Raw genomic sequence first — 70,422 nt, 5'->3', positions numbered from 1 at the left:
GTGTCTGTTAGTATCAGGATCAGAGAACGACAGCTTTCCTCTGTTCCAGTCCAGATTCACTCTGATCCTCTGGAGCTTCTTCTGAACTCTGAGATCAGTGAGTGGAGCTGATGGTGACCATGTTAAGTATTTACCTTCATAGAAACCTATTACCCATAATCCAGACCGTATGAGTCCCTTCCTTTGAACAGACTCTGCTAACACACCCAGTGACCAGCCTGTATTGTCTCCAACCTCGACATCCCAGCTGTGAGTCCCTGAGTTAAAGCCCACAGAGCCCAGGACAGCGCAGTAACTATCAAACCTCTCTGGATTGTCAGGAAGCTGCTGTCTCTCTCCTCGTCTCACACTGGTCAGATCTTCAGACAGGATGAGTTCTGGACCAGCAGTGTTTGGGTCCAGAATGAGAGGACTGTAGGAGACCATGTCCTTCATCTTGTTCCAGATGTTGAAGGTCAGGTTGCCCAGGTGTTTGGCCTGGTCTATCAGAGCTCCTGAGGGCAGCTGTGGATCATCCAGCAGGGGGCGCTGCTGGACTCTTTCCACTGCAGCCTTGTAGTTGAGCAGGAATGAGACGTCTTCAGCTCTCAGCTCCTCCTCTGTGGCTCTGACTGTGTCTGAAAGAGCTGCTATCTCTCTGCTCAGAGCCTCCATCTTCTCCTTCATCATCTGACTCTTCTGCTCCTCTTCCTCCCTCAGTGCAGCCATCGTGGCCTCCTCTTCCTCCTCTAGAAACTGCTGAAGCTTCTTAAACTGCTCCTTAATCTGCCTCTCTGTGTGTCGGGCCTGGACCTTCATGTGTTCTGCTGTTTGATCAAACTTCACTTTAACTTGTTCACAAACCTTTAACTTCTCCTTTAAGGCCTCCAGAGTTTCCTGAAGTTCCTTCTTGTGTTGTCGTGCAGCTTCATCGACGGGTCTGAATCTGTGGTTGCTGTGTTTTTCTGAATCTCTGCAGACGAGACACACTGGCTGCAGATGGTCCAGACAGAAGAGTTTGAGTTTCTCAGAGTGCAGACTGCAGAGAGCCTCTGAAGCTCTCTGATCTCTCTCCTGTAAGAAGGCCTCACACAGGTTCTTTAACACCAGACTAACAGGTGGATCATCCTTTGAAGATCTTCTCTTACAAACTGGACACTCAGGTGCTTGTTTTTCTCTCCACCAGCTCTTCACACAGACTTTACAGAAGCTGTGGCTACATGACAGAACAACAGGATCTCTGAAGACCTCCTGACAGACCGGACAGCAGAGATCCTCCTCTGATCTGGAAGCCATTTTGTCTCTGAAGCTGAAACCCCAGCAGACAGAAAGTACAGTCAGTCATGGCTCCCCTCCCTCCTCTACTTTAATGTTATGTTTTTAGTCAAACTCACCTTCAGTGTGTGGAGCGTCAGCAGGTTGAAGCAGCAGGGTTGTAGTTTTCCACTTTTCTCTCCTGTAGCTGAACTCACTCAGAGGAAGTTGGTAGTTTTGTCTGAAGGTGAATCTGTTTTTCACTCTGTGTCTCTCTGTAGTGAGGAAGGATAAGACACTGTTTCCTGGTTTGTCTCAGGTGAGTCAGGTGAGGGGTTGAGCTTTGTCAGACCTTTTGATAAAAGCTGTTGCTTCACCTGTAACAGGGTGTGTTTCAGTCCAAAGTACTTATTTATTGCTGGATATGTAGACTGACTGTGTGCAGCAGGCTGCTCTAAAAGCTGTTTGTGCTCAGTGTTGAATGTAGAGGAGTTAACTTACTAAAATCCTGGGAATGTTCTTGGAATTGAGAATTTGGCATATCAGGAAGATTCGTGAGCACTTTCTGGAAGCTAATAGAAAATAATGAATAAAGCCTCAGCCGGGTGTTCAGCATGGATGTGTTACTAGAACTTGATACCAGACCCCAAGACGGCGTCTATCCAGCCCAATTAGAAATGCTCACCTGGCCCAAAAGCCAAAAAAATCTTTCTAACTTCCAGGTTTACTTCCGGGTTATGTGGCCCACTGAATATGTGCAGTAATGTTTCTCCCACTTTCCCCTGACCATGAAATAATTTGATTTACTATTCAAACTAAACTCATTCATAATTGTATTTTTTTCAGTGTTATTTGTGTTGACTGGTGACAACATCTCTGATGTGAAAAGACACATTTAGTCATAAAAGTGTCATTCAAACATACAAAAAGAGATATATTAAGAAAGAATCAGAATTTTTGCCAAGTAGGTTTACCAGTAAGTATTTTGTTGTTCAACAATAAACATAGTAGATAGAAAATACACTGCAGTGTAGAGCTGACCAAGTTTGATTACTAAAAGATTAGTTACTCTCCTAACTCCTCAAGTCTAACCACCTCTCGACTATCCTCATGAACCAAAACCATCTTCTAGAATCCAAAGATTTTTACCCCCTTTTTTCTATTATCATGTATAATATGTACAGTCGCAGAAGAAAGTATGTGAACCCTTTGGAATTGCCTTGATTTCTGCACAAATTGGTCATCAATCTGATTTGATCTTCATCTATCTCACAACAACAGACAAACACAGTCTGCTTAAACCAATACTGTCACGATCGTGGTGTGGAGGCAGGTTGGAGGACCCAAACGCAGGACACAGAGCGGAGCAGGTATAGTTCAAAGAAGGGTTTTAATACAACCAAAAGCGAGCACACTTACAGGTGAGTGGCTGAAAAACAGAAATCCAAAATCCAAAAGTACAGGGATACGAGACAAGACAAGACAAGACAAGACAAGACAAGACAAGACAAGACAAGCAGAGAGTACACACACGACAGACTGGGGGGTAACATGAACAATGACCGGACAAGGACAAGACAGAAACACCAGGTATATATACACACACAGGGACTAACGAGCAGGGCGGGAGCAACACAGGTGACAGACATGAGACTAACGAGGCAGAGAGAGAGAGCAGAGGAAAACAGAGAGACTTGACATGACAAGCAGACTATATAGCACATACTGGACACTAGACAGGACAGAAACCAAAACTCAACATACTAAGGCAGATACTAAACTCAAAAGTAAACACAAAGGATGGCCAACCGGCAGGGCGTGACAAATACCACACAAACAATTATGTGTTTTCATGTTTTTATTTTATTTTACTAACGACCTCCTTATTGCATCAGACAAAGGACTTGTCTCTGTACTGGTTTCATTAGATCTTAGTGCTGCATTTGATACCATTGACCATCAGATCCTATTGCAGAGACTGGAACATTTCATTGGCATTAAAGGAACCGCTCTAAGCTGGTTTAAGTCCTATTTATCAGATCGATTTCAGTTTGTACATGTTAACGATGAGTCCTCCATGCATGCCAAAGTTAGTCATGGAGTTCCTCAAGGATCTGTCCTCGAACCTATCCTCTTCACTTTATATCTGCTTCCTTTAGGCAACATTATCAGGAAATATTCCATAAGCTTTCATTGTTATGCAGATGATACTCAGTTATATCTATCGATCAAACCAGATGACACTCATCAGTTAGCTAAACTTCAAATGTGCCCTCAGGATGTTAAAACCTGGATGACCTGTAATTTTCTAATGTTAAACTCAGATAAAACTGAAGTTATTGTTCTGGGGCCTAAGCACCTCCGTGACGCATTATCTAAAGATATATTTTCCCTTGATGGGATCGCCCTGGCCTCCAGCACCACTGTGGGGAATCTTGGAGTTATCTTTGATCAGGACATGTCGTTGAAGTCTCACATTAAGCAAATTTCAAGGACCGCCTTTTTTTACCTACGTAATATTTCGAAAATCAGGAACATCCTGTCTAAAAATGATGCAGAAAAACTAGTCCATGCATTTGTTACTTCTAGGCTGGATTACTGCAATTCCTTATTTTCAGGCTGCTCGAAAAAGTCCATTAAGACTCTTCAGCTGATCCAGAATGCTGCAGCACGTGTTCTGACAGGAACCAGGAAAAGAGATCACATTTCTTTCTTCGTTTTAGCTTCTCTGCATTGGCTTCCAGTAAAATCCATAATAGAATTTAAAATTATTCTTCTTACCTACAAAGCTCTTAATGGTCAGGCACCATCTTATCTTAAAGAGCTCATAGTAATGTACTACCCCACCAGAGCACTGCGCTCCCAGAATGCAGGGTTACTTGTGGTTCCTAGAGTCTCCAAAAGTAGACTAGGAGCCAGAGCGTTCAGCTATCAAGCTCCTCTCCTGTGGAACCAGGTTCCAGTTTGGGTTCAGGAGGCAGACACCATCTCCACATTTAAGAGTAGGCTTAAGACTTTCCTCTTTGATAAAGCTTATAGTTAGGGCTGGCTCAGGTGAGTCCTGAACCATCCCTTAGTTATGCTGCTATAGGCCTAGACTGCCGGGGGATTTCCCATGATGCACTGAGCTCCTCTCTCCTCTACTTTCTCTCCCTCTGTATGCAACCTTATCCCATTATTGCATGTTACTAACACAACTTCTCCCCTTTCTGGTAGTCTTGTGCTTTCTCGTCCCTCTCCTCTCTCCTCCTATCACTTCCTGCAGGTGTTTCTGGCTCTGGAGCTGTGGAGTCTGGATCTGTGGTTGCGGGTCACCTGCTGCCCCCGTGTTCCTGCTCGACACCCTCTGCTGCAACGACTATTGTTGCTAGTCCTATTGTTATTATTGTTATTATAATAATTAACATTACGACTGTTACCATTAACACTACTATAAATATCTGTACCATCTGTGCATCTGTGTCTATAGCAACATCACCTTTACTGTCTGTACCTCTGTGTGTATATTGTGTAGGCTGCCTCCCTCCCCTCTCTCTCTCCTTACATCCCTCTCTTTTTCTCTCTCTTCCTCTCCTGCCCTCTCTCTCTCTCTCTCGCTCTCTCTCTCTCCCTCTCTCTCCTTCACCCCAACCGGTCGAGGCAGATGGCCGCCCACCCTGAGCCATGGTTCTGCTCGAGGTTTCTGCCTCTTAAAAGGAAGTTTTTCCTTGCCTCTGTCTCCTAGTGCTGCTCTTGGTGGGAACTGTTGGGCTTCTGTAAATAACCTCATAGAGTACGGTCTAGACCTGCTCTTTTATGAAAAGCGCTGTGAGATAACTGTTGATGTGATTTGGCGCTATATAAATAAAATTGAATTGAATTGAACTGAATTGAATAGAAATTGAGAGTATGATACTTTGTCATTTCCAGCCACAGCTGTTTAGTGGTAGTATTAAGTTTGATGCTATTCTGATGCTTTCGATTGGTTCTCATGTTTGAATTTGCAGCGTCACCCGTCTGCCAGTTAAACTGCCTCTCAAGCTGTCTTTGAAAATGGTTAACAGCTGAAAACGTTCATTAGAAATGTAATAAAAAAGTAATTAAATGTAATGAGTTACATTACTTTGAAAAGTAATTGAATAGTTACACTACTATTACATTTTTAATAGGGTAACTTGTAATCCATAACCTATTACATTTCCAAAGTACACTGAATATACTATGTTTATTGTTACGCCCCAAAATACCAAAGCAAATTCCTTGTGTGTATAAACCTACTTGTCAATAAAGCAGGTTTTGATAAATTTACTCTTAATGAAATTGTCTTTTTTTAATTTTACAGTTTTCAACACTGGAATTCCCGAGTGCCCCTGAAGCGACCAACACAACTCCTCCAGTGTTTTAAGGTAACAGATGTGTTTCCCAGCTGCTGACCTTTAAACACTACAACACACAGGTTAAAGAGTTTAAACTGACATGAGTTACAACAGAGCAGCAAAGGCAGAGAGCAGAACTGTAAGATACTTCCTTACAGCTGTTATTCTGTCTTTACAAAATGGTTTGTAAAAATCTTTTGTAAAAATGCAAAAAATCTTGTATGTTAAAACCTACTTGGCAATAAATTATTTGACTGTGAGCTTATTGTTTTGGGTGAGAAAACCTGGCTGTTATCTTGGAGCAGCCTCTCCGTAGTTCTTTACATTTGTGGTTGTGAGCTCTTGTGGATGATGCTGGCTAAGAGAACTCTATTTTAGTTGTGTTAGCTAACACGTTAAAAAATGCAATAGTAAATCAGTGAATTATAGGAGTAGCCTACCCTGTCTTGTCTTCTTCCCTATTTTCCACTGGCATTGATTCTAGTTTTCATTCTGATAGCTAGTTAGGCTGTGTGAGATCAGTAATTCACTTGAAAGATATTTAATTAGTTAAATGGTTTGGTTAGGGGTTGACAGAAAATAATTGTGACTAATGGACTAATTGAAAAAATAATTGACAGATTAGTCGACTACGAAAATAATCATTAGTTGCAGCCCTACTATTTTCCCTCAGGGCCGCCCATGAGGGGGGAAAAAAGGGAAAGCATTCAGGGGCCCAGCTGCTAGGGGGGCCCATGCAGTTCAGCACTAATGATGTTCACCGCATGGCACCGCATGCCATGTAAGTGTTTATGTAGGAGACAGAGAGAGCACAGCATGCGTTGACATGACTAAAGCAGATTTCCGGAGGGCCCATTTACTGGACCTTTTCAGGGCCCCAGTCATTTCTGTGGGCAGGCCTGTTTTCCCTGCTACTAAATACAGACGGTTGTGTTGTTCACTCTCTCGGTCAGCTCATTCAGTTAAATTCAGTTACCTTTATCGGCATAATATTTTAGTTCAAACATGTAGCCAAAGCACAAAGCCACATATAAATAATAAATATAAATTACAAAATGAGAGAAAAAAAACCTAAAAACATATAGCAAATATATCTTACATTGAAAATATGTCTTTCTTTTCGACATGCGGTAATATTTCTCCTGCCAAGAAACACTTATTAAAATAACAAACAATAATAATGATTTATTTTCTATATCAGTCTGACTTTCCACTGGTTGTTCTCAGTTCGTGTCATGAGGAGATAAATGTTCTCCCAGTAATTCGGGAGTTTCTGTGAGTCTGATTTAGATGGAGTTCAAGATATATTTGGGAAATATTTTCCTGGTAAAGTTTAGTATTTAGGACATGTTTGCTCTCATCATCTGCGGTGTATTAATGTGAAAATTGTCTGTATTATATTTTACAGATATGGGTTTGCTAACTGAATTTGCCGACATTGATGACAGTGAGGTGGTGGATGTCCTGCAGGCATTACAACTACTATGTGTGATTATTAAATGTGGAGCTTTTTGTGTTTGCGTTCATCTGGTTCTTGAGAAGTGGGATAAAATAAAAGGGTGTAAAATTGAAAATGCTCAGACAAATTAAACTACATGTACATAATATACTGTATAGTAAGATAGGGAGCTACACTTTGATACAACCTCCCAACTTTACCTGGCAATGCTTTATTTCCCGTTGAACTGAGAGCTTTTACTTTGAAAAGTTTTGGAGTCTGTGGCTTGACTCATCTCTGAAACAGCCTTCAGGAAATGAGTGGTATGAAAAATACTAACAGTAAACCATTGAAACGTTTGCTTATAACTCTGGGCCTCAGCATCAACTCGTGAACAGCAACAAAGAAAATTCAGCTTCTTTCTATCAAAAAGATTGACAGAAAATCAGCACAGAAAAGCAGAATGTTCCTGATCATGGATGCAGAAGGGCTGGGGGTGCATAGGCTTATAGGCCTGCTCCTGAAACCACAGAGTAAACAGGAGTCGGCTACATTAGGGTTAAAGTTAGAGGAAGTTCAGTAACTACATTCAAAATACAACTTCACTATTACTCAGGCTGAGTAGGCCACTCACTTAATGTGAAAAGTGGCAGCTCCTATCAGTCATGATTTTTTGGATGTTTCATTCATAATGCTGTTTTTCAGTTGTTGTGAAAAGACACATTATGAACTAAAAGAGTCATTTGGAAAAGTTATGAAATAAAAACACATAAAAAGAGATATTTTAAGAAAAACTTCCATGTAGCGCCATCATCAGGTCAACATGTTCACGTCTCCAACACTTTGGTTTATGACCAAATACCCGCAGAACTAAAGACATTCCCATCAGCCATCATAAGCTGTTAACACACACTTTGACAGACAGAATCATCACGGCTTCGTCACATCAAACTGTGATTTTTGATGTGTTTGTACAAATATTTTGGATCATTTAAAACCTATATTTCATATTTTGTAAAGATTTCACACATGTAATTAATTAATCCTCATCAGCTTCCACAAAGTGGCTGCTGGTCTTCATGGCTCCACACACACAAGTAAAAATAATAAAACATGAACAACTATTTAAAACGACAGTGTGGATAAAAAAGAAACGGCTAAACCAAACAAACATAAAGAAACTCAGTGAAATCATTTTACATATGAAAAGGCCGACAGGAGAAACAAAAAGCTGATTGTCAAACTAAATAACAAGAAAAAGAAAATACAAAGAATAAAAAACAACAAGTGAAAGAAAATAAAGATATGTTTGGAATAATGAGACAGCAGGAGGACAGGTGCAGCTTAACAGGTTAAATTCAGAGACTTTTCCCTTTAAGAAATCAACAACATCATGAATATAATCATCCTCTTTATCTCTAACTGCTCTGTTCCACTGTCACACAGACCTTCACTGCTGACAGCTTCACTTCATCCCCAGTGTAAATAAATGGAAACAGCCTCTCAGTGAAAGTGTGTGTGAAGGTGTGTATGTGTGTGTTAGTATCAGGATCAGAGAACGACAGCTTTCCTCTGTTCCAGTCCAGATTCACTCTGATCCTCTGGGGCTTCTTCTGAACTCTGAGATCAGTGAGTGGAGCTGATGGGGACCCTGCAAAGTATTTACCTTCAACGAACCCTATTCCCCATAATCCAGACTCTATGTTGTCTCCCTTCCTCTGGACAGACTGTGCTAACACACCCAGTATCCAGCCTGTATTGTCTCCAATCTCGACATCCCAGCTGTGAGTCCCTGAGTTAAAGCCCTCAGAGCCCAGGACAGACCAGAGTTTATCAAACCTCTCTGGATTGTCAGGAAGCTGCTGTCTCTCTCCTCGTCTCACACTGGTCAAATCTTCAGACAGGATGAGTTCTGGATGAGCAGTGTTTGGGTCTAGAATGAGAGGAGTGTAGGAGACCATGTCCTTCATCTTGTTCCAGATGTTGAAGGTCAGGTTGCCCAGGTGTTTGGCCTGGTCTATCAGAGCTCCTGAGGGCAGCTGTGGATCATCCAGCAGGGGGCGCTGCTGGACTCTTTCCACTGCAGCCTTGTAGTTGAGCAGGAATGAGACGTCTTCAGCTCTCAGCTCCTCCTCTGTGGCTCTGACTGTGTCTGAAAGAGCTGCTATCTCTCTGCTCAGAGCCTCCATCTTCTCCTTCATCATCTGACTCTTCTGCTCCTCTTCCTCCCTCAGTGCAGCCATCCTGGCCTCCTCTTCCTCCTCTAGAAACTGCTGAAGCTTCTTAAACTGCTCCTTAATCTGCCTCTCTGTGTGTCGGGCCTGGACCTTCATGTGTTCTGCTGTTTGATCAAACTTCACTTTAACTTGTTCACAAACCTTTAACTTCTCCTTTAAGGGCTCCAGAGTTTCCTGAAGTTCCTTCTTGTGTTGTCGTGCAGCTTCATCGACGGGTCTGAATCTGTGGTTGCTGTGTTTTTCTGAATCTCTGCAGACGACACACACTGGCTGCTGATGGTCCAGACAGAAGAGTTTGAGTTTCTCAGAGTGCAGACTGCAGAGAGCCTCTGAAGCTCTCTGATCTCTCTCCTGTAAGAAGGCCTCACACAGCTTCTTTAACACCAGGTTACGAGGTGGATCTTCCTTTGAAGATCTTCTCTTACAAACTGGACACTCGGGTGCTTGTTTCTGTCTCCACCAGCTCTTCAGACAGACTTTACAGAAGCTGTGGCTACATGACAGAACAACAGGATCTCTGAAGACCTCCTGACAGACCGGACAGCAGAGATCCTCCTCTGATCTGGAAGCCATTTTGTCTCTGAAGCTGAAAGCAGACAGAAAGTACAGTCAGTCATGGCTCCCCTCCCGCCTCTACTAACTTCCACTCTGAGTCGTGTTTTTAGTCAGACTCACCTTCAGTGTGTGGAGCGTCAGACCTGCTCTGCCGTTGTTCTACCTGCAACACAGGTTGTGTTTCATTTCAAAGTACTGATTCATTGCTGCATATGTAGACTGACTGTGTGCAGCCTGCTGCTCTAAAATTAAAGATTCAGTTGTGTGCTTTGCCACAGAAACAGAATCAAGTCACAAACAAGATATTTTTTCTTTGCAATTTTTATTTTAGTCCCTGTTTGATTTGAAAGTATTTAATATGTTAATTGATAGTTTAACAACTGACAGTCACTATGAATGCATCTAAAAGATCTGACTAACAAATCTGAATGACTTATTGTACTCTGTCTTTTGTTGTTAACCCTCATGTGTTGCCTGCCTCACCTGGAGCTCACCTTGGCCCTGTGGAACCTGGTGGAGGGTGTTTGAGTTGGACTACAAAACATGGGCAACCCAATTAATGACAAACTGATCAATAAACATTGGGGCATGAACAAACTTGTGGAAGGGGATTATACTGCTGTAGTTCACAACCCAGACAGCATGCTGCCCCAACAACAAACAAAGTCCATCCATCTTCCATATGAGCTTATCTATGCAGGGTCGCGGGCTGGAGCCAATCCCAGCTGACATCGGGCTAAATGCGGGGTACAACCTGGACAGGTCGCCAGTCCATCACAGGACACACAGACACAACATGATGCATAAAATTACTTAAAATCATTTAAGCAATAGCTCACGACAGGGTGTGGTATAGCGCTCCGCTCGCGCCGGGCCGAACAACGCCCATTCACCGTGATATTGCCTAATAAGCGTATATCACGGCCTGAAGTGAGCTATTGCTTTTATAAAATTGTTACCAACTGTGGCAAATAGAAAGTAGGCTAACAGACGCATTACAGTTATTCGTTTAGCTGACGCTTTTATCCAAAGTGACTTACAATTCCTATATATGTCAGAGGTCACACGCCTCTGGAGCAACTAGGAGTTAAGTGTCTTGCTCAGGGACACAATGGTGGCGTCTCATCCATTGCGCCATCACTACCACTACAATTTGACTTTGTTTTATTTCATCATTTCTGGAATGAATGAATACAAAACTAGTTTCACCAGGCTGCCGGTGTCGTGCCGAAAAGAGATCGTCCGCCAAAAACTGATGTTTGGTAGGCCTCTGTGTAATATCGTTGTTTATATTTGGAAAATGGGCTGTAGCCTAATTGACATGACTTACTGCCAACTTAGATATAAAATGAAGACAATTTTGCAATGACATTATTTTACTTCCTGTGTAGGCCTACCAACCAATCCACTCTTTTTTTACCTGTTAAAATACCTTTAAATGGCCAATACAACTCATGAAATGCAGTATTTCACTTACCAGAAAAAGATGGAAGCCTTTTGTTATTGACTGAAAGGTTATTTCTGGCCTGAAATTAGTTGATTTCATTCAGGAGTTATATTTGACAGATTATAGCTCACCTAGTACTTTTTACCTCTTAAAATGCCTTTAAATGGCCAATACAACCCATAAAATGCAGTAGGCTATTTCAATTGCCAGAAAGTGATTGAAGAGACTGGGCAATACAGCTCCAGCAGACTGCAATCGCTTTTCGGCATGACTAGATTTATCAGCAATATGAATAATAGCTTATATATAACATAGCCTATCAACTAACGTTACTTACCCTGTGTTGTATTCTTGATAATTATGGACTGACTCAACATGTGACGAGGCCCACGCACAATAAGGGGCACACTTTGGACTTGGTCATCTCCAAGGGTCTGGACATTTCCAAGGTTGTGGTGACTGATGTTGCTTTCTCTGATCATTCCTGTGTTTTCTTTGAGAGTGTTATCTGCGTGCACACAAATGTTAAAACAGAGGTGATCACAAAACGGCATATCGCTGAAAACACTAGTGAAAAATTTATTGAGGCTTTCTCCTCAACACCTGCCCTCTCACGGGTCTCAGTCAATGAGCTTGTAGATAATTTCAGTTCTAAAATTACAAATGTTATTGATGCCATTGCACCAGCCAAGGTGGAGGTGGTCTCTGGTAAGAGAAGATCTCCATGGAGAAATGGCACGCTGGTAAGAATTAAAAAAAGAGAGTATCGAAAAGCTGAACCCAGGTGGCGGAAATCAAATCTCCAGGTTCATTATGACATCTATAAAGAAAGACTTGCAATGCAAGGCGGTCCTTCTTTTCTGACATCATCACCAAAAACACTAATAATGCACGTGCCCTGTTTGCTACTGTCGACAGGCTAACCAACCCTCCTGTGTCTGTAGCCTCTGAACTTCTATCCACCAGGGCCTGCAATGAATTTGCCTCCTCCTTCACAGACAAAATTCAAACAATTAGACAAGCAATCAGTGCCTCCATGTCAGTAACAGGATATGTCTTGTCCCTGTGTCCACTTAAAAACTATTCATATAGCATGAAACAAGTTGATTCTATTAACCATAAAAACCTGGAGGACATAATACAACATCTGAAATCCTCTTCATGTTGCCAACAGGTTTTTTCAAAAATGTGTCTAAATGCATGACCTCAGATCTACTACAAATTGTCAATATGTCTCTCCTCTCAGGTTTTTTTCCCACAGGCCCTGAAAATTTAAGTCAATAAGCCACTCTTAAAAAAGAGCAATCTGGACAGTTCACTAATGAGCAATTAAAGGCCCAAATCAAATCTCCCATTTTTAAATAAAATCATTGAAAAGGCTGTTTTTCAACAGTTCAGTGCTTTCTTGGCACTAAATAACTGTTTTGATGTCTTCCAGTCAGGTTTTCGACCACACCACAGCACTGAGACGAGCCGTCTCTGTTAAGGTCTTCAATTACATCCATTTAAACACTGACAGTGGCAGAATTTCAGTCTTAGTATTATTGGATCTCAGTGCAGCATTCGACACGGTCGACCACCACATATTACTAGACAGACTTGAAAACTGGGTTGGACTTTCTAGCACAGTACTAAAATAGTTTGAATCCTACTTAAAGGACAGGGACTACTTTGTGTCTATAGGTAATCACACATCTGAGCTGACAAAAATGACATGTGGAGTTCCCCAAGGCTCCATTCTGGGACCTCTTTTGTTTAACATTTCCATGCTTCCACTGGCTCAGATTATGAAAAACAACAAAATATGTTACCATAATGATGCAGATGACACACAGATTTACATAACCATTTCACCAGGGGACTATGATCCCATACAGGCACTGAGTAACTGTATTGAGCAGGTCAATGATTGGATGTGCCAGAATTTTCTTCAATTAAACAAGAATAAAACTGAAGGTAATGTTTTTGGAGCCAGGGAGGAACGATTGAAAGTGCTCGACTTCAGTCTGTAATGTTAAGAACCACAAATCAAGCCAGAAATCTTGGTGTGGTCATGGACTCAGACCTGAATTTGAGGAGCCATATTAACACAATTACAAAATCAGCCTATCACCTGAAGAATATATCAAGGATTAAAGGACTTATGTCTCAGCAGGACCTGGAAAAGCTTATCCTTGCATTTATCTTCAGTCGACTCGTAACAGTGTCCTTACAGGGCTCCCTAAGAAATCCATCAGACAGCTGCAGCTGATTCAGAACGCTGCTGCTCGAGTCCTCACTAAGACCAAAAAGGTGGACATCACTCCAGTTCTGAGGTCTTTACATTGGCTTCCTGTATGTCAAAGAATTGATTTCAAAATCCTGCTGTTAGTTTATAAAGCACGAAATGGTTTAGTGCCAAAATACATTTCTGATCTTCTGCTTCGTTACGAACCATCCAGACCTCTCAGGTCGTCTGGGATCAGGTCTGCTTTCTGTCCCCAGAGTCAAAACTAAACAAGGAGAAGCAGCGTTCAGTTATTATGCTCCATATATCTGGAACAAACTCCCAGATAACTGCAGGTCTGCTGAAATTGTCAGTTCTTTTAAATTAAGACTGAAGACTTTTCTTTTTACCATTGCTTTTAATTAAATATTTAAGAATTTTCTTTTTATTGATAACTTACACTGCACTGTAACTTTGACTGTCCTGTTTTCTTTGTCTTTGTTTTTAGGTTTTTATTATTTTCCATTTAACTCTTTTAATCCTGATTGTAACACTGTAACTTTTATTATATTTTGCTTTTAAACTTTTACATATTTCCCTGTTGGTTTTAGGTTTTATGTAAAGCACTTTCAATTACCTTGTTGTTGAAATGTGCTATACAAATAAAGTTGCCTTGCCTTGCCTATAGTTTCACTTTGCCATGGTTACTATCTATTGATCGCCTTCCATTTACTCGTGGAGCGCTTGTCTCCGTGTCTGTTCACATGAGAAGCACAGGCGAATACGCAGGCGGAGTGTCGCTTCCCTTGTTAAAAAGGCCATAACACTTTAATATTACCTGTACCTACCATAAAGGGCTGAACTGCGTTTCTCCTTGAGCAATAGTCTTCTGAACAGGGTACTGAAACTTTAACTTTGTTGCAATATCGCACATCTGGGGCGAGTAGTGGACTGCTGAGTGTGTTTGTGCGTTTTCCTATGTGTGAGAGAGGGAAATTCTCATCAGACCAGAATAAACCACCACACTAGGGTGAATTCAGGTATATTGGGACAGTTTTTGTAATTCTATCTTGTGATCTCGTTCTTGTCATAAATTTAAAAAAGTAGGGGTATGTTTTCACACTTTTCACACTGTCTAATATTTACTGAGCACCGTACATCACAATGGTACAAATGTCATACAAAATGAAAGAATGAAGTCTTGGGCAGAAGTTTTGTATTCATTACGTCTTCCTATCTTATCTCATTATGGAGCTGTAGACTGTTGAATAGAGAGTGTGCACTTGTGACAATTTGCCCCATATACTCACAACAGTGCATAATATTCTATTTACAGAATAATTTAACACTAGTGTCAGAGGTAATTACACAATTTCACATAGTTTTTTGAGCATGTTCTATGTGTTTATTTATACTGGAGCAACTAATCACATGTGACGACTTGCCCCAAAGTCATTGAGACAACTTGTCCCAAAGTTGACATGTGTGCTAATGTTGGCTAAATCTCAAGGTTAGCTTAGCATAGCACTACAGCTGAAGTATCAAAAGACACGTTATTGTCTCCTTTACTTTGTGCATAGTTATCATTTTGAACATTCACACCTAATAAGGTTGGAATACATAAAATGTAAAGTGCAAATGTTTTACTTTTGAAGCAAAATGATAAAAATAATTGTGCTCACCTCTGATTAGAGTGACCTTGACCACATGTGAACAGGAAGGTGAACAAAGAAAAAGAAGTCACACAAAATTTGATTTTTGTCATAGCGCCCCTAGTGTTGGAGTTATGAGCAGTATCCCAACCTACACACGAGACAACTTATCCCGCTCTCCCCTATTTTAAACTTATTTAAATTAAATAAATATATGTCTAAAGTTACAAACGCCTGCATGCATCAGCATTGCTTCTTGATTAGACTTAATTATAGGTTACAGCACTACCATTTGCTTTATTGTTTACCATTGTCAGAAGATTGTTGGAATAGGCTAATTTGAAGGGATTAGCATCATTAGCAATAGCATTTTACTCTATCTACTTAAAAGTTGCCTGTAGGTTACATCTCTGTGGTTCTGTGTTGACATACATGAGTGGTCCCTCTGTATATCTGGTTTTATGAATCCACACTAGTGTTTACTAATTTAAAAAATGTAAACATATTTTCCAAACAATATTTTGTATGTTGGTACACTATGACACCATACATGTTTTGTATATCATTTAAATCCACATTATATCAGTCATAACATGTTTTACCCTTATATCAAAATCAAGCTAAAGCCTATGTCCTTTCTGTTAACTCTTGTTTTTTGGGATCAACTTCCTGTTTGGTGCAGACCACACCCCCCCGTGTGATGACACATAAACTATGTAGTGTGACTTTAGTTATGTGCATTCACAGCAAGGTCTTAGCACCAATAACTTTGACTTAAACTTTTCAGGGGAGAAGAAAAAGGCTTTTTTCTTATGCTGTCCCAAATTACCTGAATTCACCCTAAATCTATAGAGTTAGAAAACAAACCAGGTATGTTTGTTGTTTATTGTAATGGCAAACAGTTGTACAAACTCAACTGTACACAAAGTGGAAATCTGTTGTGTCTGTGTAAGATTTCACCCCCGCCTGTGTGTACAACCTTGCGTTGTATAATGATGAATAAACTACCTGGTAAAAAGACAACTAAAGGGGGAAAAGGACATTGGAAAAGTGGAAAAACAGTCATTTGAGTTGTGTTTTTAGTCAAACTCACCTTCAGTGTGTGGAGCGTCAGCAGGTTGAAGCAGCAGTGTTGTAGTTTTCCACTTTTCTCTCCTGTAGCTGAACTCACTCAGAGGAAGTTGTCAGTTTGGTCTGAAGGTGAATCTGATTGTCTGTTTTTCACTCTGTGTCTCTGTAGTGAGGAAGGATAAGAAGCTGTTTCCTGGTTTGTCTCTGGTGAGTCAGTGAGGGGTTTGATCTTTGTCAGACCTTTCATAAAAGCTGTTTCTTCACCTGTAACACAGGTTGTCTTTCATTCCAAAGTACTGATTCACTACTGGATATTTAGCGCACCTCTTAACATTCCTGTAAAATTCATGCAAAACGCCTCTTCAAGGCAGATCCAAAGTAAATTGAATGTAGTTCCTGAACCATTTGGAGTATATGCCTGGTTTAAGATAAGATAACACTCTTGAATGTCTAACCCAAAAGTCAGAATGATTGTAAGTGCTACTGGAATTGATTAATATCATTTTAAACACACTAAAACTAAAATATTTAATTATTATATTTAAATATTTAAAATATAAGTGCAACGACTTCCCCGAATTCGTTGATGAGAAGGATCAGATGAGACAAGGTATCAAGTTCACACAATGTTGATTTATTCAACCCAATACAGATATATATCCGGAGACTCTGCTGTCAGGCTGTCTAACACAGAGTCTGACTACTTCCGGCTAAGCAATGATTATATGCTGGAAACTGCACCCCTGTGTGTCTCTCGTGTTTGCCATATATGGTAATTGACAGTTGGTATAGAATGTTCTAGTGTGCCTTAAGGGGTAAGCATATAAGAGAATCATGTCCTGCAATATCACTGTAGGGTTGTGTTGTATATCCACAAAATGCTTGCTAACAAATGCATGCAGACAACTACAGCTGGGACTTATTAGCTGTAGGGCCACAGCATAAAGCCTTACCTAGTCCAAGTTTAAAGTTCATACCAATACCATGAAAAATGACTATTTTACACAGGTTACACAAGTGAATGTCTCAGCGGATGTTTTCTAAAACAGCACCGCCCCTTGGCGGCTGCTGCTGCATCGCTCCGTATCAGCCGGTATCTCGACGCAGACGTGTTTTTTTGCTGGTAGATCATGAATTTCCTACTTAAAGCGTTTTTTTCTCTCCCTTTTTTTCCCACAGACATTCAGTTACATTTTACATTGCCAGAAGCTCAAATTAAATTCAGTTCTTCTATAATATTAAGACACTTTATTGCTTTTTTATTTTTTAAGAGGTGCAGTAGTGTTTCAGTTCAACTGTAAATCCATTGAAGCAGGGTTTGGATTCAGTCCATTTTGATTTGTGGATATGGAATTTTCCAAGTATGATGAGGAGTTGCACAAAATACTTAATATTGTCTGGACCATGTAGCACAAAATATAACATGACATCAAATACATTAATCAGTATACTTTTAACCGTTTTTCTGTTAATAAAATGTTCCAAATTTTTCCTAAATTTATTTGTATGTTCACAGTGGTAAAAAAGATGGAATATAGTTCCTCTTTCTGAATTGCAAAACACAGTTATAATCAATGTTATGTTTAAATCTTTGCAACACTTCTTTAGCGGGGTAAATACGATGCAAAATCTTAAAGTTTACTTCTTTTACCTTATTGTTAATACAATATTTGTTAAGAGTAGTACATGCCTTTTCCCACTGTAAATCACTCACAATAGACGACCAAAAGAACTTTGCTGCAGAGAGTGTGGTATAGTCCAAAACATTTCTTATGTTTGTTACTGCATGACTTTTTCTCAATATTAATTCCTTCTATAAAAAATTTTTGTTTCTTTCTGTGAAATAAACATTTCTCAAAAATTTAAGAGGACCTGCAGGAATAGCATCAAAAACAGTGTCATGTTCTTTGGGTGTGACTGGGATCTTGAACTTTTGAAGGAATTCTGAATATGACAGTAACAAACCATTCTTGTTTAAGAGTTGTCCAACTAGCAAAATTCCATTGAGCGATAAAACAGTGATTTATTTTTGTACAAGATGTCTTAATTATTCCAAATAAAGTATCTATGAGGACTGAAGTTATGATTGTATACCAGTGTCCAGGCTAAAAGGGCCTGCTTGTGGAAGTTAGCTAATCTAATTCGGGATTTGGTCAACAGAAAATTTCCATTTTAAAAAGAAATATATATAAGGTATTATTCAATATAGTGAAATCCAGAACCTCCAGACCGCCTTGTTTTAAACAACCTCTAATAACTTCTTCTCTTAGATAATGGGGCTTTTTTCTCCAGATATAATCGTAAAGTATTTTGTTTAGCTCCTTAGTAACATTGGTTGGGACGCTAAGTGATAAAGCCACATAAACAGATCTAGATATCCCCTCTGCTTTGGATAAAAGGACCCTACCATATATAGAGATCTCTCTCATTAACCATGAGTTTTTTCAATAATGGGGTCAAAATTGGATTTATATCATTTCTCTACACCTTTACAGATATTAATGCACAAGTAGGTTACCTTTTCTTTAACTGGGATTCCATAACAATCCGATAGATTACAGCTTTTGATTGGAAACAAAATAGATTTATCTAGATTCATCTTTAACCTGAGACTTTAGTAAACTCATCAATACAGAATACTGCTTTAGTGACTTGGTTGTGGTTTTTCAAAAAAAAATTGCAGTATCATCCGCTAATTGACAAATTTTAAAATCTCTTTCTACAGCCCTTATTCCTAAAAATTCAGGTTTTTTAGACATTATTTGGGTGACAGGAACAAAAAGGGAGATATTACAGTTGTTACAGCTGCCACCGCCCCCACCTGTATTTGCCTGTGCTTTTAAGTAGGCTATCTGTTATGCTGAGCAAGCTGTGCAAGCCCACGCGGAGGATTGGCTGCACAAGGAGAGAAGGTCCCGTCTACTTCCTGGGTTTCCAGTGACCATGCCCTCGATTGGTGCGGCATGCTCTACGGGCCAATCAAATGGCGACAGTGACGACCACCACCTGCTTAAAAGCCTGCCGGGTCTGCCATTCGAGGCAGCAATCTGACCTGAGTTGCTTGCTTTGGGAACGCATGTCATAGAGCTTATAGTAGTGTTTTGTAACCCGTGCTAGACTTTGTGTCTTGACTTTGTGTGTTTCACTGTGTGAAGGTAAGAGAGTGGGCCAGGTTTAAGCTTAGCTATCACTGACACCTTTCTTGCACACACCATAGTTGTTTTGTTAGTTTTCACCAGGCTCAGGGGTGCTGTGCGTTTTGTGTTTTTCAAATGCAGTAGGTTAGTGAGCTTTTGGTTTATTCTTGTTTTGTTAGTATCTCTGTAAGCAGTAATCCTCCTTTTGAGGATCTCCTTTTGTTATAATTGTTTGTTGATTTCCACAGCACCCATTGGCCCATCCTCTGTTTGTGCTCCACTTGCATTATTTCAAATAAATATCCTTCCAAACCATATCCCTATATGGTTTGGAAGGATATATCCCTAGACACCTTGGGACGTAACACATAGAATATTAAATCTTTCTGATGCACCATGCATTAGTTTTACAGAGCTTGAACGACCATTATACAGCGTCTAAATAGCATTGAGAAAATATTTCCTGAAGCATCCTGAGATGGCTTTAAGAAGAAAATCATGTTCAACGGTATCTAAAGCCTTGTAGAAGTCAAACAAAATAAAGCTTGTATCCAATATTAAGTCCTTATAATCTATTGCAGTATCCAATATTTGTGCATTTGACTCATAACAGTTCAAAATAGCACTGTAGCAGCAAGACAGAGGGTCAGTGACCTTCTACGGGGAGAGCGGTGATTGGTGGTTATGTAGGGACTGAACCCTTCTATAGAATTTGACCTCTAACCCCTTGTTTTGTTACCTCAGAATAGTACTGTACCCTTCTATGGGGTTGACCTTTTATTTTGCAGGCTCAAACCCCTCTATGGTACCTAACAGATACTAAACATATCCTATATAAGCTGTGTTTGATGTACAGAGAGACAGAGTGGCCATCGGGCTGGGTCACTCTCCAAGCTGCTGCAGAGCTTGTTTTTGATGCTGAACTCCTTGATTTAATAAACTTTTATGATCAAGAACAGTGTCAGGCGGATTTTTCTCAACACATCAGCGCAGCATTATTGTTTGGACACCACACTATCACGTCCAGTATTCAACAAATGTTATCTTATTTAATCCTGGTTTTAATCTATTGGCAAAGATTAATGCAAATAATTTACAGTCATTATTTAAAAGACTTACAGGTCTCCAGTTTTCTATGTGCAATCTATCTTTTTTTGGTTTGGTAATTAATGTAATTAATCCTTGTTTTAATGTAGCAGGAAGCTCACCTTTCTGGAGAGATTCTTGGAATAAAGTCAGTAAGAAAGGGGCAGGTTTTGATGAAAATGCTTTATAAAATTCTCCTGTTAGACCATCATTACCGGGAGATTTGTTGTCTTTTAGACTTTTAATACATTCAACAGTTTCAGGTAAAGATATCTCCTCCTTGAAGAGTTTTTAAAGTCATCTTTTATTTTAGTTGCATTCAATGACATTTTATGTAAGAAAGAGTTAATGTGAGACGTTGGAGGGGTTGAAGAGTTTCTGATAAAACAGAGCTACATGTTAAGAGATCCTTTGAGTCCCTTTGGTTTCTACTCCATTATTTATCAACTTATTTATTGTAGAAAATTCAGCATTTCTTTTTTCTAATCCAAAAAAATATTTTGTGTTCTTCTCACCTTGTTCGATCCATTTACGTCTGGATCTAATGAAGGCGCCTCTTCCTCAAAGATATTGTCTAATTGGCTCTGTAATGAGTTCAAACCCTCATTTGTAAATCTAAAATTGCCTTGATAATTTTAGTTTCATCATCTCTCTTCTTATGTGGTAGTAGTTTGCCTGTCTTCATGGCAGCTGTTGTATGGCCACTTCTTTTAACTTCAAACAACATGTCAAAGGGCAAACACATAACCGTGGTCATACACTGGACTTGGTTTTTACCCTGGGTGTCAGCATTTCCTCTGTGGAATTGGTGGACATGACCATATCTGACCACAGATGTATTGTTTTTAGCTGCGATTCGCCTGTTACTCATGCCGCCAATCTGGTCGATCACTTCAATCATATCTGCTTGTCGTCACTAAATATTACTGCTCCTCTAAAGGTTAGGCCTACGTCTAAAGCTAGTAAGCAACCCTGGATAAATGACAGCATTCGCAGCCAAAAAAAGGGAATGCAGGAAAGCAGAGCGCAGATGGAAAAAATCCAGTCTCCAAGTCCATTACCTCAGTCTGAAGGATTTATTAATTAACTACAATAACATGGTTAAGGATGCGAGAACACACTATTTTTCTGAACTCATTACTACACATAAACACAATCCCCAGGTTTCTGTTTAAGACTGTGGATCAGCTGGTAAACCCAACCCCTCCTTGTGCCTCAGCTGGAAGTAATGATGACTGTGAATTGTTTTTATCTTATTTTACCAATAAGGTGGTGTCAATCAGAGCCTCTATTACCCCCGCAGCCTCTTACTCAGAGGTTCCTCACCAGCAACAAGAGAGTTTTAACCAGTTTTATCCCATCGACTTGGCTGAGCTTTTAAAAACAGTATCACAAATGAGAGTGTCCTCCAGCCCACTTGATGTAATACCTACAAAATTTTACTGAAAGTAATGGATTCTGTTGGGCCCCATTTGATCTCTGTTTTCAACAGCTCCCTATCTACTGGTTGTGTCCCTGATTATTTTAAAATGGGTTGCGTGAACCCACTTTTAAAGAAACCTGGTTTAGATCCCTCCCTCCCACATAATTTTAGACCAATTTCAAAACTGCCTTTTATTGCAAAGATTCTAGAAAGAATTGTGTCCAAACAGCTGCTCACTGTGCTGGAAAATAACATATTATTTGAAAAGTTTCAGTCTGGATTTAGGAAGTACCACAGCACTGAGACTGCCCTGCTTAAAGTCACCAATGACCTTTTAATGTCTGCTGATGAAGGCATGTGCTCAGTCCTTGTACTCCTGGACCTTAGCGCTGCTTTTGACACCATTGATCACAACATCATGTTAGACAGACTAAGGCACTGGGTGGGGATCTCTGGTACTGCCCTAGAATGGTTTTCATCCTACCTGTTTTCCTTGTATCTGCTTCCCCTTGGACATTTTATCCATAAACATGGCATTTCTTTTCATATTTATGCTGATGACACACAAATATACTTGCCCGTCAGATCCACAGACCCTGGAATGCTGAGTTCACTTAACAACTGCCTTTGTGAAGTTAAAAAATGGATATCAAATAATTTCCTCCAGCTGAACTCAGACAAAACAGAAATCCTGGTCACTGGATCCCAGCAGATGGCAAATCAAATACTGCCATCTGCTGGTTCCCTAGTAAATCACATTAAGCCTGTTGCAAAGAACCTTGGTGTTTGGTTTGATAGTAATTTAAAATTCGAGCAGCACACCACAAAGCTTGTTCAATCATCTTTTTATCAACTTAGAAATATAGCAAAAATTCGATCTATGTTAACTTTTAAGGACACCGAGACCATTTTACACGCCTTCATCTCATCACGCCTGGATTATTGCAACAGCCTTTTCACCTGTTTAACCCAAAAATCTACTGATCAACTCCAGACTGTCCAGAACTCAGCTGCCAGGCTTTTAACCAGAACAAAGAAATATGACCACATTACTCCTATTTTAGCTTCATTACACTGGCTCCCAGTATGTTTTAGAATTGACTTTAAAATTCTATTGATCACTTTTAAAGCTCTTCATGGCCTCTTGCCTTGTTATATTTCTGAACTTTTAGTCCCATACGCACCAGCACGTACCTTGAGATCCTCGGGCAGAGGTCTGTTGTCTGTTCCAGAGTCTCGACTGACAGCGTTTGGAACAGCCTGCCCGAGGAAATCAGGTCGGCTGAGTCAGTGAACTCTTTTAAGTCCCTTCTTAAAACATACTTTTATAGGAGAGCCTTTCCCGATCTTAATTGACTTTATTTTATCCCTTTTATTTTATTGTATTTTACTAATTTTATATTTATCTGTATTTTAGTCTTTTCAATGTTTTCATGCTTTTATCTTCTATTGTTTTTGTATTATTGTTTCTTCGGTATTATTGTCTTTACACTTGTTAAAGCACTTTGTAACTTGTTTTTGAAAAGTGCTCTACAAATTATTATTATTATTATTACATAAAGTCATTAAAATTAGCCCCACCTTTACCAGCCGCACCATTAATGCATCAATCGCTATAAGCCAATAATATATATTATTATTATTATAGTCATTCTGCATAATGAGTGCTTTTACTTTTGATACTTTTAAGTACATTATGCTGCAAATGTTATGTTAATCTTATATTTCTACACCGTGGTGCTGCTATTTTAACTTAAGTACAGCTGAGTTGTTTTAAAAATCACATCATTAGAGTTCACCAAAGTTAGTGACAGTTAGTTTCAGCTGATTCACCTGTACCTGGTGAGTTAGTATTGTGCCAGAATGTCCACCTTGAAGACAAAGAAACACTCTGAACAACTCTCTGAAATAACTTCATGGGACAAACGTTCCAAGTCACTGAACAGCCCCTGGAGTTAATTTGATCATTCGGAGATACAAAATGAAATAATTTGATATATTATTCAAGCTAAATTGAACTCAGAATTGAATTCAGAATAGTATTTTTCCAGGGTTATCGGCGCTGACTGGTGACAACGCCGCTGTTATGAAATAAAAGTGTAATTCTGAAAAGTTATGAAATAAAAAAATATCACACATGTAATTAATTAATCCTCATCAGCTTCCACAAAGTGGTTGCTGGTCTTCATGGCTCCACACACACACAAGTCAAAATAATAATAAACCCACACTGTACAAACAGGGCCAGAAGGATTATCAATGGTCCCCATCACCTTTGCAATAAACTGTTTATAACCCTCAGGTCAGGCAAACGCCTGTGCTGTCATTAAACACGCAAAGAGAGGAAGAGGAACACTTGCACTCTGAACGCTTTTTAACTTTTAATGCACTTTTAACATTTTTATCCCAGCCATTGAACTTTAACATTTGTACATCTGGCTGTCGATCTAGGTTTAACTTATGTAATAATATTCTCCATTCGTAACTATTGCACATTGATTTACTTACTATTGCTCATGAAAAGTAGCCATAACCATAACTTAATTATAACTTATTATATATATTCTATTGTATTCTTTTATTTTACTCCTTATTTTTATTTCAGTTGAACACAGAAGTAAGGTGCATGTCACAAAAACATTTCACTGCGCATCTTGTATGAGTATGTGACAAATAAAAACCTTTACATCCGTAAAACACGAACAACTATTTAAAACGACAGTGTGGATAAAAAAGAAACGGCTAAACCAACCAAACATAAAGAAACTCAGTGAAATCATTTTACATATGAAAAGGCCGACAGGAGAAACAAAAAGCTGATTGTCAAACTAAATAACAAGAAAAAGAAAATACAAAGAATAAAAAACAACAAGTGAAAGAAAATAAAGATATGTTTGGAATAATGAGACAGCAGGAGGACAGGTGCAGCTTAACAGGTTAAATTCAGAGACTTTTCCCTTTAAGAAATCAACAACATCATGAATATAATCATCCTCTTTATCTCTAACTGCTCTGTTCCACTGTCACACAGACCTTCAGTGGTCTGAGCTTCAGTGGGAGTTTATCTCCAGTGTTAATGAATGGAAACATCCTCTCAGTGAAAGTGTGTGTGAAGGTGTGTATGTGTGTGTTAGTATCAGGATCAGAGAACGACAGCTTTCCTCTGTTCCAGTCCAGATTCACTCTGATCCTCTGGAGCTTCTTCTGAACTCTGAGATCAGTGCGTGGAGCTGGTGGTGACCATGCTGAGTATTTACTTATAAAGAACCATAATCCCCATAATCCAGACACGTTGCCTCCCTTCCTCTGGACAGACTCTGCTGACACACCCAGTATCCAGCATGCACTGTCTCCAACTTTGACATCCCAGCTGTGAGTCCCTGAGTTAAAGCCCTCAGAGCCCAGGACAGAGTAGTAATCATCAAACCTCTCTGGATTGTCAGGAAGCTGCTGTCTCTCTCCTCGTCTCACACTGGTCAGATCTTCAGACAGGATGAGTTCTGGATGAGCAGTGTTTGGGTCCAGAATGAGAGGAGTGTAGGAGACCATGTCCTTCATCTTGTTCCAGATGTTGAAGGTCAGGTTGCCCAGGTGTTTGGCCTGGTCTATCAGAGCTCCTGAGGGCAGCTGTGGATCATCCAGCAGGGGGCGCTGCTGGACTCTTTCCACTGCAGCCTTGTAGTTGAGCAGGAATGAGACGTCTTCAGCTCTCAGCTCCTCCTCTGTGGCTCTGACTGTGTCTGAAAGAGCTGCTATCTCTCTGCTCAGAGCCTCCATCTTCTCCTTCATCATCTGACTCTTCTGCTCCTCTTCCTCCCTCAGTGCAGCCATCCTGGCCTCCTCTTCCTCCTCTAGAAACTGCTGAAGCTTCTTAAACTGCTCCTTAATCTGCCTCTCTGTGTGTCGGGCCTGGACCTTCATGTGTTCTGCTGTTTGATCAAACTTGACTTTAACTTGTTCACAAACCTTTAACTTCTCCTTTAAGGGCTCCAGAGTTTCCTGAAGTTCCTTCTTGTGTTGTCGTGCAGCTTCATCGACGGGTCTGAATCTGTGGTTGCTGTGTTTTTCTGAATCTCTGCAGACGAGACACACTGGCTGCTGATGGTCCAGACAGAAGAGTTTGAGTTTCTCAGAGTGCAGACTGCAGAGAGCCTCTGAAGCTCTCTGATCTCTCTCCTGTAAGAAGGCCTCACACAGCTTCTTTAACGCCAGGTTATAAGGTGGTTCTTCCTTTGAAGATCTTCTGTTACAAACTGGACACTCAAGTGCTTGTTTTTCTCTCCACCAGCTCTTCAGACAGACTTTACAGAAGCTGTGGCTACATGACAGAACAACAGGATCTCTGAAGACCTCCTGACAGACCGGACAGCAGAGATCCTCCCCTGATCTGGAAGCCATTTTGTCTCTGAAGCTGAAACCCCAGCAGACAGAAAGTACAGTCAGTCATGGCTCCCCTCCCTCCTCTACTTTAATGTTATGTTTTTAGTCAAACTCACCTTTAGTGTGTGGAGCGTCAGCAGGTTGAAGCAGCAGTGTTGTAGTTTTCCACTTTTCTCTCCTGTAGCTGAACTCAGTCAGAGGAAGTTGTTAGTTTGTGTCTGAAGGTGAATCTGATCGTCTGGTTTTCACTCTGTGTCTCTCTGTAGTGAGGAAGGATAAGAGTCTGATTTCTTTGTCAGACCCCTGATAAAAGCTGTTGCTTCACCTGTAACAGGGTGTGTTTCAGTCCAAAGTACTTATTTATTGCTGGATATGTAGACTGACTGTGTGCAGCAGGCTGCTCTAAAAGCTGTTTGTGCTCAGTGTTGAATGTAGAGGAGTTAACTTACTAAAATCCTGGGAATATTCTTGGAATTGAGATTTTGGCATATCAGGAAGATTCGTGAGCACTTTGTGGAAGCTAATAGGAAATGATGAATAATGAATAAAGCCTCAGCCGGGTGTTCAGCATGGATGTGTTACTAGAACTTGATACCAGACCCCAAGACGGCGTCTATCCAGCCCAATTAGAAATGCTCACCTGGCCCAAAAGCCAAATTTGATTTACTATTCAAACTAAACTCATCCATAATTGTATTTTTTTCAGTGTTATTTGTGGTGACTGGTGACAACATCTCTGATGTGAAAAGACACATTTAGTCATAAAAGTGTCATTCAAACATACAAAAAGAGATATATTAAGAAAGAATCAGAATTTTTGCCAAGTAGGTTTACCAGTAAGTATTTTGTTGTTCAACAATAAACATAGTAGGTAGAAAATACACTGCAGTGTAGAGCTGACCAAGTTTGATTACTAAAAGATTAGTTACTCTCCTAACTCCTCAAGTCTAACCACCTCTCGACTATCCTCATGAACCAAAACCATCTTCTAGAATCCAAAGATTTCTACCCGCTTTTTTCTATTATCATGTATAATATGTACAGTCGCACAAGAAAGTATGTGAACCCTTTGGAATTGCCTTGATTTCTGCACAAACCCCGGTTGCCCCGGCCTTTCTGTGTGGAGTTTGCATGTTCTCCCCGTGTCTGCGTGGGTTGTTTCCAGGTACTCCGGCCCAAAGACATGCAGTCTAGGTTAATTGAGGACCCTAAATTGTCCCCCACGAAGGAATGTGAGGAAACGGCGACTTGAACATTGCGACGTGAATGATGGAGTTATGTATGTGAGAACTGAAAAACGGGAGAGAAAAGGGGTTAGACAGGCTTATATACGTGAGTGTATGTGATTGGATTAGAGAGGCACAGGTGGATGAAATGAGTGAAGCACGGGTGGTTGATTGAATGAGGTGTTCGAATTAGTGAGAGAGAGGCCTGGTCCTGTTCCTGCTCCATTAATCAGAACAAGCTTACAACCATCTGTGTATAATATAATCACTGATAGGGAGTAGCTAGTTACATGTGATTTAATTACAAAATAAATATAATTGTAATGTGTTAGTTACTCATGAAAATGTTCACGATTACTTTTATCTGAATATTTTCTCTAAAAATCTCGGCTATATGTTGATTGATATTCATTTTGTTGCATGTTTTTCATTTGCACAATGTCTTCCTTTTTTATTAAGCTTTTATTGACAACCAGTAAACATATGAAATACAGAAGAACAGAATATACCAGGGAGACATAAAGCTGATAGAAACGAATAAAACACAAATCTGAAACTGAAAAATGTTCAACAGGGTGAACAGTCTTCATAGCTTTCCTGGTTTTATAATATAGGATTGATTTAATGTACTGTTTGACTTTGCTGTCAAAATTGGCAAAGGATGGTTTATATTTGCAGGATTAAGATTTATGAACATGTGAGTTTGCGTGCAATAGAATCAAATTGATGATATAGAAATGATTTGCTTTGGTGGAATTAAAAAAGCTGAACAATACATTATCATAGAAAAGGAAGAATTTAGAGTCAATCCGTTGGGAGATAAATGTACAGATATCTTGCCAAAAAGTGTAACAGTGGGGACAGGAGCAAAGTAAATGATGCAGGTGTTCAGAGCCATTTGACAAAATGAGCATTTTCCATGTTAGTACTTTTTGGAGGCCAACGATCCATCTTTTCGTCTAGCACAGTATTAAAGTCCCCTCCCCATATTACTTTAGCTGGGGGATATTTTGAGTAGAGGTTGCAGATTTTGGATTCAGTATCTCGAAAAAATGCTACATTACTGAGTTTACTGTTGGTGACACAAGTATTAACCAAAATAAATTGATTGTCATTCATATTTACGACTAGAATAATCCATCTCCCATACATGTCTTTTTCGTAGTGCAATACCTGACCTTTAAATTTACCTTTTAAAATAGCAACACCTGCTGATCGATTACTGCCATTGGAAAACCAGATCTCACTGCCCCGTTGACTTTTCCAGAAAGATACATCTGTTGAACATTCGCGAGTTTTCTGAAGAAAATAAAAATTAGCACCTTTACAATACAAAAATAAATGTAAATGTTCCATACTTGTATAGCGCCTTTCTAGTCTTTTCGACCACTCAAAGCACTTTTTACATTACATCTGCATTGTCATCCAGGTCATAGTTATCCAACGAAGGTTAAAATCAAGGGCAACTGGACTTGGTTGAAGACACTGGAAGACATTTCGTCCCTCATCCAAAGGACTTCTTCAGTTCTGACTGACAGGGTGATGAAAGGACAGCATTGTAAGTGGGGGAGGGGGTCTACGCCACCACTTATCCCCCACTTACAATGCTGTCCTTTCATCACTTCGCAGGAAACTCAGCAAACGTAACCTATTGGCCTCAGGTGAAGATACCAACGATGGTCGTTCAGTCTTGGCCACAGGTAGTCTTAACGACTGTAACGACTGTCGTCACAGCAACAAGGAACACTAACGAACCAGCGGTATCGATGACCAGGGCCAACGACCCCACTGAGGTTAAATAGCTGAGTTTCCCTGCCAGTCAGTCAGAACTGAAGAAGTCCTTTGGATGAGGGACGAAACGTCTTCCAGTATCTTCAACCAAGTCCAGTTGCCCTTGATTTTAACTTTCGTTGGATACATCTGCATCCACCATTCACACACTGAGCCTAAGTGCTCAAACAGAAACTAACATTCACACTTTGGGGTTCAGTATCTTGCCCAAGAACACTTTGACATGCAGCCAGGGGGAGCCAGGGATTGAACTGCTGGCCTTCTGATTAACGGCTAACCTGCTCTACCTTCTGAGCCACAGCCGCCTGAAATAAAGCGTTTCTTTTCAGAGTGACATTTATTGAATGGATTGAAAGAGACATTAGAACAATAGATTTAGGAGCCATACACTGGGTTTGTTTGGGCTTTTATTGGGTTTCCTCTCTTTTCTTTGCACTGTAGTGTACATGCACGCGCATCGTGACGTCATCGGTTACTGTGGGTGTGACCGGGGGCGTGGTGTCTGTATTAATGTGTGTGTGCTCACCTGTGGGGAAGCTTGGGTTGATCATGGCTGCAGGGTGAGCATGGGGAAAAACTTTCTGTTGACCGTTACCATCGTCGTCATCATTACTAACATCTTTCACTGATGTCTCTGAGGTACCTTTGCACTGCTTACAACATGCATCACTCAAAGTAAGTGATTGGTTTTCTATGTATGTGAAATAGCGTAATAAAGAGACTCAATATGTACGATGGTTCAGCGTGACGCGTCTTCAGTGTAAATCCTCATGTTTCAGCCTGCTGCGGCGTTTTAGTTGTTTTGGTGGGTCTGGTTTGTTTGTTTTAGTGGTATACGCCGCAATATTGTGTTGTAAATTATGTAGTTGGATGGTAATTTCATGTACAAGAAGTGGCTTTTTACCAACCTATCATCCAGTCTGTTCTCTGCACCTCCATCACTGTCTGGTTTGGATAGGAGCAGACTACAACGGACAGTCAGGACAGCAGAAAAGATCATCGGTGCCAACCTGCCCTCCATTCAGGACTTACACATTTCCAGAGTCAGGAAACGGACAGGAAGCATCACTGCAGATCTATCTCACCCCGGACACAACCTGTTCCAGCTCCTCCCCTCTGGTAGGCGCTACAGAGCACTGTACGCCAAAACCAACTTACTCAAGAACAGTTTCTTCCCACAAGCCATCACTCTGATGAACAGCTGATTTCTGACTCTCAATGTAGGCTACTCACTTCATGTGAAAAGTGGCATCTCCCATCAGTAATGATTTTTGGATGTTTCATTCATAATGGTAATTTTGACAACATCGCTCTTGTAAAAGGACATATTATGAATAAAAAAAGTGTCATTTGGAGAACGTTATGAAATAAAAACGGATGAAAAGAGATATTTTAATAAAAATCTTTAATCTTTCCATGTAGCGCCATCATCAGGTCAACATGTTAATGTGTCCAACAGTTTAGTTAATGAAAACAAAATACATTCAGAACTAAAGACATTCCCATCAGCCATCACAAGTTGTTAAAATAGTTGATGTTACTTTTAATGTTAATTTTCCATTTATCGTCTGTCTTTTCATACGTCGAGTCATTTCACTTATTTTCTGATCTTTATACAGCAGAGAAAGCCGTCCACCTGAATAGAGCGACTCCTCCTCTGACTTAACGTCCAACAGCAGAATCCAACTGATGATACTGAATGAAACACTTTGACAGACAGAATCATCTCGGCTTCATCACATCAAACTGAAACTTGTACAAATATTTTAGATCATTTAAGACATATATTTTATATTTTGTAAAGATTTCACACGTGATTTCATCAGCTTCCATAAAGTGGCTGCTGGTCTTCATGGCTCCACACACACGTCAAAATAATATAACACAAACAATTATTTAAAACACAGTGTGGATAAAAAAGAAACCGCTAAACCAACCAAACATAAAGAAACTCAGTGAAATCATTTTACATATGAAAAGGCCGACAGGAGAAACAAAAAGCTGATTGTCAGAAACAATAGAATAGAATAAATAGAAATAGATAGATAGAAACAATAAAATAAAGAGATGTTTGGAATAATGAGACAGCAGGAGGACAGGTGCAGCTTAACGGGTTAAATTCAGAGACTTTTCCCTTTAAGAAATCAACAACATCATGAATATAATCATCCTCTTTATCTCTGCAGATGTAAATTAGCCTAAGGCTAACTCTGGTGTAATGCATCAAATGTTTACATTTATGTTATTAATTGCACATGGTCCCTTCTAAATAAAAATCAATCAATAAATCAATCTAACTGCTCTGTTCCACTGTCACACAGACCTTCACTGCTGACAGCTTCACTTCATCTACAGGGCTAATCAATGGAAACAGCCTCTCAGTGAAAGTGTGTGTGAAGGTGTGTATGTGTGTGTTAGTATCAGGATCAGAGAACGACAGCTTTCCTCTGTTCCAGTCCAGATTCACTCTGATCCTCTGGAGCTTCTTCTGAACGCTGAGATCTGTGGATGAAGCTGGTGGTGACCATGTTAAGTATTTACCTTCATAGAACCAGATTCCCCATAATCCAGACCGTATGAGTCCCTTTCTTTGAACAGACTCTGCTAACACACCCAGTATCCAGCATGCACTGTCTCCAACTTTGACATCCCAGCTGTGAGTCCCTGAGTTAAAGCCCTCAGAGCCCAGGACAGAGTAGTAATCATCAAACCTCTCTGGATTGTCAGGAAGCTGCTGTCTCTCTCCTCCTCGTCTCACACTGGTCAGATCTTCAGACAGGATGAGTCTTGGATTTGCAGTGTTTGGGTCCAGAATGAGAGGAGTGTAGGAGACCATGTCCTTCATCTTGTTCCAGATGTTGCAGGTCAGGTTGCCCAGGTGTTTGGCCTGGTCTATCAGAGCTCCTGAGGGCAGCTGTGGATCATCCAGCAGGGGGCGCTGCTGGACTCTTTCCACTGCAGCCTTGTAGTTGAGCAGGAATGAGACGTCTTCAGCTCTCAGCTCCTCCTCTGTGGCTCTGACTGTGTCTGAAAGAGCTGCTATCTCTCTGCTCAGAGCCTCCATCTTCTCCTTCATCATCTGACTCTTCTGCTCCTCTTCCTCCCTCAGTGCAGCCATCCTGGCCTCCTCTTCCTCCTCTAGAAACTGCTGAAGCTTCTTAAACTGCTCCTTAATCTGCCTCTCTGTGTGTCGGGCCTGGACCTTCATGTGTTCTGCTGTTTGATCAAACTTCACTTTAACTTGTTCACAAACCTTTAACTTCTCCTTTAAGGGCTCCAGAGTTTCCTGAAGTTCCTTCTTGTGTTGTCGTGCAGCTTCATCGACGGGTCTGAATCTGTGGTTGCTGTGTTTTTCTGAATCTCTGCAGACGACACACACTGGCTGCTGATGGTCCAGACAGAAGAGTTTGAGTTTCTCAGAGTGCAGACTGCAGAGAGCCTCTGAAGCTCTCTGATCTCTCTCCTGTAAGAAGGCCTCACACAGGTTCTTTAACGCCAGGTTACGAGGTGGATCATCCTTTGAAGATCTTCTGTTACAAACTGGACACGCAGGTGCTTGTTTCTGTCTCCACCAGCTCTTCAGACAGACTTTACAGAAGCTGTGGCTACATGACAGAACAACAGGATCTCTGAAGAGCTCCTGACAGACCGGACAGCAGAGATCCTCCTCTGATCTGGAAGCCATTTGGTCTCTGAAGCTGAAATCACAGCAGACAGAAAGTACAGTCAGTCATGGCTCCCCTCCCTCCTCTACTTTAATGTTATGTTTTTAGTCAAACTCACCTTCAGTGTGTGGAGCGTCAGCAGGTTGAAGCAGCAGTGTTGTAGTTTTCCACTTTTCTCTCCTGTAGCTGAACTCAGTCAGAGGAAGTTGTTAGTTTGGTCTGAAGGTGAATCTGATCGTCTGTCTTTCACTCTGTGTCTCTCTGTAGTGAGGGAGGATAAGAAGCTGTTTCTTGGTTTTTCTCAGGTGAGGGGTGGAGCTTTGTCAGACTCCCTCTGCTAAAAGCTGTTGTAACCTGTGTTTCATTCCAAAGTACTGATTCATTGCTGGATATGTAGACTGACTGTGTGCAACAGGCTGCTCTAAAAGCTGTTTATGTTCAGTGTTGAATGAAGTTGAGGAGTTAACTTACTAAAATCCTGGGAATATTCTTGGAATGGGGACCAAACAATGAAATTATTCATAAGCAGTGTCAGAGGAACTTCTGTGTTTGTATCAAACACCAGTTGCACAGAGATGAAAGAAGTATGTGTAAACCTACTTGGCAATAAAGCAGATTCTGATAAATTTAGTCTAATTTCACTTTTGTTTGTAGTTTAACAGGAGAATGATATTTTCCTGCCAGACTTTCGATAACTCTGCCTCTCTTGGTCAGGATTGGTTAAAGTTAGGTTTAGGGCGGGGTTAGAGTTATGGACAGCCAATCAGAGGCAGAGTAGGGGGCTGAACTCGGCCCAGGTGTCCCTCTAATGAGAGTTGTTGAAACTCTGGCAGGAAAATCAGTGAACGCGCCTCTCGTGAGATTCAGCTGCAGCGTCCAACCAACACAGGTAACAGGTGTGTTTCCCACCTGCTGACTTTTAAACTCTACCACACACAGGTTAAAGAGATTAACTCTTCATGATAACTGATACTTAGCTCACACAGTACAGGAAATAGTACAGCCTCTATGTAGCAGCATTATTCCTGTAGTTTTAGCTAACATTAGCCAAAATGCTAATAGTCATAGGTAAGTTAATTCTTACTTTAGTTAATGTTAACTCACAAAATAAAAGGTTTAACCATTTTCCCCACTAAATTAACACTAAATTAAAACGATTGTGTTGTTCACTCTCACTAAGTTACCCAAACATAATTTTCAGGCTGCTCACGTATCTGTTCTAGAAGTGTATGCAAATGAGGCCTCATTTGCATATCATATCAAATCAAATCAAATTTCAGAACACTTTACATTAATAAGAGAGTAATTGTCTTAATGTAAATGTTAATGGTGATATCTTAAAATGAGTTGTACTAGCGTGGATGTTGAAGTAAATTTTTATTCAATTCAGTATTTATATAGTGCCAAATCACACCAACAGTTATCTGGTGTTGAAAAGTAAAAAGTAATCTTTTTGTGAACTGTATTATAAGAAATGGCGTCCTATGATGATGGTGAGGTGGAGGGTAGTGAAGTGACGGAGGCACGGCAGCTATTAGAACAACTAAGTGTGAGTATTAAATGTGGTGGGTTACTGCACATTACTGCAGCTCCTGTTTTCACCCTGAGGGCTGAACTCTCCGTTTTAGCTACAGAGTGAAGCATCTCACTTCTATTCGATCTTTGTTGGAAGTTACACATGTGCAGTACCTAGTTAAGGCCTACTAGCCAATCAGAAGCAGCGTAGGGCGGGTCCTGACAAGCAAGGTGAACACGGGTCATGGGTTCCTGAACCAGCCTAGACTGGAGCAAGAGCTTCTAGGGCTGGGAATAGTTTATCTGGGCGGGGGTCCAGACAGAGAGCAGACGAGATGAGCGGCGTTTCCGGTAGTGGAACGAAATCTAACATGTATTATGCAAAATTCACTTTTAACTTTTATTATTGCGACTAAATGCTCTTCTTCCACAAATTGGCCTAATATAATTATTTAAATGTGTTAATTAGTTTGTTGTTTATTTCCAGCCTACAGTTTACTGATTCATTTAATTAGCAAAAAATTATAGCTTTATGTCCACTGACTGCCTGGAGGGTTTCTAACGCTGGGTGGGGGAGGAGTGTGTTTTTCCAGTGGTGTTTTTGAGGGCGTGCCACACTAGCCGCTAGGCGAGGGTTGTGTCTTACGCAGTGATGCAGACATGTGAAGTAAAGGCTGGACTACAATCCAGCTGTTTTCAGTTCAGGAGCAGAGTTTTCTATGGGAGATGGAAACTCCCTTTGGGCTGGACTTTTCACTTTGCAAACCTATTACATGCACAAAAAAGATATATAACACAATAAAGGAGAGGGGAAGCCAGTAAGCAATAAATTACCTCTTTAAGGCTTGATTGACTGCCCATATCAGACTCCAGAATAATACAACGTCACACGTATCACGCTGTTGTACGGAAACACCCACCGTCTTCTCGTGCTGTTACTATAGTAAACCTACTATTACTGGCTGGCTGCTCGCGACCTGTTTCTCTGGTTTCTTGTCCTTTCGTAGGATTAAAAAGATGCCGGTATGTCATAAATAAAGAAAGTATTTTGTGTGTTTGGTGCGCAAATCAGTCAGTTGTTAGGAAACCCAGAGAAGGTTAAAGTCAAGGACAACTGGACTCTCCCTCATCCGTAAACCATAAAAATAGTTATTATTTGCTGCGATCTGGTTACAAAAAGTATTGATTGAAGTACCGGTTAGACTGGAGACGTTTCGATTCTACTTGACTGTTACGGCCGATACCATAAAAGTTATCGAGTAGCGATACCCGTCGGGAGTGAGAATGTGTTGCTGTGTGATAGATATGGACGTCAGTTCTGTTGTACTTGCAGAATGCACACGAAGATCCGGCCACGACCAAAGAGCAGCTCCACCACCAGATCGTCCAAACCTGCGACAGGATCATGGAGGCGATTGACCGTCAGGTCGAGTTAAGAAGGGATGCGGAGCAGGAGGCGGCGCAGCTGGAGAAAGAAGTTGCTGCCGAGAAAGAGCTGCTGAAAGAAGGGCTGAAATTGCTGAAAGAACTTGAAGAAAAGAAAGAACAGCTGAAAGTCCTCCTGGCTTTATCTCGGGGTGGTAAGTGTTTGTGTTTAGCTGCTAAGAAATGACGGTTGTGAGTTCTGAACTTATTGGATGTTTCTCTTTCAAAATGAATATATTAAATTGCGGCGGTGACTGTGTCCGCTGTTTTGGCCCACTCTCTCTCTTTAATCTCTTGAGTTAAGTGGTTTTGGATTTCTCGACGGAGGTTACCAGCACCTCTAAGTCATCTGACTTGAAGTTCAATGATAGTTGTTGTTGTTTCTGCTCCATTTTCAGTTTATGTTTCCTTAAAAAAACAACCAAAAAACAGCGATTAAAAGCCGTTTAGCTCAACCAGATGAGAAAAGTGGCATCGGTTGCTAGGTAACAGACATAAAAGTTGATAACCGATGTTGGATTGAGTATTTAGGATTACTAACCTGAGATGGGATGAAATAAGATAAGATAGTTAGGATTCACTTCTGTAATACCAAATTGAGAAAAATCATCTCTTAGACTCTTCCTGTGTTAAATTAAGACTTTCTGTAATGTGGCCCCAGGGACCCAAAAGGCCCCTGCTCGGGGGGGTAGTACTTTTCCAAAGTACCGGAAATTTTGGGGGGGTGGGGCTTGCTTTACAGTGCGTTTCTGGTTGGTCACTTTAAGTCGAGCATTTTGGGTGAATCCACTTTGCTGCTACTGCTCGTCTCTTTTCTGCCATTGACAGAGTCCCATATTTACTCTAGTCTCTTTCTGGGTCTCTTTCTTTCTCTCTCTTCTCTCTCTTTTATTCTTGATATCATTATAAAATAATGATCATGAGTCCCTGTTCATGTGTCTGTGTTCTTGTTGTCTACATGTGTGCAGCTGTGACTGAGGCCAGCACCCAGACGGAGAAGGACAGCATGTAAATGTTTGTTCCTGTGTTCGTGTTGGAGTTCTTTTTTTGCGTTATTATAAAATAAATCACACAAAAGTGGCAGCTTGTGTCCATCCTGCACATTTACCTGTCAGTAGTTTTGTACTTTTACTTAATCAAGTAGGATTTGGAATGCAGGACTTTTACTTGTAATGGAGTATTTATATTATATAAATTACCAATAATATTACTACTAAGATTAGTTAAACTACATTGGTATAGAAATTTAACATTACAGCAGCACAAGAAGATCAAAGAGGTAGAAAAGAACCGTTATGAGTAGAAACTATATTTACGGTGAAGTACGCTTTGTTGTGTATTTTCTACTTCTTTTTCTTACTGTTTATTATTATTATTATTATTATTCATCATTACATTTCTGTCATAGAATACTGTACATATATCACACTTTCTATTATTATTTCTATTCCTTTATACTTTGTATTTCAGATTCTGAATACATTTACAATAGAGTACAGTGTAAAAAACAAAACACCATATTATTAGTATTAATGGTGAGAAAAATAATATAAGTAAGAAATATAAGAAATGTTTATTATACAGATAAAAGAAATTGTCAGCTGAGTTGGACACTTGTTGTGTCCATGTAAGATCAGCAGGGGGCGCTAAAGCTTCAGGAGAACAAATCCTGCAGCACCTTTTTTTTCTCACAATTAAAAAGGGCTGCTGAAATTCAGGATTTTAAACTCGTGTCATGTCAAAGCTTCTCATCATGTGTGAGTTACAGTGAGGGTACTTCCCTTTCCGCTAGCAGAAGTTACCCAGTATGAAGTAAAATGACAATAAGTCAGATGTTTGATATGATAAAAACCTTCACATGATCTTCAGACTCCTGGTCTCAGGCCTTTTATCTCCAGCTCGTAGGTCACCTGTCTACTGTGGTGTCGCTTTATAGCTTTGTGACACTTGTCTTGTTATTGTTAACATGTGACTCTCACATGCTCATTATGGGTTAGCATTTCCTTTTTTTTAGCCACGCTAGCAGCTAATGTTTTGTCATTCCCCCACTTTGATCCAGACTGACAAAAATATCAATAACTATTGGATGGATTGGAAATAAATATTGTACAAACAGTCATGAAAACAAACAAGAAGCGAGCTACAGAGGAACTTTGAGCTTCACTGGTCAGTGTCTCTGAACTGATTAACAAACTCATGTTTACGCCTCAATATCAGCTCTGAGGGGATTCTAGCGGGAGGAAGACTGTCAGTAGTGCAGGAGTTAAAATATTAAGGCATCATAATGGACACACCGCTCAAATCACAAGTTTAAAAATCAGAATCAAATTTCATTTCAAAATCTCAGACGTTTTAACTACAGAGGCCTCAAAGTTTTACATCAACGCCACGATCGTCTCACACATGAGCTACCGTCTGACCCGCTGGACACCGACAGGTAGGACGACCGCATTACAAGGAAACAGGCTTTGAAAACATTGGATAAAAAGTCCAGAGAAGAATGTTTTTCCTGTTTCTACAGTCAGTGATGGTTTGGGGCGTCATGTCCTCTGCTGGTGTTGGTCAAAGTTGTTTCATCAAGTCCAGAGACGTTAGAGCACTTCCTGCTTCCATCTGCTGACAAGCTTTATGGAGATGCTGGTTTCCTCTTCCAGCAGGACTTGGCACCTGCCCACAGGACCAGAACCACTAGGAACTGGTTTGCTGACCATGGAGTTACTGTGCTTGATCGGCCTGCCGAGTTCTGTGTCAAGTGTATTAGACATGCTTTATTCTGATAGTCTAATATTTTGAGAGATGGATTTTTGGTTTCCATGAGCTGCAACCATCAAGAATAAAACAAGAAAAAAGGTCTGAAATATAAAATTAATATATGAAAGTTTAACTTTTTGACTGAAATTACAATTAAATTTTTTTTTTTAATCAAAGCTTTTGATGAAATGCTGTCATGCAACAATATGGTGGCAACAAAAGAGATCGTAGACCTGATGAGCATCAGCAGGATCTGCACCGTCGCTGTGATGCTTGTTCACATGCTGAAGCTTTCTGTCTCACAGAGGCTGCACACTTTTATCTCTGATTAATATTAGTCCCATGAAAAGTTTTGGAGACTCGCCTCAGAGCGTCTGTGATTCAGCAACCTGATAAAACGGTCCCTTTATTCTGTTACTTGAGTTGTGCAGAAGCCACAACACTTATTCACTTCCTGTTACTCACACTGGTCATTTCACCTCTACTCTCGCTTCCTTCTTCTCTCCCCTCTTATCATTTTAATTAACCTCCCTTATTCTCAGTCTCACTTTCACATTTTATTTCAGTAAAACCCCCGTCTGACTGAACACTTTGCAGTTCCTGTTTCAGCACAACAGCGTGACATTTCAAACGAAAAATGAAATATGTATAGACTTTTACTATTAAATTTAACTTTGTGGGTTTTGGCTCGTGGCCTTCAGGGCGTCCTCATAGTGAGACGGTTCAGTTCTTTGTTTCTCAGCTGCCTCTCTGGTATCACGAAACCTTTCTAAATGTCATTTGTGATGTGAGTGTGTGCACACATTTGCAAAGCCCTCTCTTTGCTCCTCTCAGGGACTGAGTACTAAACTTTACTGTTTAGTACTCAGTATTATTAAATGAAGCTCTCACATGCTGGTCTCTAGTTTCAACACAAAAAAAACAGCACAAGACAAAAATATTCCTCAGAGAGTTAATTTAACATTTCAGATTCATTCTGTTTATATCGAGTACACACAGGAACGAAATGCCGTTTCTTACTGGAGCATTATAAAGTGTGTAGTGCAACTCGTTTCAGGTGGATTTAACCTATATATGACCACATTTCCACCTACTCAAGCAGAGGCTAAAGCGTCCTTTAACTGCACATCAGCACCAGGAATAAAGTCATTCACACACCGATGGCACGAGGGTACGAAGGGTGCTTTGACACCGCCTTTCCGGTTAGTGGACGACCGCTCTACCCTCTGAGCCACAGCCGCCCCGCGTGCATCATAGAGCCATGGCCGTCCATGACCCTGTCCTCCTTGCACCACGTTTGTTCTGACCACCGCAGACCGGTCTGGAGATTTGGCTCTTTCCAAAGTCGCTCAAATCCTCACCTGCTGCCTGACGTGTCCCACCCACTGACGGGTGACATGGTGACGAGATGACCAGTGTGAATCACTTCACCTGTCAGTGGTCATAATGTTGTGGCTGATCGGTGTACAGTATATTGAGTGGACAGGATGTACATGTGTGACACTGGTTGCAGCTCCTCCTGCCTTGTCTCCTCAAAAAGTCTCCGAATGCACCGAAGTTACTTCACTTTTAAAAACCGCTTTGAAACCGCACCGCCCGGTGTGGTCAAAACGAAAGCATTCAAGGTTATTTTTGCACGGGGTCTTTCATATTGAGCTGTTTGCTCTCTGCACTACTGCTTTTATCATTCGCAGCCTTTATTGGCCTGGTGGGAGATTTCATGTAGGACGCACAACAAGGACTTTATTCATTTGGCCTCTTCATTCATTCATTCATGCGAGTGTCCATAAAGGTCATCATGCATCTCTTAAATCCACCCACACAGTGGTTTTCAACCTCTTCTCAGTGTGTGTGTGTGCAAACTCAGCTTGACTAACATCTACCTGATTCTTCTGTTAGCTTTGTTACACCTGGCAGATCAATTTACCCTGTTATCAGTAGCAGTAGGGGAGAGCGGGGGGGTTTGAGCCTGTGGGGAAGTTGAGCCACCCCTTGTTTCTAAGCAGCCATAGACAAAATTGGTCATGTGACCACACAGTTTTGAAGAGTCATCCATTTTACTCACCCTGTGATGAAGAGAGGTCCATGGAATAATGTTTAAGATCAAAAAACTGTGATTTCTTTATGTTGAAGGAGTCCTGATTCTTGTGTCTGAACATTTACAGACAGGTTTGAGAAACTCTTACGCATGTGTTAGAGCTTTAGGAAGTTACAATATGAGGCTAAACTGTTAGCGTGACGTTACCCACAAACTGCTGGATGACACAAGTTAGTTAAAATAGCATGGACGGCGTAATTTGAGCCAGATATCTGACTCTAATTTTAAATTGCATTCTTATGCATCACCAAAACGATGTGACATTCTGCATTTTAGACCAGAAACCATCATGTCATGCTTCTATAAATGGAAGACAGACAGGTTTCAACTCTTCTTGTGGGTTTGGACAGAGTCCAAGGAGAGGTACAGAATGGGAAGTCCAGACATCAGGTGGGACATGACGATCAACAGGATGGCTTTGAAGTGATACGTCGATGTGAAACAACGAGGAGACACAGCTGCAGTGTTTCACTATCTTAAGTGCAACTGAATGTTGGGACCTGGCTTTGATTTTGCACCGTTAAAATGCTATTGATGTCCTTACTTACCCCTCATATGGGGCAACTTGAGTCATATTTTGAAACCAGTTTATTTTAGATCCAAATTGATGATTCCCAGTGATGCATCACATCCTAAAAGATGTGTTCATATTTCAGCTGGAAACATCACTGTCATGTTCTCACTTTAGGAGCAGAAGTAGATTCTGATCAGCCAGACTGTGACACAGTGATAATAAAAAGTCTGTTTGTTTTTATTATCAGTTGCTTAAACTTCTCTTTTGTTATCATCCCATTTGGTTTTTAATTTTACGTTCTGCGTATCTGCACACGCACACCTGACGGCTGAGTCCCACCTGAGCAGGGACTTTATGGAAATATTCCAGAATCCAAAAATCTCCTGTTTGTCTCTTCTGAACGAGGGATTTACCCGCATCGTCTTGTTTTAGTCAGCTGCTCATCCTCAACCAACAACAACACTAAAACCCTGCTGTTACATGAACAATAATGATAATAATATACTGTATATATTAGTACAACAGTCACAGGACATTTCTCTTTCTGCATTGAGTACTAATTGTACCTACATACTTTATTTAAGTAACCTTTTCAGTGCAGTACTTGTAACAGCGTATTATTACAGTGAGGTATTAGTACATTTATACTTTAAAAGAGAAGAGAAGAAGCTGCTTGTGTTTATACAGTCTATGGTTTACTTGTCTGAAATCAAAGATCTGTTGTTTACAACTTGACAGTCAGTTATTTACTTTAGATATGGATGCCAAAACACAAACTACAAATGTGCTCGGACAGTTAGATGTAGACGAAGACGCTACAAGTATGTGAGGAAGTAATATTAGTACTGCATATTCTCTAGTACCATATTAGATCAGCGTGATGATATCTGCATTAATACGCACTCTGTTTTCCTTACATAGAACATTAAGAGGAGGGAAAGTCCTTTGCTTTTGTCACCTGAGTGGAGCAGATGTGGCCAACCAGGTGAGCCAAACAAACTGCAGCGGGAAACTCCTACTTCCTCTTCTACAACAATACTCCTACGTTAATTCCTTTATGAAGTAATTGCCTCATAACTTTAGCTTTACAAGGCGTGCAGACACTGTTTATGTTAACTAGAAGGTCACAGTAGAGGTGGAAAGGTATTTTCATTTAGGTATTTTGAGTATATTTAAAGTTACTTCTACACCACTACATCTCAGAGAGAAATATTGTAATTTTTACTGTGCTACATACTGTATATTTTAAAGAATACAAATATAATAACACCAGCATTGATGCATCAATAACAATTAGTAGCATGAGTTATTTTACAAAAAGTTTATTTTGATGCAAATCCTTAAATAAAATGTTGAATGCAGGAATCTTATTCTAGTGTATTTCTACACTGTGGTGTTGCTACTTTAACTTAAGTTATAGATCTGAGTATTTCTTCCATGACTGTGCGCATTATACGCTGTATACAGTACATGCAGTACACATGAACGGTTCCTTTCATACTTGTAACCCAATTATAACAGCTGGTAATGAAAATTTACATAAGCCTGTAACACAAAGAGAAACAATCACACACACAGTTACAACACGTCTTTGTCTTGGGTTTTTCCAGATTCACTTTATCTTTTGTGTGTGTGTGTGTTATCAGTTCTTATCTCTTCTTGGTGTTACTTCATCCTCCAGTGTTTAATGGCTCAGAGACAAAAAAAGATGTTTGAAAGAGCAGAAAATCCCCACATTATGAGCCAGTGGCAACTTAATAAAAAGCCATATATTTACTGCAGATCTGTATCAGTGGACAGCTGACATGCAGCCGATGTAACGTCCCACTCTGCACACAAAGATGTAGGTTAGTTTTCCCAACACCTTTTCGTTTAATGACCCTTTTAAACAGTTTTTATACGGGTTGAAGGTCGTGACCAGAAAAGTAAAAACACAACATGTCCTCATAAAAAAACCCAAATAAACCAGGTTGATAGTCAAGTGTCCCAAAAAGACATGTATTACTGTCTGTCCACTGGAAAAAACATGTACGGGCGTCGGCAAGCACGGGTCCACCGACCTGAAGGGCGTTCTGTTACTTGCATGATGTTTAACACGTGGTAAATGTTATAAACTGGCAGTTTGGTTAGGTTTAGTAACAGATGGTGGTTTGGGTTAAAGTTAGTACGTCATGTAAGTCATCTACAAAAAGTTATTTAACTTAAAACATGTTGACTTTGACTTTCTTCCACACAGGACTCGAACCTCTGACTACTGTATGAAACCTCCACAGACTTTCTCCTGACTTCTTCTTCCTGCCTCTGATTAGCTTAGCCTGACAATGACATTTTGACGATTTTGACAAGATTGTTAGCCGTGACGTGATCCAGTGAAAGTTTAGGCCCCTGACATGCAGCTGCCACTTTGGTGGATGAAAGAGATGCGAAAGCAGCTGACAATCCAATCACAGTGAACCTTTGCTGTGGTTTAAAGCCACGCTGTGAAGAGAATGCTGCGACTTAACATAAGAATAACACCAGATCAGTGAACAAAGGATCAGTGCTCATCAGACCAGATGAACCAGGCGGACGCTGGTGGTCGTTGACAAAAATTCATTAATGAGCGAAGGAGTTGCTACTGTGAACAAATGATCTGAATTTAGAAGAATTTATTACAATTTTGAACTAATCTGAAGAAGACAACAGATCAACAACTTCCTGTTCTTCCAGCGAGAGCTGCGTGTGAAACGTCATCATCAGGCTGAGCCAATCAGACGCAGAGTAGGGCGGGTGATTCGTAAATTTACTTTTGCTGCTGCTTAGTCGACCAGTTTTTTCTGGAGAGGACGTGCTGGAAAAAAAGCAAACATCAGAGTAAAGTCTGAAAAATAAACAGCAGAATTTGTTCTTGTTTTGTTTTGACTGTCCTATGAATCGTCTCAGGTTCTCTTATTATTATTTTATTTATCAGGTGTAATCTCGTCTGAAATAACGGATAAAAAAGACAAATATTTACTGTTAAATGTTTATGTTTTCTACTTTTCTATTAAAGTTTTATAAAGATAATAGAACAAAATGATCCACATGTTGGGAAGATAAATAAATACACATATTTGAAGTACTTGTACTTTACTTTGACTCCACCACAGTTCAGAGGGAAAAAATATTCTTTATACTTTACTACAAATATCTGACAGCTTTAATTACTTATTTCTAATTATTTTCAGAACCTTTACAAACTAATCAGCAGAATAATCTACAATGATTATAATGAATAGTTGCGATGTGTCATCATACTTTACTGGTTTGGTGTTTACATGGTTCATGAGAAATAATAGTTTAATAACAGTAATGATATAATGATAGTGTAACAGTCACAGTGGACTTTTACTTTTAACACTTTAAGTACATTTTCCTGATTATACTCACATACTTTTACTTAAATAACAGTTTCTATGCAGGACTTTCCCTTGTAACAGAGTATTTTCACAGCCGACCATTAGCAGTACTTTTACTTCCTCCACCCCTTGTTATAACAACCACGGGTCTCACAGCCGACGCCCACAGCACTCTGAAAGTATTACAAAGGTACACACAGAGAGGTAATTTCATCAAAATGCTAAGGAAAAGTGAAAACATCGATGATGCAACGCGTGAAAAGGAAAATGAAAAACGGCTGAAGACTTGAGTAATGTTGTGGTTTCCAGAGGAAAGCTCTGGAGAGTACAACCATCTGGAAACGAAACGCTGTAAAGCCCACGGAGAGAAAAGGAAGGAGGCAAGGAGAGAGAGAGAGAGGGAGGAACTTTTTACCGGAAGGTTTCGTCACTCGAAGAATTTCCCTGAAGCAGCAGCAAAAGCCCGCAGGCAGCAGCTTCCCTTTCACACTAACAAACAAACGTAATGGACATGACTTCATGCACTTCAGTATTCCTAATGGGAACTGAGACCGCTTGCTTTTAAATAATTAGAGTTGTACACTTCCTGGTTTATGACGTCTAGAGTATCATTATATAAGACTTTTGTACACAATATTTTGACTCCTGTAGTGTTGGAGAATGACAATATTGTGGCAAATGCAGGCCTAAAGTAGGATATTATATCATACATGTGTGGCTGAAATTAAGTTTATCCCTCCCTGGTGGAAGAACAATCTCCTGTTAATCAAAGTCTGTCAGGCCAGCGCGCACTGTGGCAGATAAGATAACACCCTGTGGCTTCTCAGCAGATGGCCTGTTATAAAAACGACCCATTATTAGATTTTCATCATGTAATTAATGAAGACAAACAGCAGCAGATGGTGCTGGTGGCAACTCTATAGACTTTTTTTTATGTTTTCAAATAAACCATTGATTCTTGTGCGTCATACTTAATATCTAACACATTTCATATTTAAAACCGAGCCTGAAGCCATAGATAGAAAGATAGATAGACCAGACATTGGAGCATAACAACTTTAATACGTTGAATATAGCCTACTGGAAGCTGTACTATGTATATTATATTTACTGTAATAAAGAACAAAAGGTGTAAAATATTCTAAACCTCGTTTCATAAAATGCCTTCATGCCTCTTGACCCTGAGTTTGTTTTATACACTTCTAATAAAACTAACCTAATCTATAATAATAATATAATACAATTCTGGCACATTAAACATTTATTTATGTGTTGTTAATGTGCATTGTCCCTGTTAAATAAATCTGAAATTAAATAAATAAATATTATATCTTCATGTCTTTTGTGTTTGTTTTGTACACGCTACATATAGCCTGATGCAAGGGTTTTCAAACTTTTTCACCTTAAGGTCCCCTAAACGGACCCCCATCCGATAGGATTTTGTCCCAGGGTCCCCCTATCTCTGAGGATTTTTGCTTTTAAACCTGTGATCCAAGTAATCACACATTCTGTGATTGTGTTACCTGAGGATGGAATTATAGGCTAAATAACGACAATAAATGAATGTCCTTTTTGCTGGGGACCCCCTCACTTTGAGAACCACTGCTTTTAATAACAGGTAATATTGTAGAGACAATCATTAAACTCCCCTAAACTGTTCAATGCTTTTATTATGACGGCCCCTCCATCCGGGTAACTTTGACGCACAGGACGTCAGGAGCAGAGGGGGCGGAGCCAACCTGTTGAATACCCGAAGCGCGTCCGTTTCCCAGAGCAGATCAGTCCGCCCGCAGAGAGACGAGCCGCCGCCGGAGACACACTGTGAAGAAGAGACAGCGAAGCAGGTCCAAAGTGGACAGATCCTCTACTGGACTAACGTTTTATATCCGGGGACACGAATCCGCTGCGGAGCAACAGAACCCAGAACCTCCAGAACCGGTCCAGACTGAAAACCTCGAGCTCAAAGTTTCAGCTTTTTATTTTTAAACTTAAGCGAAAAGGACAAAACCATGTTCAGCCTCTGCCTCGTGCTGGTTTTATCTGCCTCCGTGTTCTCAGAGTCGGTAAGTTGTTGTTTTTTATTTTATTTAACTAAACATTTAAAAAAAAAAAAAAAAAGGTTTTTATGTGATGAAACTTTTTATTTTGTTGTTTGTTTGTTTGTTTGAAGCTAGCTTAAAGTTCTGCTGCTAGCTTGTTTTGTATTAACGTTCATCAGCTTTGATTCGGTTTAATGTTTTGAAACGTCTCGCGGAGCTTGTTTGTTGTTGTTGTTGTACAAAGTTGATTACAGAGCCTCGGGGTTGTTAGCCAGCTAGCCTCGCTGCTGAGGGTTGGGGGGGGGGGGGCTCAGGCAACCACAGCCTGCTGCCATTATCCCTCATGGGGCCCAGATGAGGGGGGGGGGGTGGATCCTGCCTCTGAGGGGCCAGCCTCTGGGACACTGCTCTTTTTACATGGAGGACTCTCTTTTTATTTCTATTTATTTATCAGGAAAAGTTGCCCCCTCCCGCCCTCTGATTAAACCCAGGTTGGCACATTAGATCTCCTGGTGGTGCTTCTGGCTGTGATTTGGTGCAGAAATGTATTTGTTCTGATTTGGAAAGTTTATTTGTGCAACAAGGCATTTCAAAGTGCTTTACATAAATCAAAAAGCAACATAGGGGTAATATATAGAGAGAGGGGGAGATAAACAGGACAGGAAAGGTTAAGATATTAATCTATAGCCGTACATTTGATTAAATAAAAGTGTTTTCAGATGATCTTCTGGGAGTTTGTACCAGAATCGGGTATTGCCAGGTAGATTTTTTTCCCCTACATATGAGGAATTTGCCTGGTTATATATTTGGTGCTTATCAGTACAGATAAATAAAGAGTGCAGTGTAACGTCAAACAGTTGCAGGTATATGGAGCATAACGGCTGAACGCTGCCTCTCCATGTTGTCCTACTGAAATCCTTTTTTTCCAGGGAGCCGCTGATGCGTTGAGGGGTGTGATCGAGTTGAAATGGTGTCTTGCTGTGTTGTGAAAAGCAAAAGCCTGACTTAATGCCAGAAGAATTTTAAGTGCAGAGCAGCGTCACTGAACTGGCTGACGCGTACGAATGTGATTTCCCAACGACTTGAGGTTTTTCCCGTCTGTAGTTGTTTATCAGGAATGATCTTCTCCTGATTTGTTGTTCTGTGAAACACTAACCCCCCCCCCCCACACACACACACTTTGAGTGGACTTGTCCTGTGGATCAATGATCCCGCGGTACTTGAGCCTTAAGAGACACTTCTGTGGTTAAGATACTGGAAATAGCTGAAACATCCACTTTATGTCTTTGAAAACTACTAAACAATACCATAAAGGTGGATTCAGGACCACCCGAAGGGGCTGTGGTGGTCCGACAGGCAGAAAAAGGTTAAGAAACACTACTGTTGTTTTATTCTTCTGCCACCCACGCCTATTTTCTTCATCAACTGTGAAATGTTTGTTATTGAAACACCTGATAATATCGCGCTCTAGCCAAAGGAAAGAATTGCTGTGTGAAGATGGTGTGTGTGCCTTTTTTAGGAGAACAGTGTCCATGTGTGAATGCGGAGATGATTATCGTCCGTGTTGGACTCATTTATCTCGACATGCACCGACTTGCAACAGAAAGTTTGTTCAGTAGCTTTTCTTTGTGCCTTTTTTTTTTTTTTTTTATTCAGAAGCTGGAGACAAGAACGGGTCATTAAGGATAAACCTGTCATTATTATATGTTTGAGCTCGAGTTAGTGCCCGTCAGTTTAAAATAAAGTCATTATTAAGTAAGATTAACGACCCAAAGGTGATTATTTTGTGTGCTTGAGCTTAAGTTGGTGAACTTTAGCCCACATCTCTTTCTGTTCCTCTGAAACATTTCCCCCGCCGCCGCCGTTCACGCCTAACCTCATACTCTACATATTTAGAGAACCTGTTTTCTAATACTGTAGGAAAGGGGGGTGCTGATACAGGCTGTCTGGATGCCACCCACACACAGACACATGCACCCCCCCCCCCCTCCTCCCAGTTAGCCCAGTTGGTCGGCACAAATGGTGTGAATGGGTGAACAGCAGTAACACCCCGACTTTACAAGTCATTTCCGGGCGGAGCGCATGCCTGAAATACATCTGCTGTACTTAAGGTTTAAACCGGACTACAGTGAAAACGTGCATCAGTGGTCCGCCTTTTAGGCCGCTTCCTGTCACAAGCGGGCGACCCGCACGCCGTTGGCCGGGTCCACCTCGCCTTTTACTGTCTGTTACCTCAAAGCCATGTAGCTCCTGCGTACTCACTCGCCCTCTTCTTCCTTTTAATTTTTTTTTTCCCCCCTCTGGAATGTGACCTTTGGTGACCTTGAACGGCCCTCGTGGGGATATTGCACACTTGGAGGGATCTCAATAGGGCCCTGGGGCCTCTTCATAAGGGCCAATCCTTTTCCCCTAGCCTAGCGTGGGCACAGCGTTCCCAGCAACACATGCTCAGTTCCTACCTTTTTTGGGTTGTGGTTTGTGCTCCTTTAACGAGCCGTTACCCTCCAGATTTCGGGTATTCTTTGTTCAGTCTTTACCCCGTCTGTTCCCGTCCGTTTGTTCGCCGCCTCTCTGATCACTTATCATTCCTAGGTGGGCCTTTCTCTTTCTTGTTTTGCAGCACTTTCCCTTTGATGGACACTTAAGCCTCTGAGCTATGACAATCCTTCCCTCCACCTCCCTCCCCTCAAGCCTTTTCTTCTCCCTGCCCACTGAGGTCCTTACTGGTATGTGGGTTTGGCGTTCCCAGCTAATCGATAACAATGATCTGCTACCTGACAATAGAGGCTTTTTATTTTGGGCGGGGGGGGGTGGGGGCACAGGCATGACTGGAATGTGTTTTTATCAATTGACAGGAGTTGGCCGGCCGCCAAAGAGACATTTTCTGATTCTAGGAAGCTTCATTTACTGCTAAGTTTATTTTTAAGTCCGACCATTTTGATTTCCGTCAGATATGTTGAGCCGTGGCCGAAGCCTCGTTTACAGTTTTATCAGTTTGATAAAGAGCGGCCGAGCTAAACAAACTTTTCTTTTTTTTTTTCCTTCTTCTTTTTTTTTTTTCTCTTCTGTTGACCTCAGCATTTTCTGCCCGTGTATGGAAACACAAGTCCTTCACGACGGGGCTCTTAGGCGAAGGTTAAAGATAAGAAAGTGAACTGTTGCTCTGATTGTTTTGTGGTTTTCATTTCAGTTCGACGTGTCAAAGCACCTTTTTTAATTCACCAAATGTGCCACTGCGGTTGTTAATCAGGGTTGGATAAAAGAAATCCTCTTTGCTCCGGAGTTAATCCACGTCTCACCACCAAAACCAACCTCAGCTTGTTGCCCGCGAAGCCTCCGGCGCTCCAGAGTCCATTTGTTATATATCTTGTTGGAATGTCGCTGCTGGTTTTGCATTTAGCTCCCGATCATTTGCACGAGAATGAGCCGGGTCTCTTTTGCATGACGGGGTGCGCTGAATGCCTGTGCGGTGAAAAGAGCGCCGGGGAAGGGAGGGCGCATGATAAATAGTATCACTAGGATGCAATAATGGTTCCTGCATTGCTGTCCGCTGGTCTATAAAATCCCTTTTGGGGCCGAGGAATGTTGGCTCAGAGCGCGAGAGGAGGTTTTTGTCCTTCCTGTCCATGATGGAGAGCAGTCGAGGATCTGATTCCCTCCTCACCCCCCTTTTTCAACCACTACATATTCTGGCAGTTGTACCGGGAACTATATGAATACATTTAGGGCACAAGTCGACCATACCCCCCCCCCCTTTATGGTTATGACTTTCATCCAGCTTTTGTGGACACTTTCTAGTTAAACATAGCCTGGACCCCAGACAGCAGCTCAAACAGGGCTGCGACGCCCAATTAATGTCAATATTGGTTATAATCTGACGCTGCTTTTATAAATGACAAGGGCTATTTGAAGTCTTCAAGTTGCTTTTTTTTTTTTTTTTTTTTTTTTTGCCTGAACTGCTGCAAGTCTTCACATTTAAGACTCTCGGCCCGTAACACGTTTGGAGTTTTTGTAGATATAATGTCTGACCTGATTTGTGTTTGTTTCATGAACAAATTGTGGAACTTAAAGGCCTTTCATCAAATCCATTCACGGCCACGTTTTAACACCCCCATAACTAAATTAACTGACCCAGCTGCACGCTCTTCTTTATGTAGACAGGCTGGGAAACGTGCAGCTTAACACGCCACTTCCCTCCCCTTCTTCTGCCGTGGCCCTCCAAAAAATATGGAGGGCCACGGCAGAACATGGAATATGAGCCTCGCTGTGTTTCCACTGGGGAAATGTATCAGCGTTTGATGTCTCGGTCCTGCAGCCTCGGCTGTCCCAGGACGCCCCGTCAGACTCTGACAGATGGTTGTTCCAGGCCCGAAGCCAGACTGTTAGCAACTCTCAGCGCTGATGCACTCGCTGCTTCCCACACCCCCCCACACACACACATACACAACCCCTCCAAGCAGAACAGATGTATCTGACTTTAAAAGTGGAGAGCGAGCGCATGACATGTAATAATCAAAATGCAGCAGCAGCCCAGGGCCGGGCGGCGAAGTCAGATGTCCCAATAATGTTGACTTAATATCTGTAATGTGATTTAGACATTGTGTTTTAGGGATGTTGACACCTTTTTTTTTAGAAGATGAAAGACTTCAGAGAAACAGGGTTGTTTGTGCGCTGAAAGATTAGATGAGTATGACCTGCTTTTATTTATATGGACCACAGCTGCAATGATTAGTCAATTAATCAAACCACAGAAAAGTAGTGACAGCTGTTTTCAAGCAAACGTGCTCAATATTCTGATTTTTAACGTCCTAAATGTGAAGTTTTGCTGCTGTTCTTCATCATATGTGATACTAAATTAAAAGTCTTTAGGTTTTGTTGACTGTTTGGACCTTTCAGCGTGGCCTCTGAGAAACTGATGGGCCAGTTAATCAGGGAAACGATCGCAAGAGTAACCGATAATGAAAATAATCAGTACTTGCTGTCCTGATCTGGACTTTTAGACTTTCTACTTTAACATTACAAACACTCCGCAATGTTTGTGTGTCTCAGACGTTTGTGAACGCAGTGTGTCTGTGTGAGTGACGCCGTGCGGAGGCATGTAAGCATTTTATTTACTGGTGACAGAACGGTTTCTTCTTGATTTAACGGTTTTGGTGGTGGTGGTGGTTTCTGCAGCTCCTCTTTGGTAAAACCCTCGTGTGTTTTAAGCAGAAATCTTGTGGCGTTCTCTGGAAATTTTACTTCCCGCAAAAAAAAACTAAATAGACCTCATTTTCTGTTTCAGACTTGTCTTTTGCCATTTACAGTAGACGCACACAAACCCCAGAGATGATAGAGCAGACTTTCGGGAGGTATGAGGGCTTCCCCTTACTCAGGCGTCCTTCCTGCCGAGCATCTCTCAGTAATACAGTACCTCTTTGATGTGGGGTGTGTGTGCTTCTGTGTCACTTTGTGTAGCACAGTGTGTGTGAGGTCTACCTCTTTGCATTAGACAGTCCATGTGTGCATCACACTCAGTAACCCTGTTGTGCACTGTTTATATCTTAAATTGTAACGGAGAATTCTGTTTTAATCGTTTGTGCATAATTCTTTTGCACAAATCAGCAACTATAGTTTTGTAAACTTCCATGTAAGAAGGGAAAAAGTTGCAGGAGGTTTGTCCCACTCAAGCAGCGCTGTTACCGAAACCATTGCAGGGAGGTGTGTCAAACATCCCCAGATCAGCAGTCCTCCTCCTCCTCGGCGGCGGCGGCGGTTTGGCCCCAGCTCCTCATTGTGTGCCTGGGCTCCGCTGTAGAGAAGGGAGGAATGTGATGGCTGGCTGAGTAGCTGAGGTCTTGGCTGCTTCGCTGACCCACACCGAGACACACATTCCTCAGTCTGCCAGACTCTGCAGCACACACAGCTCCATTCAGGCTAGCGCAGATGCTAACTCGCTAATCTGGGGGTTTAATCTTTTTATTTTAAAGGAACATTTTGAGAAATATGCTTATTCGCCTTCTTGCCAGGAGTTGGACAAGATGTACACAACATGTGCAGCTACAGCCAAACAGGCTAGCTGTTCCCACCTGTTACCAGTCATTATGCTAAGCTAAGCTACCTGGCTGTAGCTTCGTATTTGCAGCATTAGTGGGATCAATCTTCTCTTCTATCTTCTGCCTGATTTTTACAGCTGCAGTGATTAATCACTTGGTCCACTACTAAATTATCAACTAATATCAGTAACTGTTTTGAAAAACAATCATTTTGAGTCACTAAAACTTCTCAAATGTGAATATTTTCTGATGTCTTTGCTCCTGTATGACATTTTATGGACCAGACAACTAATCAAGAGAATTATCGACAGACTTATAGATCATTAGTTGCAGCCCTACTGATTTCTACAAGCAATAAAAAATTAAATGGATCATTAAGACGTCAGTGTATATCTGAAGTTTTATTATAGTAAAGATGAATTGACAAGCCGGTCAGCAGTGTTTCTTTAACTTGGTGCTAGAGCCGCAACTAATTATTTTCATCATCAATTAATCAACCCACAATCTTAATTGTCCTAAAACCAGTTTACCGTAAAAGTTTTCGATTTATCAGAATAGTTGCTGATTCATTTTAGTATTTTAATCATCACTATATCATAATATTCACTTGTTTCTTTGTGTTCACGTGGCGGCAGAAGCCAGGCAAAGTACGCAGCCGCCTCCTCAGCAGGTTAATCAGTACCAGAAATGTAAAACCACAACAAACTCCTTTCTCTTATTCATAATGTGACTGCGTCTTTTGAGAGTCTAGCCAGCTCACGCATTAATATGTTGCTGGAAGAAGTTTACAGATTAACCAGCAGCATAAAGAGATCTCTCAATCGGGCTGTGATTAAACATTGCTGCTGCGTTAATCAATGTCAGAAGAAAATTTACTTTTAAAACTAAACATGAGACCTGCTCACTCCATGTCCGGCGTCCTTCTCAATTTAGGAAATTGCTCTAAAATAATTGGCAAACAAGCACCACTTTTTTTTTTTTTTTTTTTTTAATTAAGCTTAAGTCGGGGTTGCTTACTGGTTATTATGAACTGGAAAGTGCGCTGATCCACAGCTATGAAGGATAAGGAGTCTTCTCTCGGACATGAATTGAAGTCTTTGTGGCTGATCCTTCTCTGTGAATGAAGGGACATTCTCACGTGTCCAGAAAACCCCTTGAAAGTATTAATAAGTCGGTTGTTTACTGGCACGGTTCACTCCTTTTCTGGATTTCATGCTTTTATTAAACACTCAGTTGATTCGTCTTGGATGAATATTTCCTGTTTCCTGCCGTTTAAAGCCCTCGAGGCGATCTTCCAGCCGATAATGACTCCTCTGCTGCTTTTAGCATCTACTCTATTGGCCTGTAATGTCTTTTGATCCAAGGCGGCGATAAGCTCGACCTCAGGGAGCAACATCAAAGAGCTGGAAGAGCAGGGAAGACCTTAGAGGGGCATAGCTTCTGTTAGAGACACGCAGCAGGCATCCGGTCCTGGATTTGGAAATGGAGGGGGGTGGGAGGAAGTGACCAATAAAGGCCATTACCATAAGACCTCGGACGCTCCCTCAGGAGGCGCTCATCAAAACTCAATTAGGCTTATCAGCGGAGACTGAGTCAACACAGTCTGCTGCACAGCTGGCCCCTCTGTGCAGCTTCTGTCAGGACGGGAAGTCAGACAGAAAACGGCCGGGCCGGGTCATTGTCGAAGTTGAATCACTCACTTTACTGAGCAATGTTTGTGTTTGAGATAAAGAAACAACAGCCCTGATTGACTCAGCCGAGTTCATCGTGTAGGTCGTACCAGCCCGACCTCTGTCTGGGCGTAGTGGGGATCAAGGCGTGGGCCGTGGTGCACGTAGGCGGAACCGCTTGCTATAGCTCGAGACCCGGCGTAGGTAGGGGGAATCTAGAGCTCGGCTGCGAGAGCAAAAGTGCAAATGTAGGTGTGTGTGTGTTTATGTAAAGCTGGTTTCGGCAGGACTGTGTGTAGGAGCAGCAGCAGGGCTCTGATTTTTAAAACACGGCGTGCAAACTGGACCATCTTTTGAGTCTACCAAAGTAACGAGCCCGTCTGGAAACCCTTAACTCCTGAAGTGCGCCTGCAAAGGTTCACCTCACCTAGGCGTGTGTTTTGTCCTTTAGTTACGTCAGGGGTCAGAAGTGCACCTTACAAGCAGATCAGGCGGCACAATGCGTGGTGCAAATCCGGCTGGTTCAAGTATCACCCAGCAGGGCGAGCGAGGGAGGGAGGGAGGGAGGGGGAGAAGTTGCAAAACAGGATGGGAAATGGAGGGCGTGAGATGTGGAGAGGGAAGGAGGTGGCAAAGACAAGGAAGGAGGGGAAGGGATCTTAAGGAAGACTTGTATTTCAAACCCACATCTTCCATTTGTTTGTTTTGGCTCCTGAGTGAATCTCCGGCCAAACGTGGCAGAGCAAAGAGGAATAAAACAACAGTAATTGTGTTTCCTTGAAAAAGGTCACGAGGCGTTGGGAGACCACGAAGAATAAGGAAGCACATTCCTGCGTGCTGGTGTTCCTTGTCTGTCTTTTCAGACGCTGCGCCTCCCCTCCTCCACGCCGCCGTGTGAATGGAACAGATGCCTCTCCTTGCGTCGGCAGATGGAGGGATTGTTTCCCCCCCCCGGTTTAATGAAGGGAGGCCGCTGGAGGCTTATCCCCGGTTACCTTGGTCATTGATACGCTCTTGAGGAGTCCGCTGGCATTGTTTGGCGTCAATAGAAGAGGACAGACCCGAAGGCCGGGTGGCGGGTGTCTTAACGGGCTGCCTTTCAGAGAATGTGGGGAACTGGGGTGGTGGCGGGGGGGTTGGGGTGTCAATGTTGAGACAGGCAGGATAAACCAGGACCGGGCTAGAGGCTACACTGAGGGGTGAAGTGTGTGGAGAGAACGGAAACAACCCCCTCCAGACCAGTTAACCAGCTGAACACGAGATGCTCCTGAACAAATGTTAATTATCTTCGACACACTTTATGAATATAATAAAATAATCAACACTTATTTATGACTAAAGCTGGAACGATTATTTTCCCTTTGATCCAGTTAATCTGCAGCTTCATTGCCAAACACGACCTCCGGCTGCTTTTGCCTGAGAATTTGCTGCTTTTCTTTTTAGTTAGCAGATTATTTTTGGGGGGGGTTGGACTGTTTGAAGAAGTCACCTTTTTTTATATATTTATTTTTGGAAATCGTGCATCAGCCTATAGCAATAAAATAATTATCGCAAAATATTTTTCCTCTAAACATAACAAATGTTGAATTAGTTTTTTATATTTGATTTGAATCCTGACACTTAAAAATATTGAGAAAATTTTGTTCCTCATGTATATTTGTTAAAAAGATTATCATAATAGTTTTGAATGTTCTGCCTCAGATCTGTGAAGCGATCCACTGTTTGGCATCGAGCGTTTGTTCATGACCATAAAGAGAAGTTTAAACCACAGTTAGTCCGTACGTTGGCTTTCTTTGTTCCCTTGACATGGCGCTTTAATTGACATCATGTGGGGTTAAATCTGCTGTTTATGTTTGTCGGATGTGAGGATGTGGACGTCACGCGGCTGTGACACGGCGGCGAGGCCAAACGAGCTCTGCAATTAAGAGGCTTTCATTAAACAAGGAAGCGCTTTCTTCAGTTGTTCGACGAGTCCGACCTTCGCGGTGGACCAGACGATGAAAAGGTCGTCTGCAGCGATAACTGTTGGAAGGCTTAATGAGAGCAGGAATCATTGTGTGGGTTTGGAATAAAGATGCAGACAGACACACAAAGGAGGATTGAGGAAATGCCAATATTTTTCTTCAAAACAGAGAGCTGAGCTCCATTACTGCTGCAAAATCAGATGAGATGCTCGACACGGAGCGCAAACAGAAATATTGCTGCCCTCTTCTCTCCATTAAATCCATTTTGGTCAGCTGGAACTCTTTTTGGTTTGGCAGTGCTCCACATCCGGCTGCTTATCAGCTGTTGCACATTAGGCCGAAATGAATGAGGTTGTGAATCACTGATGGGAGGACAAAATGGTGACCCTGTTTGGCTCGTAAGTGGCTTTTTAAAATGGCTGACAAATAACCAAACCTGAAGCAAAGAGGGGTTTAGTTTTGTTCTTGTTTTCTTTGCTCTGGAGTAATGTAGGTGTCGCTGTAATGGACACGCTCCTGGTTTTCTCCTGAAAACGGCGGTTAGCAGCAGAGATGGTAATCATGAGCTTTCAGGATCTCCACATTCCTAGAAAGGCTTTTGTTGAGCCCTCGTGCGTTTACTGTACATGAAGGATGTTGTTGTTGTTCCTTGAGTGATCAGGTTTCCAGGATGGTGGGTTGGCCTGTGTGTGTGCTCTGCTGTTTGCCCATTACGTTAACGTGAGGGTCACACAGCCGGTGAATCTCGCCTAACGTGTACATTTATTGTCAGTCTATAAAACAGAATTAATACATAATCACCCAGATGTTCCTGGTTTTTACTACAGTTGTTGACACTAAAGTCTCTTGTGTTTAAAGTCCAGTCCCTGCTGGGTGGATCTGGGCTCAGCAGACAGACAGGCCCTCTTTCAGGAGCTGATTTCCATGTTGACTGTGTTACATAACCACTGCTCAGACTGTCCTCTGCTTTTGTCTGGGCCAGTCTGCGCTGGTTCAGACGCTAGTTTCTGTAAAATGCATTCATGCGGTTTGTTTTGTTTGTACAGTAACTTGAAGTAAAACATCCAGAGTCTGCGCTCAGACTGTCTCGCTGTCCTTCATTCTGTCATCTATTGTTTATTGTGTATATTGTCAGTGTTGCATGCGAGTTCCCTAACATTACGGTAGATCTTAGTCTGTCAAAATGACGCACCGGCCTTCAGGTTTCTCTGTTATTGTTAATAAATTTGAGTCGGTGACCCTGCGCCCATCACCCTGTAGGGGTTTTAATGTCTTCAGGCTGTCATGGCACGTATGAGACTTCCACTGCTCTGTTGTTGTGGGAGCGCTGTTCTCGAAAACATTCCTGGACTGAGCTTGTTTTTGTCCAGGCAGACGGGGACTTGGCCTGGATCCCGTCCTTGGCTTTGCCTCCTGGGAGAATATAGTAAAGGCTGAACATCTGATAGTAAATTCAGCGGCTGCCATCATTACTTAACCGTAACAAAACTCCCTCGGCTTTTGATCCTCCGGTTCCTCCTCCGCCTGGCTGAATAAACCTGGCCTGTTGGGACGGGTCTCAGTGCGCCTGTAAGACTGTACACAGGGCTGCAAATGGTCTCTCCGTGGGGGGGTTTAAAGGTCAGGGGCGGCCAGGAGGAAGGTGTTTATTGACTTTGCGGAGGTGAACATATTGGCTTTTCTGGGTATTGAACCTGTTGTCTTTCTCTTAGCAGACAAACTGAGTGGAAGTCAAAGTGGACTTTTTTCGTTTGTTTGTTTTTAAACTCAAAAGCAGACAAAAATATTTCTTCATCCAACAAGGCCGTAAACTGTGGCGCAGAGGTGTGGGGGCCAAAACCGCAGAGATAACAACATGCCTCAGGAATGATGTAAGAGATTTCAGTGGCGCACATAATGGAATAAACCGCCGGATCATCTGAATGATTCCTGTGATGTGACTCAGTGGGCTTGTTCCAGCACGCCGCCGCAGTCGACTTCCATCTGAGCGGCGGCGAGGAAATGAAGAGCCAGTAGTCAACCATTATGGGGTTTAGGATTTAGGCACACACACAGGATCAGGACTCCCCCCGTGTCCTTGTAAAGGGTTTAAATGAGGACATAATAGAGCCCTGATTCCTCTCCAACCAGCAGCACTTCACTCCCAGTTGCCCGGGGGAGACGGTAGAGGAGCTCAACTACATATACTTAGAAAGAAATTAAAATTATTTGATTAGAAAAATTTATATCCACGTATTTGTATTAAATACGCATTAAAGTGGTGTGATGTTGATTATGTGTAAGAAGCCAACAGCTGTGATTAACCTACCTGTAAAACCACCTGTGGAGATGGAGAGTAAAAAAAGTAATAGGTTAAGAGTTAAAGCATTCACCTTTTTAAGGGTTGCAACTAAATCTTATTTTCATTATTCTATTCAATAATCTGTTTCTCAATTAGTTGTTTGGATAAAAAAATCTGTGTTTCCCAAAGATATTCAGTTTACTGTCACAGAGGAGCAAAGACACTTTAAAATATTCACATTTAAGAAGCTGGAATCTAAAGAAAAATGACTCAAGCTGCTTAATAAATTATCAAAATAGTCGACAATTAACCGGTTATCCGATTAATCGTGATCAACGGTGAACAAACTGACCTGGACATTGACAGTTCAACTGCATTTATATCTGTGTCCACTTTTGTAAAATGATCAGAGTTAAATAACATAAAGAGCCTTTTAAGAACCCGATGGGAACATTAATATGTATAAAAACTGCTCCGGATGTTCTTTTGAAACTGTTCATTTGTCTTTAAACAGAAACAATAATGAAAAGGATTAAAGGGGGGAGGGTGAATTTTAAAAACAGAAGTCAGAAAATGTAATTAGGCGAACACACGGCGTGTTTTTTTCCCCCTCTTCAGCCCACCTTGTTGCTTTAGAGCAGTAAAATGGCCGCCCCTTGTTTGAAGCCCTTGTGCAGCCACAATGGGGCCCCTCCTCCTGCTCTCATAGGCTGCTTTTTAGAGGCAGAGGCAGAGAGGATTACCTTCAAACACACACGTCGTTACCATGCCAAGTATTTGAGAACACACACAATGTGTGGAGGCTCAGCTACCCCTTCAGCATTAAGACCCCTCGCAGATGGAAGTGATTTAGAAGGAGAACTCATGATGTCAACAGGGGAGAGTAAACGAGGATGTTGTGGGAAACCCAGGCGTCTTTCCAGTGTGTGATTTGTGGTCCGCTTTTGGTCTCAGTAAATAGAAGGTCTCAAGTAGAGCGGGCTCTGTTTCTGCTCTCCGGTGTCTCGAGTCTTCGTTCAGTGGCGTCTAAACAAAACCCCATCGATCGACCGCCTCCTATCGCACAGCGTCACGCCGCCAGTGTGTCTGCGTGTGATTGTTTTTATTTTTCCAATCAGGCCTGGTTCAGCAGTTAAAGGTGACCTCGATCGTGGAAGAAGAATCGGTTTCATTGATTAAGGGCCACAGCCAGGGTGCACAATGTACCTTTTTTGTCAGTAGATCACTATTGTGTTTTGGGGCTGGTGAGTGAAGCCAATCGTGTGTGCTAATTTTGCACCCTGGCTACAGCTAGTGATTCTGATAGTTTAATCTGTCGCCTATTTATTTCTGTTAATGCATCAGTTCATTTAAAAACTCAAAACAACTATAGAAAACTTCTCTAGAGCTCTGACATCTTTAAATGTCTGGTTTTGTCCGTCCAACAGTCCAAAATCCCCCAAGTTTTCAACTTAAAATGCAAAAACAAACCAACAAAAAAAGCAGCAAACATTCACCTTTTTTAGAAGCTGGAACCATATTTATTTGTCTTTTTTGCTTTATAAGTTTACATAAATTTGATTTTAATTGATAGAGAAAAAGAAAAGCAGTAACTCCTTTTTATGTTGTTTTAAACATTTTAATCTTGTTGTTGAAAACGTGTAACGAGTACTTTTAAGGCAGCAGATTGGTGGAAACCATGTGTTTCCATGTGGATAAAACACTTTAAAGGTTTTATATATTTATTTATTTTCTGCTTGCCTCAGTTACCCCCCCCCCCCCCCCCCCCAACCCCCATCCCCCCAACCCCCATCCCTCTGTTTGTGTAGCCCTAATGCTGATTTGTGTGTGCTGTAATGATAATAAGGCTGATGGAGGGTGTGTGTGTGTGTGTGTCTGTGTGTGTGTGTGTGTGTGTCTCCTGTGTTTTAATCCCATTCACGCTGTCAATGAAACTAAGTGTGCTAATGTGATTAGAGGAGGTGGATGTGTCTTCGTTATGTTAAGCTCCTCGGTGATTACAGCCATCGTATGCAGCGCTGCAGCGAAGGATTATTTTCATTGCTGGTGAATCTTCCTAGCAATGGCTTCTTCTGTTAATCGTGTGTTTTGTTTTTTTTTAAAGCCAGTGTGACGTCTTTTAAATTGTTTGCTTTGTCTGACCAGAAGTCAAAGTAACAAATCCTCCCAACTGTGCAGTAATAATAATGTCTGCTTTTCTGTGTGTTATGTTTGGAAACTGATTATTTTTGGACTCAAAACAAGACGTTTGTGGACGCCTCTCAGTTCTCAGAACTCGTAGCTGTTTTTTAGACATTGTATTGAATTAAAGATTCATTTTTGATCAATTTTGTCTGTACTAGTCGCAGAGTTGTGTCCCTGCTCATGTTTATCTGTAGCCTCAGAGGAACTAGTCTGTTTTTTTTTTTTTTTTTTAATTTGTAAGATGTCGTTATTTCTGTCTGTGTGGCTTCAGGACGACGAGGAGAGACGTGGGTGTTTGTTTAAAAAGTCTGCAACAGATGGAGAACATGGAGTGTTTCAGGGCTTTAGTCTGGGGCAGGTCGGTCTTGTCTGTGGTTCAGAGTGATGGCGGGAGTGAAATATAAAATATATAACAGACAGACAGTCATGGTCCCCAGAGGATGACTCCTCTGACCTTATTTTAATGTTAGAAATCGACGGCGCCAGGAGGGCGAGTTTGAACGTTCTTTGTGATTCTATCCTTCTGAGCCGTTCTCTTGTCTCTGGTGTCCCAGCAGGTGAGGGAGACGGAAACATGGATGCCCATGAAGACCACACAGACGGCCGCCATGTCGACACACCGCGTCGACCTCGAGTCGTCGGGAGACTCTCAGAACGGCTCAGACTTCGGCTTCACAGACGACGACGACGAAGACGACTACTACACCGAAACGATGTTCGACGATGAGGACGATGAGGACGAGTTCTCCGGATCTGGTGATGGAGGTCGGTCTTTACGAGTTCTCTTAGAACATGTTAAACCTGCCTGTTTTTTAAGCTACAGCGTTTTTATCTTGTAATTAGGGACGTATTCTCTTTGAATTTTCCTCTAAAATCTGTTTCTGTCCACAGCAGCAACTGCGTCACCTGAAAGAGAGTCCAAGACATCCGCTAAGGTGAGACATTCACACCTCATTCAAGGTTTTAGGTGTTTCAGTTCATCTATTCAGCGATTATAGTGACAGCAGATCATGTCTTTACCAATTCTCACTTCTCGGGTCATAAAATCTCTTTAATGAAGAAGCTCAGGGTCGTACTTTATAAACGTTGTGCCAAGACAGCAGGGAGGAATTTAAAATCCCCGCCCCTCTCTCTTCATCCTCAGCCCGAAGTGAACGACAACAAGATCCCAGAGGTGGAGCGACCGGTGCGGCCAACCGTCAACGAGGTGGAGATCGTCCGGGAGGGTAACGACATCCCCCTGCGGAGGAATATCGAAGATGCCGGCGAGGAGTACCCATCCAACGTCCTCATGGCGCACGCCAGCGACGAGAGCATCTTCAACAAGACGGAGGTCCTGGCAGGTCAGTACAGGTCCTCAGTGGTTGAGCCTTGCTGCTCAAACAGTGGAAGAACTAGGTTTAAACCAGAACTTAAATAAAATATATTGTTTGTAATTTATCACCCCCGGAAACACTGTTGCACAGGTACGAACACAAAATCAGGTTTTTTAACTGTTCTTGACAGAGATCAATAAAAGAGCAGTTTAGAAATCTTTGCAGGTCGAGAAACAGACAAACGAAGGACGGTGAAAACACTTCCTGAGACGTTTAAGTCCTGCACGAGCTTCTCAGGGAAGCATCGAGTTCCCCAAGGTGAACTGTAACTCCCCCAAAGTTACGGGGTAAATTTCAGTATTTTAAAGTCACTTTTTTATTGATCAAAATGACTAGTAGGTAGCTGAACCAGCAGGCCCGTCAAAATGGCGTCCACAGAAAGGGCCTCTTTTTGCCACCGACAGGCTCGGACTGTTGCACCACAGGTGTCTGACAACATCATGGGAGGGAAACTAAAGTCTCGCTCAAGGACAGTTCTGACTCGGAAATCTCGTGAGACGCGACTTGTTGCAGGAAGACGCCGGTGGTTTCCACGGGCGTCCCCAGATTTCTTATATAGACCCAAATGACAGCTGACCGATAATTAAACCACGATTAATTCCTAAGGAACGAATGCTCGGTACGCAAAGTAAAAATAATTATCGCAGCATATATATATACACATATATATATATATATATATAATATATATATATATATATATATATATATATATACATATATATATATACAAATAATAAAATAATCTTGACACATCTGAGAGCTACTTGATCCAAGTGCTGAAGATCCTTCTCAAAATTATTACGTTTAGAGAGTTTAACTGCGACTGCATCTGATCGGTTTAAAGAAACTGATCGGCCTCATTGATTCTTTGGATCCGCTCAGATATTATTATATTTAAGACTGAGACGTTTTACCCCCGTCCCCTTCCTCAAGCTTTAAAAAGTCTAACCCCTCTGTCCCTCTCTCGTCTCTTCCAGCCCTGATTGCGGGCGGCGCCGTCGGCTTGATGTTCGCCGTCCTCCTGATCCTCCTGCTCATCTACCGCATGAAGAAGAAGGACGAGGGCAGCTACGACCTGGGGAAGAAGCCCATCTACAAGAAGGCCCCCACCACGGAGATCTACGCGTAGACCCTGATCCACCACACACACCTCACCCCTGGACCCTTAAAAACCCAACCAGTGCCTCATCACCACCACCATCATCATACCTCGTCCTCCTCCTCACTTTCCTTCAGCGGAGTGACGCTCTGTAAATCAGGAGAGAAGCCCCCCCCCCCCCCTCCCCCGACAACACAATCGATTGACTTGACTCCTCCTACCTGATGTAAACTAATATTATTGGTGCTCTCTCAACCAATCAGAGGCTTTGTTGGCCGTGCTTCTCTCTCTCTCAAACAAGGAAAAGGAGCAGCAGTAGTGGACTATTTCAGCTGCGGTACTACGGTTTTATTTTATCTTGTGTTTTTATTATTTTTGTCCCCACATCAAAAGAAAAAAAACACAGGACTTTTTTTAACTCCTCTTCCTCAACGCTTCACTTCCTTTTCTTTTTTCTCCGTTAAACACTAACGCTGTGCAATGACGTTTGTCTCGGTACGCATTAACAGTCCAGTTATTTATTCCCCCTCTTCCTCCTCTGATCCTGTTTCTTGGACTGCAGCTCCTCACGTTACTGTAGAAAATGACTTCTTTGACATTTTTATTAGATTTTGTTTTTTTTAAAACAAACTCCTTGTAATGCAAAGAGATTTTTATTTTATTTTATTTTTTTTTTTTCTATTAAAGATCCATTCATGGTGGGAAATAATTGGGTTCATGTTATCCCTCACTGTAACGGTTCACGCTCTGTCATCCGTTAGTAATTACAATATTTGTTAATTTTATTTTTTTATCCTGAACTCGCAGTGAGAGAAGAGACGCTCAAACGAGTATTTGCAAATCATTGTTTCTGCTGATTATTTTTAAGTGCAAAGAGCGAGCGCCGCAAGATAATTCTGTTCTGTTATCAGACGCAGCAGCAGTTCATTAAAATGACCTTTAAAAGACTGTTTTTAAACCTTCTGGCATGTTTTTGTATCTCCTCATGTGGCGGGAAAGTCCCCATCAGTCTGGCACGCAGCGCCAGATAAGTAAGCTAAACTAATCCCGAAGAGGAATTTGCAAATACTGTATGACCCAGGTCACACACACACACACACACACACACACACACTGCTGCCTGTTTTTGGAGAGTACTTCAAACGGCTGGAAGATGTTTTACCACTATAATAATAATTACCGCGGTGCCTCCAGGGTTTGTCTTTGTTATTACGGCGAGCTCGACTGGAGTCCAACAACATGCTCGTACAGGGCGACGCACCCACATTCCCCTCAAACACACACAAACACACAACGCTCGGTCATGTGTTGCAGGGAGCAGAGATTCGACACCATGACGTCTATCGCTGCTGAAACTGTCACATTCAAGCTTAAAGGAAAAGGTTGTGTTCAGATTGATGCCTCCTCCTATGAAGCTACAGCCCCCAGAGGGTTAGCTTAGCTTAGCGTAAAGACTGGAAACGGATGGGAACAGCTAGCCTGGTCCTCTTAAAACAACTGCATGATTACAGAGATGCTGTATGCGGACGACATACCGCTCTATCCGATACGTTTGGGTTAATTGGACGTCTGTATTTTAAAGCGCCAAAGTCAGATAAATCAGGAACTTGAGCTGAGTTTCTTGTTTGTAATTCTGAAACTTTAACCCTCTTAAAAAAGGAGAATTTAAAGTTTGGGTTTTAGCTACCTGATGCCAGTCTTTGTGCTAAGCTAACGGCTAGCTTCACTTAAGTGAGTTCTGAGCGTAACGTAAAGAAGCGTATTTCCCAAAATGTTAGACTCTACTTCACTTCCTGTACTCAGTGAGGTTACACACATTAACTTAACATTTATACTCGTGGAAATCAGTAACTTGTGACTATTTGTTCAATGAAAAAGTAATCTTAAGCTCTGTGATCGGAGAAACTGGTAGTACCAGTACTAGGTACTTTCTGTTTGTTTTTTTTTTTGTTTTTTTTTAAATCCTGCTTTCTCAATAAGCTACACAGACAGTTTGTTAGTTTTTATACTTTCATTATGGGGTCTTTGAGCGCTCGCCAAAGCCTTTTAATGAACAGGTTTTTATGCTCACGTTTCTCACACAGACTGGTCTACCAAGGATTTGTAAATAGTCATTACATTAAAATAAAAAATTTTTAAAAAGCAGAAAAAAATATATATATTATCTTGGTACTAAGCCACATCCTGGCGGCAACAACAACAAAAAAAAAAATATCTACCAAATATTTAAATGCCAAATAGTTGTTCCTGTTTGTATTTGTTCTCCCCGGCAGTAACGCCCATGTGATTTACTGTAAGGCTGTTTTGATACTACCAATGCTAATACTAACGCGCCTCCTCTCATTGATCTTCAGTGTTGTTGTTTTTCCTCCAGCAGATCAACTACTTCACCTTTTTATTTTTTTTGTATTAATTTAACTGTCAAATTTATTTTATTGCCTTCTTTCAGGTTTGGGGTGCCCCCCCCTCCCCCGCTCTTTTTAAGCTGTTGTATATGTGATTTTAAAAGTTTTATATACACTAGTTTAAGATTTTCAGAGGCAAATAGTTTTGAAACTTTTTATTTTGTAAGAGTTTCTATTATCTTTTTAGACTTTTTGTTTTTTTTGCTTTTGTATTTATGTGTTTTTGTTTGTTTTGTAGAAGGATCGCTTATGTGTAGTCGGCGTTCATCTCGTTGTTCAGGGGATGTTGATGCTGATGAGCCATGTTGTCAGGAGCAGACCTGGGGGTGATTACGACTTTTTGTTTTTGATTTTTCTCTGTAGCCAAAATGTTTTTGGAAATTCAAGGACTCTGCCGCCACCCGGTTATAGATTTGTCTTGACTCTGATTCAAGGTCTTTCACCTCCCTACAAACTAATGTAATCCAGAAAACACTGATACTTGTTGAGACACTTAAAGGAAACAAGTGTCAGCTGGCCTTGACCTCAGACAGAGGAGTCACTGATTAGATTTGGACCTGTCCTCCTTTTTTTTTTTTTTTTTTTATGGGGAGTTAAATATTATCCAGGTCAGCTGTCTGAGCCGACCTCAGGAGGGAATAAAGTGGTAATCAGCCCCACGTCTGGTCGGCGAGCATGGGAGAGAAACGTATGTTCTGCTGCTTAATGTCACAAACACCACATGTGAATCACCGATTGGAGTGGAGAAGCCAATGAATCATTGGTTTCTGCATGCAGGTTCTGATTTATTATTGGAAATAAAGCTATATTTTTATGCACATTAACATTTTAAAACGTTGCCTTTGTCCCAATCTGTTTTTTAATATTCTTGTTTTCTGAGTGAGGAAATCATGAAGACTGTGCCAAAACAAAAACGGCCACTGATGAGGGAAAATATTGCAGAGAGATCATTAAAATGACTATTGCTGAAGAAATGAAGGGCATAAAATCAAAGATGTTCATTAAAAAACTTTATAATTTTAATGTCAAAGCTGAGTAGCATTATTGGAAGTAATGAATGTGCTTTCTTGTGTTGAGGTTTTATTGACTGCTTATCAATTCCAGGATCGTGTATAACCTCAGCAGTGATGAAGTCGTACTCAGAGCTTTTACACAAGTAAAAGTAGCAGTACCACAGTGTAGAAATACCCTGTTACATGTAACGGTACAAAAGAATTGGCATCAAAATATGCTTTAAGTATTTAAAGCACTCGTCATGCAGAGGGGTCCATTTCAGAAAAATTTAAACCAATCATAATTATTGATGTTGCAGCTGATAGATGTGGAGCTAATAACTACTTTAGATACTGCTGCATAGTTTAATTTATAATACACTATTAATACAAATTCAACAAAACCCTGTGAGTACAGCGCTTCAGATCTTCTTCACCAAAGCAGCGGTAAACTTTCACAAAACGTCAGACGAGACAGTGAGACGCAGGCTGCTGCATGCCACTCAGCTGCAAGAAAGAATCAAGATGAGCTGGTTTAAATATGCAGGGTTTGGTTTTGGCCCGCAAAATCCCGGAGGGACTGTTTAATGATCCAACTATAATTCTAAAGTTAAAAAAAATAGCATCTACCTTTGCAGGTTTCACGTATTCCCACAAATCATTCCCAAAAAACGCCCCAAAATACATTGCAATTTTTTTAGAAAAGCTGCCACAACAATAACCAAAAAGGGCTGTGAGATCCTGGAGGGAACAAGATATTTTATTGTTAATCTTAATCTGCAAAGTAACTGGTAACTTAGGTTTTAAGATAAATGTAGTGGTGCAGAAGTATGAAGTAACAAAAATGTAAATACACAGTTCCACAGCATTACTTTCCAGCCTCAGTCCTGTGGCGTACGAGACCACATCCTGACTTTCCCAGACCTTTGACAACATTCCAGGTGTCGGATTTCTTCCTTTGTGCCTCGAAGCCCGGGACTCACCTGTGCCTTTTTGTCTGCCGTTCTCTGTCACGGACACAAAGAGAGGGCGGGAGACGAACGGCAGCATGAGGCCGACGTGATGAAAGAAGAAACGGTGAAGAAACGATGGCTTGGAAATAAATGTAGAGAAGCTCAGGAAAGGAAACGAGGGGATCGTTAGCAGAGATGTTCACGGCTCGGAGGGGGTTCAGTTTTGGGTTACACACAATATGACACGTTCAAGTTTCAAGAGCAAGACTGAAAGAAATGGCTGCCAGTTTCAGGGTCACTGACCTTTGACCTTTAAGCAGAAGAAGAAAACCTGCCCCTAAATAGGAAGTTAATCATAAACAACAAAATAAATCAACCTTTGGATAAAATAAACACATGAAGTTTTGACATCTGGTTATGTGGTTTTTAGAGAGCAGTTGGGTTAGAAAGCAGAGATTGAAATATATGTGGTGAGTGAAGACCAGATTTGTGTGTGTTGACGTTCATCCAGAGACAAGCTGCTGCCTGTCTTCCTCTGAGCTGCAGGGAAAAACACACTCGCAGGTGACGGCAAACACTGACAAATACAGCAAATGCACACAAATTCCTGCACAAACACATATTCATATGTCATCTTTTACGCCCCGTTCACGTGTTTGTTCCTGTGGAGACATCTCAGTGACATGGTGAATTCCCTAACCCCTTTTTTAAATCTACTTTATTAAATTATTCAAACAGGGATATTCAACAACAATAACACTATCGTCAATAACATTTTGTACAATATAAACAATATCGAGCATAATAAACTATAAATAAGATACAAGTTCTATTAACAAGATACAGCTTTTTAGAAGTTAAAATGTCATTAACTAACTAACTGCTTACCCTAACCGTAACATGAACCCTAAAACTAAGTCTTAACCCTTAAACAACTCTTTAAATTTGTGTGGTCCAGCATTTTGGTCTGACATGGGTTGAATCCAGCAGTAGTAGAGCACATTCAATCAAGTACTGTATGTTACTGTACAATTCTGAGTAAGTATTACCATTTTACGCAACTTTATACTTCGACTCTACTACACAAGTTTTTACACAGAAAATCTACTGAGTTTGGAGATAATTACCCACAGAATGTATATAAACTAGGTAAAATAGCCAGCTTCAGCAAGGTACAACAATAAACTGCTTTTTAATATAAATGAATCAGGAATAATAATCTGAAAGTATGAGCTATAATACAATAATATAACACTGACAAGGGCAATTCTGCTGTTTAGTACTTTTATGTTGTGTTTCTACTTCTGTACTTTTACTTCGGTAACATTTTGAATGCAGGACTTATACTTGTATTTCCACAGTGTGGTGTAACCACTTTCTTAAAAGTTAAATACCTGAATACTTCTTCCACCACTGGTTGCAAATAGTCGCTCTATTCAAAGCCACTAGACTCCCTTGACAAAAACCATAATTTTAGCTCACAGAAAACAGGAGTTTCTGGTCCACCGCTGCCTCAGTCACTTGGTTTGTTTGTGGTTTTTGACTTTGGTGCTTTAAAGGTTTAAAAACAGCAACGTTAAACAACTACACACAGAAACTTACTGATCGAGGAAGCAGGAAACCAGAGAGGTAAAAATACTGTTTTTATCAATGGAGTCTGGGTGCTCTGACGAAATCGATACAGCGACCTTTTCTGTGGAAACAAAAAGGATGTTACTCTTTAAAAGAGGGTTTGTCTCTGCAGGGAATCTTTCTATAATGTTGACTGACACTTGTACTAACAATAACAAGCACTTTAGTGGATGTACATTGACGGGGCGTAAGGATTAAGTTGCAGCAATTTCAAGAAATGTTGTCCCACTTCACTTGTCACTTCCCACTTGTCAAAAACACGGTAAGACAGGGGCCAGGCTGAAAAATACAAAACTTACCCTCTAACAACTCTTTACATAACAGTATATTTATAGTAAACACACATTCTTTTCTTATCTCAGTTTGTTTTGACAATCTTTGGCTTTCACTTGTGTTCGCATACAGGACACACCCGAACACACACCGTCCTCTGTCCTCCTGAGTTCTCCTGAGCATTTATGGGAATTTCCAAAACGTGTCGCACCAGGCAGAATGTTTTTTCTACGAGCGCTTCCTTCAATTCTCTTTTATCCGCTGAGCATCTCAAAGACCATTTCAACATCTCTGCGTCTCCTTATCTGTGTACATCATATTTTTATAAAGAAGGAAACACAATCCGCCATGACAGCACATTTCCCCCCAGGCGCTGGAACAGCCGCCGGAGCAGGACAGCAGAAAAGTTACAAAAACAACACATTGCACCAAATTAAATCTAATTATTGCATGTTTTTAATTAGTAATCTGGAAGTTATTGTGGCCTTTTAGGGTCGGGGTTAGGTTTAACCCATCCCTTTTGTGAGAAGAAATTTCGTGGCAAGATCAATTCATTTGCAAATCTGGCGAGACCACTGAAGGAAATTGAGAGCTAGCAAATCTGAAACAGGAGTAGCTCATTAGCAAAGTTGCACCGTCCACTTTCATTTAGCTTCCTCTGTCCAAATATAAATGGCTCCACACTGGTTTACAAAAAAGTTTGCAGTGAAGCACAAGAGACAAAGTTTCTCCAATTAACTTTGTGAGCTATTGTGAGCTGGTTGGTGTGTTAGCAGTTAGCTTGACACTTACAATAGTTTTCCAACTACCCTTTGCCACCAAAGGTCTAGAAATGTAGTTGTGCAACTTTCCAACGAACAGGAATGTTTTTACTTGTTTAGTCAGCTGATAGAGTTTCATGTCCAGGTCTAAGAATTTAAAACGGCTAAAGGCT

At 41.2% G+C, this 70,422-nt stretch overlaps 5 protein-coding genes and 1 long non-coding RNA gene across 12 annotated transcripts in view; 2 read left to right on the top strand and 4 right to left on the bottom strand.

Annotated features, from left to right (window-relative positions):
* The window catches only part of LOC119886332 (nuclear factor 7, brain-like), a 1,561-nt gene extending 116 nt beyond the window's left edge, over nucleotides 1–1,445 (bottom strand). Inside the window, exons 1-2 of the mRNA XM_038696990.1 lie at nucleotides 1,374–1,445; nucleotides 1–1,288 (exon numbers count right to left, since the gene is read on the bottom strand). The exon at nucleotides 1–1,288 is cut by the window's left edge and continues 116 nt beyond it. Of these exons, the coding sequence (XP_038552918.1) occupies nucleotides 1–1,275 (1,275 nt within the window). The 5' untranslated portion in view covers nucleotides 1,276–1,288; nucleotides 1,374–1,445. The remainder of the gene's footprint in view (nucleotides 1,289–1,373) is intronic.
* Nucleotides 1–16,499, bottom strand: part of LOC119886330 (nuclear factor 7, brain-like) — a 16,664-nt gene extending 165 nt beyond the window's left edge. The window contains exons 1-3 of one of the 3 annotated variants that reach the window (XM_038696987.1): nucleotides 16,217–16,496; nucleotides 9,939–9,981; nucleotides 7,698–9,849 (exon numbers count right to left, since the gene is read on the bottom strand). In XM_038696987.1, coding sequence (XP_038552915.1) covers nucleotides 8,445–9,836 — 1,392 coding nt within the window. In that variant the 5' untranslated portion in view covers nucleotides 9,837–9,849; nucleotides 9,939–9,981; nucleotides 16,217–16,496 and the 3' untranslated portion in view covers nucleotides 7,698–8,444. Of the gene's footprint in view, nucleotides 1–7,697; nucleotides 9,850–9,938; nucleotides 9,982–16,216 lie in introns of those variants that run through there. The other 2 variants (XM_038696988.1, XM_038696986.1) reach the window with 2 other exon arrangements.
* Nucleotides 16,500–24,816: 8,317 nt separating this feature from the next.
* LOC119886901 (nuclear factor 7, brain-like) lies at nucleotides 24,817–33,158 on the bottom strand. 2 transcript variants are annotated; one of them, XM_038697879.1, is made up of 3 exons: nucleotides 33,021–33,158; nucleotides 31,561–32,935; nucleotides 24,817–24,873 (listed from the first exon to the last, which is right to left on the bottom strand). In XM_038697879.1, the coding sequence occupies exons 2-3, from the start codon at nucleotides 32,920–32,922 to the stop codon at nucleotides 24,844–24,846; spliced, it is 1,392 nt and encodes a 463-aa protein (XP_038553807.1). In that variant the 5' UTR covers nucleotides 32,923–32,935; nucleotides 33,021–33,158; the 3' UTR covers nucleotides 24,817–24,843. The 2 variants fall into 2 exon arrangements, with proteins under 2 accessions (XP_038553807.1, XP_038553806.1); XM_038697878.1 differs by lacking the exon at nucleotides 24,817–24,873 and adding an exon at nucleotides 30,790–31,417 and having other exon boundaries at nucleotides 31,531–32,935.
* On the bottom strand, nucleotides 24,842–33,138 carry LOC119886900 (nuclear factor 7, brain-like). Its single transcript, XM_038697877.1, has 2 exons — nucleotides 33,021–33,138; nucleotides 24,842–26,251 (listed from the first exon to the last, which is right to left on the bottom strand). Exon 2 carries the CDS (start codon nucleotides 26,236–26,238, stop codon nucleotides 24,844–24,846), a length of 1,395 nt encoding a protein of 464 aa, XP_038553805.1. The 5' UTR covers nucleotides 26,239–26,251; nucleotides 33,021–33,138; the 3' UTR covers nucleotides 24,842–24,843.
* A 572-nt stretch (nucleotides 33,159–33,730) lies between the features above and the next one.
* On the top strand, nucleotides 33,731–36,949 carry LOC119886902. 2 transcript variants are annotated; one of them, XR_005441565.1, is made up of 3 exons: nucleotides 33,731–33,791; nucleotides 35,751–35,997; nucleotides 36,811–36,949. It is a non-coding gene; the product is annotated as an uncharacterized LOC119886902 (long non-coding RNA). The 2 variants fall into 2 exon arrangements; XR_005441564.1 differs by having other exon boundaries at nucleotides 33,749–33,798.
* A 9,399-nt stretch (nucleotides 36,950–46,348) lies between these two features.
* Nucleotides 46,349–66,472, top strand: sdc4 (syndecan 4). Of its 3 annotated transcripts, none has more exons than XM_038697981.1 (5): nucleotides 46,349–46,645; nucleotides 61,310–61,520; nucleotides 61,650–61,690; nucleotides 61,900–62,098; nucleotides 63,112–66,472. In XM_038697981.1, exons 1-5 carry the CDS (start codon nucleotides 46,592–46,594, stop codon nucleotides 63,261–63,263), a joined length of 657 nt encoding a protein of 218 aa, XP_038553909.1. In that variant the 5' UTR covers nucleotides 46,349–46,591; the 3' UTR covers nucleotides 63,264–66,472. The 3 variants fall into 3 exon arrangements, with proteins under 3 accessions (XP_038553909.1, XP_038553907.1, XP_038553908.1); XM_038697979.1 differs by having other exon boundaries at nucleotides 61,647–61,690; XM_038697980.1 differs by having other exon boundaries at nucleotides 46,350–46,645; nucleotides 61,313–61,520; nucleotides 61,647–61,690.
* Nucleotides 66,473–70,422: the final 3,950 nt, after the last annotated feature.

This window comes from Micropterus salmoides, unplaced genomic scaffold (assembly GCF_014851395.1).
Source record: "Micropterus salmoides isolate LMB-PRFRI ecotype aquatic unplaced genomic scaffold, ASM1485139v1 Ms_hic_scaffold_4, whole genome shotgun sequence".
NCBI lineage: Eukaryota > Metazoa > Chordata > Actinopteri > Centrarchiformes > Centrarchidae > Micropterus > Micropterus salmoides.
Note: the sequence above shows the minus strand (reverse complement) of the source record. Positions and strands in the feature narration are given on the sequence as shown.

Coding starts and splice junctions, on each gene's coding strand:
- LOC119886901 (XM_038697879.1), bottom strand. CDS start 32,922: ATGGCTTCCAGATCAGAGGAGGATCTCTGCTGTCCGGTCTGTCAGGAG. Junction 24,874..31,560: donor TGAAGCTGTCAGCAGTGAAG/GTCTGTGTGACA, acceptor AGACCACTGAAG/GTCTGTGTGACAGTGGAACA.
- sdc4 (XM_038697979.1), top strand. CDS start 46,592: ATGTTCAGCCTCTGCCTCGTGCTGGTTTTATCTGCCTCCGTGTTCTCA. Junction 46,646..61,309: donor CCTCCGTGTTCTCAGAGTCG/GTAAGTTGTTGT, acceptor CTGGTGTCCCAG/CAGGTGAGGGAGACGGAAAC. Junction 61,691..61,899: donor AGTCCAAGACATCCGCTAAG/GTGAGACATTCA, acceptor CTTCATCCTCAG/CCCGAAGTGAACGACAACAA.
- LOC119886900 (XM_038697877.1), bottom strand. CDS start 26,238: ATGGCTTCCAGATCAGGGGAGGATCTCTGCTGTCCGGTCTGTCAGGAG.